Source organism: Lolium rigidum, chromosome 6 (genome assembly GCF_022539505.1).
Source record: "Lolium rigidum isolate FL_2022 chromosome 6, APGP_CSIRO_Lrig_0.1, whole genome shotgun sequence".
Classification (NCBI taxonomy): Eukaryota; Viridiplantae; Streptophyta; class Magnoliopsida; order Poales; family Poaceae; genus Lolium; species Lolium rigidum.
Window position 1 is genome coordinate 332,964,875 of NC_061513.1, and position 72,089 is coordinate 333,036,963.

Here is a 72,089-nt window from a genome sequence, read left to right on the forward strand (position 1 = left end):
CTCTCTCATAACAAGATTCGAAAGCAGGTTTAATTTCAAAGAATTCTGCTCTAGTAGCAAGGTGGAGCAATAGGTGTGCATAAGAAATCATTATTATTTGTGGTTGTGAAGTCACACAACTTAGTATTTTCAGGAGTACCCATTTTAGCAGTAGTAAATAAAGCAAACTAGATAAAGTAAATGCAAGTAACTAATTTTTTTGTGTTTTGATATAATGCAGCAAACAAGGTAGTAAATAAAATAAAGCAAGACAAAAACAAAGTAAAGAGATTGGATTGTGGAGACTCCCCTTGCAGCGTGTCTTGACCTCCCCGGCAACGGCGCCAGAAATTTAGCTTGATGATGCGTAAAGCACACGCCCGTTGGGAACCCCAAGTGGAAGGTGTGATGCGTACAACAGCAAGTTTCCCTCGGCAAGAAACCAAGGTTTATCGAACCAGTAGGAGTCAAGAAGCACGTCGAAGGTTGATGGCGGCGGGATGTAGTGCGGCGCAACACCAGGGATTCCGGCGCCAACGTGGAACCCGCACAACACAACCAAAGTACTTTGCCCCAACGAAACAGATGAGGTTGTCAATCTCACCGGCTTGCTGTAACAAAGGATTAGATGTATAGTGTGGATGATGATTGTTTGCAGAAAACAGTAGAACAAGTATTGCAGTAGATTATATTCAATGTAAAAGAATGGACCGGGGTCCACAGTTCACTAGAGGTGTCTCTTCCATAAGATAAATAGCATGTTGGGTGAACAAATTACAGTTGGGCAATTGACAAATAGAGAGGGCATGACCATGCACATACATGATATGATGAATATAGTGAGATTTAATTGGGCATTACGACAAAGTACATAGACCGCTATCCAAGCATGCATCTATGCCTAAAAAGTCCACCTTCAGGTTATCATCCGAACCCCTTCCAGTATTAAGTTGCAAACAACAGACAATTGCGTTAAGTATGGTGCGTAATGTAATCAATAACTACATTCTCGGACATAGCATCAATGTTTTATCCCTAGTGGCAACAGCACATCCACAACCTTAGAACTTTCTGTCACATCGTCCCGCATTTAATGGAGGCATGAACCCACTATCGAGCATAAATACTCCCTCTTGGAGTTAAGAGTAAAAACTTGGCCAGAGCCTCTACTAATAACGGAGAGCATGCAAGATCATAAACAACACATAGGTAATAGATTGATAATCAACACAACATAGTATTCTCTATCCATCGGATCCCGACAAACACAATATATAGCATTACAGATAGATGATCTTGATCATGTTAGGCAGCTCACAAGATCCGACAATGAAGCACATAAGGACACTACAACACAACCACCCCTACAGCAACGCTTGAATCTGTATCTAAATGTCAATATAGGCGTTGCTAGGCACCCTACCAACGGATTTGGTATGCGTTGCGTTTTTGGGTGTTGCAAGGTTATTATGCAACGCATATCGGAGCGTTGGTAACCATTGGTTTGAGCGTTGCAAGGTGGCAACAGAAGTCGAGCAACACGTGTATCCGTTGGAACATAATATATATGGATCAAATAATTTTGTTATAAAATAAATGTTATTTTCAAGCCTGAGTGGCTTGGTCGCTTCAAATATGGTAGTATTTTTTTCTCGGCAAAAGTATATGCATCTCTTATGATACGAAAGAAAAACACACAAATCGCATAATTTGAATGCGAGGGACAAACAAATCAGCATTTATTACTGAAATCGATTCCATACATGAAAAATTCTCTTTTGAGTACACAACTTACAATCTTGTTTCAAAATATGACAGTGTAACTAAATCCTATATACATTCCTTCTAATGTTCTGCCTTCGAATATAGCATTCCTTGCTGCTGTTCTGGGTCTGCAAAAAAAAACTCCTGATTTAGAATCAGTTGGCAAAAAATACAGTAGGAAGAGTGTACTGAATACTAGCTACTACGTACTTTCTGTACTCATCACCATGCGAAAATGCCAAAAGACATCATAAACAGGGGATGTCTTCAGCATGCAAAGAACATGTCTGCGTATTTCTTTCCTATACATAATAAATACTGATGTGCAATGATCATAATCTGGTTTGTATATGCAGCTAGGAGAAAGCAACCTCAATTATTTAACTCCTGACTTGGGCAAGAAAAGTCCTTACTTTACTTTATGTGTGCAACCATTTGATATTTGCACTGAACCTTGAACAGTGCCGAAAGGGAGCAGATGTGAGAGAATGAATCAGAGTGAGAGTAGACTGAATTAAGACAATGTTGTGTCTGAAACTAAATATCATGTACTAAAGTATTTGTATTTAACAAGCCCATATGAACTATAGTGAAAAAATAGCGCTTGGGGATAGTAGGTACCTTAATCTAGGTTGAGAGCAGAATCTTCGAAGAGCCATTTTGATGGGCAAGGTATGGAATTTTATCTTATCGGCTCAGTTTCTGCATCGTCTGAAGATAAACAATTTAATGTTCAACTTGTTGCACTTTCAGAAAGGTAGATCCACCTGAAAATCAGTAAACAAAAGTAAACATACTTATATAAATAGGTTGCTTCGCATGATTATTATTTTGAAAGAATAATAACAATCAAGTCACTTATGGAACCATATGCTTAAAGGTCGAGAACAAAAACAAGAAAGAGTGGACCAAAAAGTCTTCTTTCAGTAACACCACATTTTTAACATGCCAGCTATCTTGCGATGAACTCGCCGCTCTGGCAGCGGGCAGCCTGTGGCTCTAGCGGTGGAACCTATTTACTTGCTATTTGTCCTGCAAATAACAACTGCTAATTCCCTCATAGGAAGCCAGCTAGCATTCTATTACAATAGTGTTGAGTAATAATTGAAAACATCATTATTGCGCGGTTTGCTAGAGGTGTATGTCCAACTGCTCACCCTGTTCACAAATAAACAGATTATATTACATGAATAACTCAATCCGAAATGACAATTGGTCTCCATACTTTGAACAATCATTTGTACACTAAATAAAAATGAAAAGGCAAAAATTAATGTGAAATAAAAATAAACAAAGGGATATTACCACTACCACACAACACGAACTGCTACTAATAATATTCTAAGATCTCAAGCGCTAAAGCCTAGAGGTACATGTTCTGAACTGGATAGGTACTAGACATAGTTTTAAAACCCGGACCGGTGACCGAACCGGTGAAGGTATCGGTTCAGGTTTTTACCGGTCGAACCACTGATTCATCGGTTCACTGTCTGGTTTTTTAAGATATAGAGTAGTATGTTTTTACTTATAAATACTACAATTAAAAATAATTATGTATGAAAACATATTTTAGACTTGCAATTTAACATATCAATTCACAAAGTAGTAGCCAACTTTGCCGTGTCCAAAACAGCAAAGTATCTAACAGTCTAACACACGCATGTATTTCATTTTTGCATTCAGGAAAAACTACTAATGATGACCTTGTAATGTTCAAGCGTGCATGGCTCTGCTGCTATCTCTACTGCTATGTATCCCACGGTATGATTGCTGCACCCTCATGGAGCTCTCACAGCGCTTTGGATTTTCGGCCGTCCGATCGAGCTGACGTGGCGCGATCTCGGCCGTCGTTCCGTCCAGGGCGCTGAGGCCCTCCCGCAGACCCACTTTTTATCCACGGGTCCTGTGAAGCCCGCTCGGCCCAGACTCTCCCGTCGCGCGTGGCTGCGAGCTCCAATCCCGTCGCTCCCTCTCCCCTTCCTCCTCCGCTCCCAGCCGCCGCCTCCGCTCCGCGCCCGCCCTCCGCGCCCCCGCTCCGCGCCCGCAGGCTCTTCTCCATGGCGGCCGCGACAGCGACGGCGGCGGAGGCAGCCACAAAAGAAATGGACATGGAGAGAGAGGCAGCCACCAACTCCCGCATCCTCTTCTCTCTCGTTCATCTCCTCCCCAAAAAACGGCGGCCTCCTCTGAGCGGGCCGGCCAGGAAGATCCCGAGCGCAGCGACGCCGCCTCCACCTCGTCGCTGGTCGCCGCCCCTCGACCCTATAGTCTCTCCTTCTGGCGGCGCATGGAGAAACGGAGAAGGCGCCGGCGGGCAAGAAAGGAGCCAGCTGCGGAGGGGAGGATCCGACGGAGGACGAGAGGATCTGGTAGAGGAGCAACCATGGAGAAGGAGCGCGCGCGGGTGGCCTTGCTGTAGCCATTTGCGGCCTGCTCCTCTGCCCCAACCTCTAACCCTAACCCTAACGCAGCAGGGGCATGGTGCGCAGCCCTGAACCGGACGATGGTGGCCTCCTTCTCTACTCTCCTGCAGGCCCCATCTCCGTCAAGCGGCAGCAGCAACAACAACGGGTTGAGATTCATCCAGGTTTGCCTCTCCCTCCTCTCTCTCTCTCTCTCTTCCTCTCTATCTCTCTCTGCTCTCACTCTTGTTTCTCCAGCCTGTAGTGGACGGAGGAGGAGAGGGTGTGAGTGCAGCATGGTGTGTGCTGTAGCTGGTTAGATTGGGGAATCAGACACTATCTCCTTAAATCTGTTGGATGTTTTGATTGTGCTGCTACTTATCAAGCACAAGCATTTACACATTCTACACATTCACTAGTGACGGAATGGGAGGATTCAGCTCAAGCATTTATGCTTTATGGACTAGAATGCAATGTTAGAATTTCATAGATGATTTTCTTTCAAGGAAATTGGATCCAAGTGAATTAAAATTTGTTGGTATGGTGTCTAACCTTTACAATGCTACATGCTATATGCATATTTTTTCATGCCAACGTGTGGGATCACATAGGAGTTCACAAGGATATCAATCTAGGCAATGTACATGAAGTCATGAGCTCATGCTGTTACACCATATGGAGCTTAATTAGAAGCTGGGTGTTGGGGAGAAGTCATACCAACAAAAGCACACCCACCGCTTATTATTTTGTGGTAGGTTGTACACACTAGAAACCAATTTTCATATGAATCTTTCAAAAACTGACGGAGAAACAACACAAAAGATCATGTCCAGCTGGGTGTACATAGGCTGATGATGTCCACTTCATTTCAAAATGTGTCAAACTCTGAAACACAAATACCTTGAAGCATATACAGATGATCTAAAATTTGAGAAATACCACTAGATATGTTCTGCTGCAAATACTATAACATATAAAAATAAATGTTGCACTTTAAAAGCTACACAAGCAGAGAATTACTACTTCTGTAGACTAATCATTTTTTTACCTACCGATAACTACCGCTTGCTTACATGAAGCTATAACGATGTGTGTTTGCTCCCAAGACAAACACGAGAAACTAGCTCTTGAGATTTTATACAGCTTGTGGTCTCCATGAAATATGATTACTCTTTGTTAACTCTCTGTTAACTCCTTGGTAGCAACTCTCCTGTTTTCAGATCTTAAACTGCAAATACTCATTCATTTTAGGCTCAAGAATTTTTAGCTATATCTGATTTCTTTTTTTGCTTCAGGTTTCAATGTTCTGTACTAATAAGAATGAGGTAAGATGAGATGAGTATTTTAGTTTTGCTGGAGAGATGGAAATTCCCGCCTTCTCAGTTTTCAAGGACAAAGGTGAGACATGTGTTTTATTTTTCAAACTGAAGCACAAAATGTGTCTCTTTGGTTATATTTCCATGTATTGCCGCATATTTTAGTCTCTTCTGGTTTGAAAACTGCAAAATGAAAATGATAAATTTACTGTTTGATGTTTAATTTTATTGGGACCTGTAATTTTTGAGCTGGTTTGTGTTTAGTCGGCATTAACTTTCATTATGCTTACATGGTTACTGATTTTTGAATTGTTCGACATTTTTTAGATCAAATGATTACCTGTTTCCGACCTCCCATCCAGAGAGCAATCAGAGGGAAAGCTTGAAGGCGCTTTAGGTTATATGAACGATGATTCATATGGTCAAGTGTATGTTCAGAGGTATTTAAATCTATTTAGATATTTGATAATATTTTAGATTGATCTTTGGGTGCTTCTTTCCTCTTATTGTATAGATCACTTTAGTTTCACAATTTCTCTTGTCAATCCAATAATTGCCTACTACTATTTCCTGCTACACTCTATAGGCAAAATCTGGTCTAAATCATTCAAACTGAGTTTTGGCGAGGATAGGCTTCTCCTGCTCTTTTAGATTTTAGGCCACCCTGTACTTATTCAGGGAGGAGATTTTAAAAGAAAATAAATGCTAGGTTATATGCTCATAGGTAGATGAGTAGTACGGGAAGAAAAGCTTGGCTATACAATGACATAAGTTGAATCATGAACACATGAAGTAAGATTCTGAACTTTTATTTATGCCAACTAGAAAATCCAATGCACAAGCTGTACAAATATATATTTAGTGCAGCTTTATGCCAGAATGGATGAATAACCTTGCAAGCTCATTCTTGTGATAAATATATCCAGTATACTAGCTGCTAGCATAGTTTTTAGAACAAATTTTGAGGCTAAAATATAGAGTATTTCAGAATGGAGGGAGTATATCCATTGGTTTGGCTGTTCTCTATACCTACATTGTTTGGTCATCTGACCTCTCTCGAGTCTCGACACAGTTCATATCACACTTCCAGTTCCAGTCACGTAAATTGTTAAGTACTATTTGTAAAATGTATACAGTTTATTTTTTCTCTGATCCTTCAACACATATTGGTGGTTCAACTTCAGTTCCCTGAATTACTTCATTTTTCATAGCTGAGGAGCTTCATTTGGTTTAATCTTATAAACTAACTGGAAGCTCCATTTGGTTTAATTATACATGTAAGATTTAGAGGATTTCAGTGGCAACCTTGACCTACACAACTTGACACATACCAAAGACTTGAAGCTAACTATAGTTAGATTTTGTGTGGGCACTTTGCTAAATTGATTAAGCTCTTTTGAAGAGAACTGAAACAATTCCAAGTCAGCGTTAGAAATACCAGTCAGATGAGTAACTAAAATAAGCAATGTATCAAACTCTATCGTCCTTTTAAGATGGTATCTTGCATATACAAAAATAAGTTGAGTCAAAGGGTAATGCACTGGATGGGAGAGTGTGCACATCGGTCCAATGACCCATGTAATTTTTTAACCTTTCATTTGTTGATCTCCTGTTTCGGAGTCAAAATTACCACTCCAGGGATGCCCTTGCAGCCAAATATTTATTTAATAAATGATGCGTGTATTTGATTGGGTCACTGCGGTTGTTCATGGTCTGTAGCTGTGCAATGACCTTTATGATTCAATGTAACAATTCAGCCATGTACTTCTTGGCTTACAGCATAAGGAATTATTTAGGCAGCTGTAGAGTTTGGCATGCTCCATCATTTTGAATTATTTACCATCAGTCTTTGGCTCATGTGTTTACAGAAGAAGAGCAATCATAGATCCTTTATGTTCTTAAGTAAGTATATTGATCTATCTTCCTACATATTTTTTTAGTGAATCCTTGTTGCATAATACTGGTAACATATACGGTTTGTATGAACTGACAAAAGATTGTGAAATTATCTTTCTGCTCTAGGTTAGTGGCTCGGTGAACTGCGCATTAGTGTGTCATGGAAGAGCAATGTGCTTGCTCTAAATTTGTACGGCTGATGCTATATGAAATATATTTCTCTACATTCTATATGTCTACTTATTTGCTGAGTACTTATTTGCCATGTTATATTAATGATGTTTAACATAGTGTTTTACCATCCATTTGTGAGCTGATAATTCTTCTGTGTATCCAGTAAACTGAAACGGATAAGTGTTTGTGCTTCATTTGATGTTTCCTTATCATTATGCTTAATGTAGTGTTTTCTTATCATATTTAATGTGGTGTTTTCTTATCATCATAATTAATGTAGGTATCGCAGTCCAAGGGAGTTTGCAAAATGTTGTCAAGTTAGCTTGCCACTACCAACACCGGAACTCACTCTGTTAGTCTCTTTGACCGTGCAATTGTGCTTCTTTGGAAACTCCATATTAGCAATATCACTGGCATCTTATCTGATTGCTGCAAGAGGCCTTTTTTCTTATAGACTGTCATGTTGTTTCTAGGGAAAATCTGAACATACTCTTCACAGCATATAGATGAAATGCCCGTTGCATGGTCTAAGGGAAGTAACCCTGGTGAAATTTTTATTTCGTGTATATGACATGCTTGCTGAAATTATAATTTTTTTCCTCCGGTCGGTGAAAGTCTATACATTTAAAACAGACCAGTTCACAATTCTTTTCCATCACTTTACAAAACAATCGTCCAAGTGAATTAGTGTAAGCTACTTTGTCTTCAAACAATTTTATTTCTACTGTAGTACATTTCTCTGTTTCCTACACGGTTGCTTAATATGTTCTCTATTTCACACACATACGTCCCAGCACGTGGTTGCACATAACATCTTGCCTATTGTATTTGCTGACTAATGAATGATTTGTATGAATGCTCAACATGGCGTTTGACCATTTTGGTTATTATAAAGTGTTCTACAAAAAAAAATAACAAGGAAGTATACATGTTCCAGCAAGAGAGAACAATTATGCAGCAACCAGGTTTTAAAATATATGCTAACTACCTTCCGTATATTTCTTATGAACTAACCATGTCATTCGTGATTTCGTATGTTTTATCCTAATTTCATCCGTTTGACCTTGTTCTGTGAAACCTAAAAAGAAATGTATTATCATTACCTGCCTGATTTTTATCATTATCAAACTAACTGTAAATTGGTGTGAATTCTACGGGGTCGTGCGCCAAGGCGCACATCTAAATCTAGTGTATATGAGTATATCATTATCATGGAGCGGAAAATTGAAGCAGCAAAGACATATCGTGTAGTTAATTGTACAAAAGAGTCTTGTATCCTATTTGTACATAAGGCAGTTGCAGCTCAAGTGGTCTGTGGTCAGGTCTTGCAGAGGTCGCAGGTTCGATTCCTCATCCAGCATCAAATTTTTCTCAGGAGGTAAAATCAGTGCAGGCCCTGGTTCCGGTTTTTTCCGGTTCAATGCACTGGTTTGTTAAGCGCACAGGACCGCTCGCGCACACGACCCACTAAAAACCGGCCGAACCGCGGTTTAACTGTTTCAGGAGAAAAACCGGCCTTGCAGATCGCCGGTCCGACAGTGGAAGTAGTACCTCCTGAGAAAAATTTGATGCTGGATGAGGAATCGAACCTGCGACCTCTGCAAGACCTGACCACAGACCACTTGAGCTGCAACTGCCTTATGTACAAATAGGATACAAGACTCTTTTGTACAATTAACTACACGATATGTCTTTGCTGCTTCAATTTTCCGCTCCATGATAATGATATACTCATATACACTAGATTTAGATGTGCCTTGGCGCACGACCCGTAGAATTCACACCAATTTACAGTTAGTTTGATAATGATAAAAATCAGGCAGGTAATGATAATACATTTCTTTTTAGGTTTCACAGAACAAGGTCAAACGGATGAAATTAGGATAAAACACACGAAATCACGAATGACATGGTTAGTTCATAAGAAATATACGGAAGGTAGTTAGCATATATTTTAAAACCTGGTTGCTGCATAATTGTTCTCTCTTGCTGGAACATGTATACTTCCTTGTTATTTTTTTTTGTAGAACACTTTATAATAACCAAAATGGTCAAACGCCATGTTGAGCATTCATACAAATCATTCATTAGTCAGCAAATACAATAGGCAAGATGTTATGTGCAACCACGTGCTGGGACGTATGTGTGTGAAATAGAGAACATATTAAGCAACCGTGTAGGAAACAGAGAAATGTACTACAGTAGAAATAAAATTGTTTGAAGACAAAGTAGCTTACACTAATTCACTTGCACGATTGTTTTGTAAAGTGATGGAAAAGAATTGCGAACTGGTCTGTTTTAAATGTATAGACTTTCACCAACCGGAGGAAAAAAAATTATGATTTCAGCAAGCATGTCATCTACACGAAATAAAAATTTCACCAGGGTCACTTCCCTTAGACCATGCAACGGGCATTTTCTCTATATGCTGTGAAGAGTATGTTCAGATTTTCCCCAGAAACAACATGACAGTCTAAGAAAAAAGGCCTCTTGCAGCAATCAGATAAGATGCCAGTGATATTGCTAATATGGAGTTTCCAAAGAAGCACAATTGCACGGTCAAAGAGACTAACAGAGTGAGTTCCGGTGTTGGTAGTGGCAAGCTAACTTGACAACATTTTGCAAACTCCCTTGGACTGCGATACCTACATTAATTATGATGATAAGAAAACACCACATTAAATATGATAAGAAAACACTACATTAAGCATAATGATAAGGAAACATCAAATGAAGCACAAACACTTATCCGTTTCAGTTTACTGGATACATGAAGAATTATCAGCTCACAAATGGATGGTAAAACACTATGTTAAACATCATTAATATAACATGGCAAATAAGTACTCAGCAAATAAGTAGACATATAGAATGTAGAGAAATATATTTCATATAGCATCAGCCGTACAAATTTAGAGCAAGCACATTGCTCTTCCATGACACACTAATGCGCAGTTCACTGAGCCACTAACCTAGAGCAGAAAGATAATTTCACAATCTTTTGTCAGTTCATACAAACCGTATATGTTACCAGTATTATGCAACAAGGATTCACTAAAAAAATATGTAGGAAGATAGATCAATATACTTACTTAAGAACATAAAGGATCTATGATTGCTCTTCTTCTGTAAACACATGAGCCAAAGACTGATGGTAAATAATTCAAAATGATGGAGCATGCCAAACTCTACAGCTTCCTAAATAATTCCTTATGCTGTAAGCCAAGAAGTACATGGCTGAATTGTTACATTGAATCATAAAGGTCATTGCACAGCTACAGACCATGAACAACCGCAGTGACCCAATCAAATACACGCATCATTTATTAAATAAATATTTGGCTGCAAGGGCATCCCTGGAGTGGTAATTTTGACTCCGAAACAGGAGATCAACAAATGAAAGGTTAAAAAATTACATGGGTCATTGGACCGATGTGCACACTCTCCCATCCAGTGCATTACCCTTTGACTCAACTTATTTTGTATATGCAAGATACCATCTTAAAAGGACGATAGAGTTTGATACATTGCTTATTTTAGTTACTCATCTGACTGGTATTTCTAACGCTGACTTGGAATTGTTTCAGTTCTCTTCAAAAGAGCTTAATCAATTTAGCAAAGTGCCCACACAAAATCTAACTATAGTTAGCTTCAAGTCTTGGGTATGTGTCAAGTTGTGTAGGTCAAGGTTGCCACTGAAATCCTCTAAATCTTACATGTATAATTAAACCAAATGGAGCTTCCAGTTAGTTTATAAGATTAAACCAAATGAAGCTCCTCAGCTATGAAAAATGAAGTAATTCAGGGAACTGAAGTTGAACCACCAATATGTGTTGAAGGATCGGAGAAAAAATAAACCGTATACATTTTACAAATAGTACTTAACAATTTACGTGATCTGGAACTGGAAGTGTGATATGAACTGTGTCGAGACTCGAGAGAGGTCAGATGACCAAACAATGTAGGTATAGAGAACAGCCAAACCAATGGATATACTCCCTCCATTCTGAAATACTCTATATTTTAGCCTCAAAATTTGTTCTAAAAACTATGCTAGCAGCTAGTATACTGGATATATTTATCACAAGAATGAGCTTGCAAGGTTATTCATCCATTCTGGCATAAAGCTGCACTAAATATATATTTGTACAGCTTGTGCATTGGATTTTCTAGTTGGCATAAATAAAAGTTCAGAATCTTACTTCATGTGTTCATGATTCAACTTATGTCATTGTATAGCCAAGCTTTTCTTCCCGTACTACTCATCTACCTATGAGCATATAACCTAGCATTTATTTTCTTTTAAAATCTCCTCCCTGAATAAGTACAGGGTGGCCTAAAATCTAAAAGAGCAGGAGAAGCCTATCCTCGCCAAAACTCAGTTTGAATGATTTAGACCAGATTTTGCCTATAGAGTGTAGCAGGAAATAGTAGTAGGCAATTATTGGATTGACAAGAGAAATTGTGAAACTAAAGTGATCTATACAATAAGAGGAAAGAAGCACCCAAAGATCAATCTAAAATATTATCAAATATCTAAATAGATTTAAATACCTCTGAACATACACTTGACCATATGAATCATCGTTCATATAACCTAAAGCGCCTTCAAGCTTTCCCTCTGATTGCTCTCTGGATGGGAGGTCGGAAACAGGTAATCATTTGATCTAAAAAATGTCGAACAATTCAAAAATCAGTAACCATGTAAGCATAATGAAAGTTAATTCCGACTAAACACAAACCAGCTCAAAAATTACAGGTCCCAATAAAATTAAACATCAAACAGTAAATTTATCATTTTCATTTTGCAGTTTTCAAACCAGAAGAGACTAAAATATGCGGCAATACATGGAAATATAACCAAAGAGACACATTTTGTGCTTCAGTTTGAAAAATAAAACACATGTCTCACCTTTGTCCTTGAAAACTGAGAAGGCGGGAATTTCCATCTCTCCAGCAAAACTAAAATACTCATCTCATCTTACCTCATTCTTATTAGTACAGAACATTGAAACCTGAAGCAAAAAAAGAAATCAGATATAGCTAAAAATTCTTGAGCCTAAAATGAATGAGTATTTGCAGTTTAAGATCTGAAAACAGGAGAGTTGCTACCAAGGAGTTAACAGAGAGTTAACAAAGAGTAATCATATTTCATGGAGACCACAAGCTGTATAAAATCTCAAGAGCTAGTTTCTCGTGTTTGTCTTGGGAGCAAACACACATCGTTATAGCTTCATGTAAGCAAGCGGTAGTTATCGGTAGGTAAAAAAATGATTAGTCTACAGAAGTAGTAATTCTCTGCTTGTGTAGCTTTTAAAGTGCAACATTTATTTTTATATGTTATAGTATTTGCAGCAGAACATATCTAGTGGTATTTCTCAAATTTTAGATCATCTGTATATGCTTCAAGGTATTTGTGTTTCAGAGTTTGACACATTTTGAAATGAAGTGGACATCATCAGCCTATGTACACCCAGCTGGACATGATCTTTTGTGTTGTTTCTCCGTCAGTTTTTGAAAGATTCATATGAAAATTGGTTTCTAGTGTGTACAACCTACCACAAAATAATAAGCGGTGGGTGTGCTTTTGTTGGTATGACTTCTCCCCAACACCCAGCTTCTAATTAAGCTCCATATGGTGTAACAGCATGAGCTCATGACTTCATGTACATTGCCTAGATTGATATCCTTGTGAACTCCTATGTGATCCCACACGTTGGCATGAAAAAATATGCATATAGCATGTAGCATTGTAAAGGTTAGACACCATACCAACAAATTTTAATTCACTTGGATCCAATTTCCTTGAAAGAAAATCATCTATGAAATTCTAACATTGCATTCTAGTCCATAAAGCATAAATGCTTGAGCTGAATCCTCCCATTCCGTCATTAGTGAATGTGTAGAATGTGTAAATGCTTGTGCTTGATAAGTAGCAGCACAATCAAAACATCCAACAGATTTAAGGAGATAGTGTCTGATTCCCCAATCTAACCAGCTACAGCACACACCATGCTGCACTCACACCCTCTCCTCCTCCGTCCACTACAGGCTGGAGAAACAAGAGTGAGAGCAGAGAGAGATAGAGAGGAAGAGAGAGAGAGAGGAGGGAGGAGGCAAACCTGGATGAATCTCAACCCGTTGCTTGTTGCTGCTGCCGCTTGACGGAGATGGGGCCTGCAGGAGAGTAGAGAAGGAGGCCACCATCGTCCGGTTCAGGGCTGCGCACCATGCCCCTGCTGCGTTAGGGTTAGGGTTAGAGGTTGGGGCAGAGGAGCAGGCCGCAAATGGCTACAGCAAGGCCACCCGCGCGCGCCCCTTCTCCATGGTTGCTCCTCTACCAGATCCTCTCGTCCTCCGTCGGATCCTCCCCTCCGCAGCTGGCTCCTTTCTTGCCCGCCGGCGCCTTCTCCGTTTCTCCATGCGCCGCCAGAAGGAGAGACTATAGGGTCGAGGGCGGCGACCAGCGACGAGGTGGAGGCGGCGTCGCTGCGCTCGGGATCTTCCTGGCCGGCCCGCTCAGAGGAGGCCGCCGTTTTTTGGGGGAGGAGATGAACGAGAGAGAAGAGGATGCGGGAACTGGTGGCTGCCTCTCTCTCCATGTCCATTTCTTTTGTGGCTGCCTCCGCCGCCGTCGCTGTCGCGGCCGCCATGGAGAAGAGCCTGCGGGCGCGGAGCGGGGGCGCGGAGGGCGGGCGCGGAGCGGAGGCGGCGGCTGGGAGCGGAGGAGGAAGGGGAGAGGGAGCGACGGGATTGGAGCTCGCAGCCACGCGCGACGGGAGAGTCTGGGCCGAGCGGGCTTCACAGGACCCGTGGATAAAAAGTGGGTCTTCGGGAGGGCCTCAGCGCCCTGGACGGAACGACGGCCGAGATCGCGCCACGTCAGCTCGATCGGACGGCCGAAAATCTAAAGCGCTGTGAGAGCTCCATGAGGATGCAGCAATCATACCATGGGATACATAGCAGTAGAGATAGCAGCAGAGCCATGCACGCTTGAACATTACAAGGTCATCATTAGTAGTTTTTCCTGAATGCAAAAATGAAATACATGCGTGTGTTAGACTGTTAGATACTTTGCTGTTTTGGACACGGCAAAGTTGGCTACTACTTTGTGAATTGATATGTTAAATTGCAAGTCTAAAATATGTTTTCATACATAATTATTTTTTAATTGTAGTATTTATAAGTAAAAACATACTACTCTATATCTTAAAAAACCAGACAGTGAACCGATGAATCAGTGGTTCGACCGGTAAAAACCTGAACCGATACCTTCACCGGTTCGGTCACCGGTCCGGGTTTTAAAACTATGCTTGAGGGATGTGGCCCGTCTTGGAGTGGATGCACGCATGGTAGACCGACAGCTGAGAGCCCCATCCTCCACTCTGGGGCGGCGCTTGCCTGTTTCGTGCGTGACCGCGGAGGTGCAGCCGGAAGTTGACCAGAGATCAATCTGAGAGAGACAGGGGAACATGATTAGAGGAGGGGCCCGATCTGAGCTTTGTAGACATGAGAGAGAGGGCCGATGCAAGGGGAGCCAGGGAGGAAGGTCGATGGCATGGCGGCGCTTTCCGCCGCGGTGCACTACTGCTAGGGTTAAGGTGTCTTGAGATAGTGGGGATCGCGAGTTTTCCTTTCCTTTTGCTCCACGAAAATTGGAATCGGGAGTTGGGTTGAGCAGGGAGGTGGGACGTGGGAGGTGGGACGTGGGAGGTGCGTATTTTTAAGAGGTGGAGATTTTTTTTTGGCAGGGAGAGGTTGGTGCCTGGGTGGTCGTAGATACACATGGCAGTACTGTTGCAAGCTATGTGGAGGTGTAGGGCTAGTTGTGTTGTAGTGGGAGAAGACGACCATCTAGCTACTGCTATGGACCCATAGTACAGGGGTGAACTACTCACTCATCACTCCGGAGGCGACCATGGCGGTGAAGAGTCCTCCGGGAGATGATTCCCCTCTCCGGCAGGGTGCCGGAGGCGATCTCCTGAATCCCCCGAGATGGGATTGGCGGCGGCGACGTCTCTGGAAGGTTTTCCGTATCGTGGCTCTCGGTACTGGGGGTTTCACGACGAAGACTATATGTAGGCGGAAGGGCAGGTCAGGGGGCCACACGAGGGGCCCACACAACAGGCCGGCGCGGCCAAGGCTTGGGCCGCGCCGCCCTAGTGTGGCGCCACCTCGTGGCCCCACTTCGTCTTCCCTTCGGTCTTCTGGAAGCTTCGTGGCAAAATAGGCCCCTGGGCGTTGATTTCGTCCAATTCCGAGAATATTTCCTTACTAGGATTTCTGAAACCAAAAACAGCAGAAAACAGCAACTGGCTCTTCGGCATCTCGTTAATAGGTTAGTGCCGGAAAATGCATAAATACGACATAAAGTATGCATAAAACATGTAGATATTATCAATAATGTGGCATGGAACATAAGAAATTATCGATACGTCGGAGACGTATCCACGAGCGAGGAGGAGGCGCGGTGCAGCGAGGGCTCCACCAGGCGCCGACGACTAGGGAGGGGAGGCGCGGCGCAGCGCAGCGAGGGCTCCTCCAGGCCGCCGGCGACCACGAGGAGGCGCGACGCCGTGAAATGCTACCGCCGACGACCACAAATCGACGAGGCCGTCGTATAGTGCGCATCTTGGCAGGCGGCCAACACATAGCGCATATCTGGGGAGGCCATCGATGTATCTGGGGTGGAGCAGCGATCCCGCCGGCCTCCTACGCGCCCGGCCCCTCCGATTACATCCGCCCAGGAGGAGAGCGGTGGATCGGCTGCCGAAGATGAGGCGGAGCGGCCGGAGAGAACGGCGGCTCGCACGAGGCAGCGCTGTGCCGGCCGTGGACGAGGAGGCAGCGCGGCCGGCCAGATAGAGCGGTGGCTCACACGAGGCAGGGCCCTGCCATCCGTGGACAAGGAGGCGGCACGGCGCTATGGCTGCAAATTCGTTTTGGCCGCTATGGCCTCAAATTCGTTGCAATTTCCGATGGCCTCAAATTAGTCTCAATTCCCAGATGGGAAACACGGCTCCCTCCAATTTCTTGATCTTGCTGCTTATTTTTTCTCTATGGCCAAATCCTGTTTTTTTTCTTCGTATGTGTATCTATTTCATGTTAACTGACGGAAGGAACTGCTTCTCTCGCTGTAACCTTCGTTCAGGAGGGGCAATCATGTTTTGGACGCGCTGCTCCAGAATCGTTCGGTCTTTGCGCTGCTGCTCGACGAGAAGTGGCTCGCGGGTGGGCTGGCGGCAAGGGCCCGGCTGGAGGTGCGGTGGTCGAGCTTGGGAATCCAGCTCCCGTTGAGTCTATTTGGAGATGCGCGTTCGCGCTGCAGGGGCAAGCGGCGGTTGTGTCTCCTCCAGTGTCTTCATTCGTTTTGGAGAGTGTTAACGGATTATTGGATACCGTTAGACACGTGTCGAGTAGCCAGGGGGTGCTCACGTACCGCCCTGATCACCGGGCTTCATCCGTATGGTAATAATGCACGTCTGGAATATAATAAAGTGTTATTATGTTTATCGTTGGCATTCTACCTAGCCCTTAGCATTTATAATAAAGAACTATAATTGTTATTTTGCTCTGGTCAAATAAAAACAATGAGTTGTTCAAATTATGACCTTACTCCATGTACGATGGATAAGTTATTATAAATTTTAATGGTGAAACACACATACATAACACTGACGCTAAAATGCCATAAGACAAATGATTTGAATTCCACTCATTTGTGGAACCGCCATTTAGGTCATGTTAGAAAGGAACGCATGAAGGAACTCCATGCAAATGGATTTTTGGAGTCATTTGATTTTTGAATCGTTTGGCGCTTGCAAATCTTTTCTAAAGAGAATGACTGAAATACCGTTCATAGGCCAAGATTTGAACGGGCAACTAACTTAGTAGAAACATACATGATGATGTATGTGGTTCACTGGGCATAGTTGTGTGCGGGAGATTCTTCTACTTCATGAAAACTTCCAACAATGAATTGAGTATATATATGCGGATATATTCTATAAGGAAGAAGTTTGAAACATTTGAATAGATTCAAATAAATTTCAGCATGAAGTGGAAATTATTGTAATAGAAAAGTCAAATATCTATGATTGGATCATGGTGGAAATATTTGAATTACGAGTTTTAGCGAACATCTAAGAGAGTTATGAAATTGTTCTACAACTCACGTTTCTTGGAGTATCATAGTGATGATGGAGTATCCGAGAGATGTATCCAAATCTTGTTGGATTAATGATGATATAAAATAAATTGTCGCCATTATATTTTTGTGGATTATGCTTTAGAGACTACCGCTTTTACACTAAATAGAGCATCATCATAATCCGTTGAAATGACACCATACGAGTTATGGCATGGGTATATACCTTAATAGTCTTTTCTTAAATTTTGGTATGCATAGCATAACTAAATAAGTTTACAACCAAAATCGAATGAATGTCTTTGTTGTTTATCCCAGAGAATTGATTGGGAATTCTTTCCACTATGGAGACAAAGACAAAAGTGTTTGTCGATGTTTCTTACTTATTTCCCAGAAACTATTTCTAGCAAAGTATTTGAGTGGGAGGACAATGGATCTTGATAAGGTTTATGAACCTGAGCATGATGATCAGAGTAGCCCAGCATCGGAAATGGTTCCGGAAGCGGCCACGACGATCATGGCTCCCATGTCTACAAAGTGTTATAGTCATGGAGATCAAAGTACCTATTGAACCTTGTAGATATGGTTTACTTTGTGATCAAATAAATGATTTGTGGACAAAGGATTTATTTTGAACAATGATAAACCAACTACATACAAAGAAGTTATTGTGCGCCCTGACTCCGTTAAAATGGCTATGCGCCATGAAATCAAAGATAGGTGAATACTTTTTGAAAGTAAATGGATCTATAAAACTGATGGACTTGGATGGAATATCCTTGAAGAAGCTCGACTCGTCGAAAAGTTGTTTACGACAAAGTTCAAAGAGTTGACTACGATAAGATTAGATCTTCCGTAGCGATGCTTATAGTCTATGTGGATTATTCTAGTAATCGCTACATATTTATTTTATGAGATATGCTAGTAGGATGGCAAAATACATTACTTAATAGAAGTGTGTATTAAAGGTGTATACAAGATAAAACCAAGAGTTTTGCTGGTCCGTGGAATACTAGATAGGTATACAAACTTCAATTGGATGAAGTGAGTATCGCGGAGTTGGAATCTTCACCGGATGAAATAGTCAAAGAGTTTTTGATTTCATCAGAAACGATGAAGATGCGTGCATTTGCAAGAAATTAAGTGGGAGCGCTAAGACATATTTATAATACTTTATGTAGATGACATATCATTGATTATAAATAATGTAATCATGTGATTAGAAGATTTCATTGAGAATTAACTTCAATGAAAGGATATGAATTGAAACACATAATAAGTTTAAGATAAAGTACATAGAATGAATATTGAAGTAGTTCAATATAAAAATATTAAGAAGGTGTTCTTTTTCATGTGAAGGTTTAACAAGACTTGAGTGTATTTGACACTCAATGAGTAAAAACGCATTAGTGATTTTAGATCACGAATAATATGTACAAAAATCAGATGTCCTGTGCTATAAAGAGTTAAGAGCATATACCAGAATGATTCATGTGATGATCATTGGACAACAGTAAAAATATCCCTGAGTACTTTAGAAGAACCAAGGATATATATATATTTTTATATGGGGTAATGACAAACATATCGTTGTAAGGTGTTACACCGATATTAGTTTGGTCACATATAAAAATAAAATTCAATCTCAATTAGGCTAAGTGTTGTTTAAAAGGTAGAACAATGAGCTAGAAGATGTCTATTCTAGTTTTAGATGAGTTCTAAATATTGTGATGGATTCTACAAAAGAAGGCAGAGTATGTCATTGTTTTGACAATGATTGAGGATGTTAAGTCAAGAAGTTCTTTGAGAACTTGGTGTAGTTCCGATAGTGTCAGAACTTTGAAGCTATATTGTGTGTGACAATATTAGTGATATATTTCAGCCGCGGAATTAAGGTTCCACCATAAGACCAAACATATTTAATGCCGACTCATTTGGAAAATGAGTGATGCGTGAAGACGCAAATGAATTGCAAAATACATACGTTTCTGAGCATGTCAGATCCGTTGACTGAAACCTCTCCCGTAAGCAAAACATGATAAGCACCAGAAGGCCAAGGTGTTATATCTTTGCATATGTAAACTAGATTATTGACTCTAGTGTAAGTGGGAGACTGTTGGAGATATGCCCGAGAGGCAATAATAAAATAGTTATTGTTATATCTTAGTGTTCATGATAAATGTTTACACTCCATGCTATAATTGTATTAACCGGAAACATTGATACATCTGTGTTGCGTAAACAACCAGAGTCCCTAGTAAGCCTCTCATCTAACTAGCTTGTTGATTAATAGATGATAATGGTTTCCTGATCATGAACATTGGATGTTATTAATAACAAGGTTATGTCATTGGATGAATGATATAATGGACACACACCCAATTAAGTGTAGCATAAGATCACGTCATTAAGTTCAATTTGCTATTAGCTTCCGATACATAGTTACATAGTTCTTCGACCATGAGATCATGTAAATCACTTATACCGGAAGGATACTTAAGGTTTGATGTTGTTTTAAGTAGATATGGAATATGGAATGGAGTTCGAATATTGTTCGGAGTCTTGAATGGGATCCGAGACATCACGAGGAGGTTCGGAATGGTCCGGAGAATAAGATTCATATATGGGAAGTCATTTTCCGGGGTTCGAAAAAAGTCCGGTGTTTTGACCGAAGCTTCTAGAAGGTTTTGGAAGGACCGGAATAGTCCGGAATATTATGGAAAGTTCCGGAAGTGTCCGGGACAACCCGGGCTGTCTAAGGAAGTCCGGAGGGTTCCATAATAGGTGCAACCACGTTGCCTTAAGGGAAAATAAGTCTTTCCTTAATGCAATTTCGGAATTGGCAAAAGAGTCCGAGTAGGAGTTTGTTTTCGGAACCGGAAACCTATCGGAACTCAGTCAAACTTGGGGGCAGGTTTATGGATGACCCAAGGGGCTTGGCCACCTATTTAAAGGGACCAAGGGGCACCCCAAGGGAATCTCAAGTCGCAGCACTAGCTCCCCAAGTCGCAGCACCACCCTGCGCCCAAATCCTAGCTACTCCCTCCTCCTAATTCTCCCGCGGTGCTTACGGCGAAGCCCTACCAGAGATCTCCACCACCACCGTCACCATGCTGTCGTGCTGGCGGGATTCCGAGGAGGATCTACTACATCCACTGCCCGCTGGAACGGGGAGAAGGACGTCGTCATCAACACCGTACGTGTGACCGAGTACGGAGGTGCTGCCCGACTGTGGCACCGTCAAGATCTTTTACGCGCTTTCGAAAGCGGCAAGTGATCGACTACAACAACAACGAGATCTAATCTCGTAGGCTTTGGAAATTTTCGAGGGTTAGTCTCATGATTTTCTCGTTGCTACCATCTTCTAGATTGGATCTTTGCTTGTTATTCATTCTTGCGGTAGGAAATTTTTTGTTTTCTATGCTACGAATCCCATCAGAGGCGACCCTGGAAGGCCTTACCGCTGGCATCTTTAAATCGTACTCGTCGGCGGTAAGAAGTGCGGCTATAAGCTAATTCCTAGTAGTGATGGGAGCTCATAGGTTGTATCCCTTCCATCGATACACAACGAAAAGGCGTCCCTAGTTCGTCAGGAAGGCCACGGTCGGTAGGTGTCCATGCTCGGACTACCCCTTACACTTGCAGGACCAAAACTATGGCGAGACAAACTACTACGCTATGCCTCGTGCCCACTTTGGGGTAATGTGGTTGTCTTTTAGTCCAGGTGAGTACTTAGGCGCTAAAGTTTTCGAAAACATTTTCTTTCCTCCACTTGCCTCCAGCAAATTTTCTTTCCATAAACCTTTTTGCCTTCCATAAACTCACACTCGGGATGGTGGTTGTGCGTCGAGGCGGCGGCCTCAAGATCCATGGAGGGTAGAAGCTTCATGGGGCGGAGTTGTTTCTTACATGGCTTGGGTGGTAATCTTCTGTCTAGTGCTTCGAGGTTGTCGGCTCGGTCGACGCGTCTCAGAGGAGGCGGTTTGAGTTTTACGTCGGGGTGGTGGGCGCAGATGTTGGTGCGGAGGCCGTGGTCTGCGAGGTTTGCCCTGTGCTGCTTGAGCTACGGGTGCCTGTTTTGTGCAGCGTCGTGGCTCGAGTGCGAGCGGTGGTATGTCGGGATGGTGGTCCCGGAAGGTGGTGTTGGTGGTCTACGCTGGGCGTTGTGGAGTTGTTGGATGTCGGGGCGGCGGCCCTGAAAGCTTGGAAGCGTTGAGGACATCAACCTTGTGTCGCATGGGCGACAAGGTCGATTAGGCGCAGTTCTCCCAGAGGTCCATCTTCTTCAGTCGTTGGAGTGTCCCGTGTCTGCTCCTCCCATAGTGGGCACGGCGTTTTCTCTCTAGCTTGGGTGGAAGGTCGGCCTGTCTTGGCGTGCCGTCCGCCGTTTCATCGATGTGTGTTTGAGTGGGCTTGCCCTTGTGTTGAGAGTGGACATGAGTCTATGGTGCCTTGTTGTATGGTTTTCGCCCGATTTTTCGCAAATTAATAGGCATTTTTTCTTAATTAATAGAAAAAAGGTAAAGTTTTCCTGTGTATTTTGCCAACACGGCAAATCCAGCTTTTCCTGTAGCGATCTGTCTTACTGTGCTACTGTGATCTCGGCATCTAACTATTCGCTCTAACCACGCACGGCCATTTAATCAACCAGAAAAGTCGTTCTCCCATTTATCCTCTCTATCTGTGTACTCCTACTAATTGTCAATTAATTAAGTAGGGCACTGTGGTGGGCAACTTAAAACCCAAATGCATCGATCACTAGCTAGTGGATCGATGTTACATATATATTTCTTCTATAATATAAATGATTTGATCACCTCAAAGCTAGACACCAGAAGCTTGCCGGAACCTCTTTCAATTATTATTTTCCCACTGTAGTCTACATGTATACACGGCAACAGGCAAGCCCATCACTGCGATTTTGCGGGGGACGCAACGCGCCTACAAACCACAGAAATAGGGAAAAAAAGTCACGATCGCGGGAAATGCACTTTGGCTCATAGGAGCATATGCTCCCATTATGTGAATCCACATTTTAAAGTATTAAAAAATTTTAAACTAAATTTTTACATGTACATCTAGACATTTTATGTTGGTACACAAGTTTTCAAAAGAAAAACATTTTTCTGTGGCTCCTGTAAAAAAGACAAATTTTAATGCTGTAACACGACTACGTACAGGACATTTTTTTGTCTTTTTTATACACACCACACAAAATGTTATTTTTCCACGAAAACTTGTGAACGAACATAGGATGTCACAATGTATAAGAAAAATTTTATATCAGATTTTTTTTGACATTTCTAAAATTGTTTTTTATTATTTTCTATAATGGGTGCATATGCACGCGTGTGTCAAAATGCCACCTCCCACGATCGCGGCATACAATCTGATGAATATACTTACATCATCTCTAGCCGTTAGAGCATCTGTGTCTCTCAAAACGGCTTCCAAAAAGATATGGAGCGCGCCGGATAAAATTTCATTCCCAGCCGCGCGCTAAAAGACCCTTTCCATCCGGCGCCCCCAATACGGTATCCGGCGTCCCGAGCCCATCAAGATCCACAGGGGACGCTCTGGACATGCCGGATACAGTGAGAAATGAGGCTAGGAGTGACGGGACCAATGCGTTAGCGTCTCACGAACGGACGCTCAACCGCCGCCTACCTAGCGACGGTACAGTTGCCGGAAAGGGGAACTGTCGCAGTGGCAACCACGTTGATCGACGTGCGAACCGCTGGAATGGAGCGCGAATTCCGTGGAAGAGCAACCGCCGCTCTCTTCGATATCTGCGCCGTCATTCATCCGCACTCAATAAGACCCCTACGTATGCGCTTTCCAAACTACAACCGGCCGGGGCCATTCATCTCTCCTCTCCTCTCTCACAATGAGCAACCTCTCTTTGCCATCGGACACCGAGAGCGAGGGGAAGCCGTCGGGATGGCGCCATTGGTTAGACAGAGTTGCAACGCCTAGCAGCTCTGGTTCCCCGCCGATGGATATCGAGGAGGATTGGGAGGCCAACGAGGAGGAGGAGGAGGAAGAGGCTGAGGAGGCGGCGGCGGCAAAGAAGGAGGCAAGGGCCCGGGCGAAGGCGGAGGCGAAAGCGAAGGCACAGCCGGCGAGCACCGACGATGACGAGGGCGACACAAGTTCCTCCGACGCATCGAACGACACCGGCTCTTCGAAAGAGGTGACGAGCAGGAAGCGCCACCGTGAGGACGACGAGGCGGGGCTATCAAAGAAGAAGTAGTTTAAAATTTTAGTTTATTTTTTCGATGTTTTTATATGTAATTAGTTTATATTTTTTGAAGTTTTTATATGTAATTTATTTATGTTGCACCGCTTTGAAAATTAGTATAACATTATATTTTCACCGTACCTATTCTTCTATCTAATAAAATAAGAATATAATGTTATTTTAAATTTTTGGGGGCGCATTTGGAGACACGGCTTGATAACGACGTCCCCCAAAACGCGGTACGAAGGAAACATATCTCCCAAACGCTTGATCCGACGTTGTTTTAAAGACACTTTGGAGACGCGGCTAGAGAGGCTCTTAGATACTCTATGATCAAGCTTATTACTACCTCCATTTGAAGGAATAAGGCGCCCTCGTTTTACGAGTTTTTTGTTTGACCAAGAATTACTTTAAATAGATAAAGATTGTTTCTATGAAATTAGTATCATTAAAAAATTCTTTTCAATACGAATCCAACGATACTAATTACATATAATATAATCAAGATTTTGTTGCTTAATTTTTATGGTCAAAGTTTATCTTGAAATACGTGTGCGCCTTATTCCTTGAAACGGAGGTAGTAATGCGCAAGTATTATGTGATTTAGGTAAGAACACGACGGGTCAATGCATGGATATCGCCTTCTCCATCAATACCATAGATGGACTACTCTAGGTGGCGGTCAACCTCCGAAGCCTTGCTGAACGATCGCTTTCGGACAGTGCGCGCGCGCGCGTATTTTATACGCTTTCCTGCTATACGATAAAACATGGACGGGTTATGCATGGACATCGCCTTCACAATTAATATACCACAGATGGCATGCTCGCATCAGTAGCATGGTTTGACATATACGGTTAGCTAAGCAACTAAGCAAGCACATGTTTGGCATTGGGTTTCTTGTGCCATTCAGTTTGTAAGACAATGCGGTAACGTCAGTCTTTTCTTAGAGTTGCTAGGATATTTGCTGAGTCAGATGAGATAGAATAGAGAAAGAGAAAGTTGTCTTCTCTTAGCTCAGGGGTGATCCCTTAGAAAATAAGAGAATACCATTTGCTCCATTGTACCATATGTTTTCTCTTAGCAACCTAATTTTCTACCAAATTTAATTGATTATCATTAATTGCAAGAGAAACACTAAGAGACAATGCATTGTACATGTTATAGTTATTATCTTCTCTACGATGGAGGGCTAAGAGAAGGTGTGGCTTCTCTATCATTGTACATACTCTAACGGATTGCACAAAGGTGCATGTCCGAGTTCATAGTCCTTTATCTTGTCGCGTCACGCGCTTGTGAGAGCGTGAGGAGCTACGGCAACAAAAAAAATTTGATACAATTTATGAGAAAATCGCACCTTAAAGCCACACAATTAATCGTGAAAAATTGTGTCTAATTATTCAACAGTTTTTTCATAAAGTTCGTGACACATTTCTTGAAACAGCAACACTGATAGCACCAACACTATACCAGAAGATCAGCTTATCCATAAGGGACGCCTTCAAGAAGGAAACAGTGCACAACTATTGCCGTCGTCCGATCATAGATTTTAGGTTTCCACCCTAAGAAAGTCCGCACTCTCAAAACAATGCCATCAACAAAAAACTTGCCAGGTATACCAATTAAAGTTCAGACCATGGATTTTTACCCTGAAAGATAAGACTCGAACTTCTCCTATCCAGTCGCCCCCACATCCAAGTCGTTGTTTCAAATCACGAAGCACCTAGCCAATTCCACATCACCAGCAAGATCCGACCATCATTGCTATTCTATACCGATCTCGGCTTTCATGACCTTCTCGCTAGCACCATGAAAAGAAAACAAGCTCCATGAGACACTACAAGGAAAACCCTTATAAGTAGGAATGTGTTCTGCAGCGAACCAATTAACCATGCGCTACTATTTTGTTTGTAGCGCACCTAAGCACGTGCGCCACTAAATTTGAAATTTCTGTGGTGCACCAACTTTTCATGCGCCACATAATTTGGCATTTCTGTGGCGCATCACCTCTCTATGCGCCATAAAAATCTGGTGGGCCACGTACTGCTAATTAGTGTGTTGACTAATTTTGAATATTTCTGTGGCATATGGAAAGGGATGCGCCACAGAAATGTCAGCTTTCTATGGTGCATGTGGCCAAAAGCGCCACAGAAAGAAGCATTTCTGTGGCGCATGGAGCTACATGCGCCAGAGAAGTTTTTTCAACCATGGATCGCCTTTTTCATGTTCAAAAAATCACAGAAAATTATAAAAACTTAAAAAAGAATATCATTTGAATTGTAATTATATTAAGTTGTATACTTGTCGGGAAAATTGGAAAAAATGAAGAATTTCGATGTATTTTGCAAAAAAAGATCAAGAAATCTTCAAATGGCTTTTCTGGTTACATATGAAGTCGGAAAAATACGCATAATATATCAAAATGACCGGGAGAAAATTCTACACCCGAATTGCACAGCCAGTGGTGATTCTCAAATTTACAGAATCGGCAAATTCAGAAAGAGTAAAAGGTTACGGTAAAGTCAAAAAAAATTCCTGGAAAAAATAAAAAATTCGATTTTTTTTTCTGTAACACACCATATGCACATGCGCCACAGAATTGTTAGGCCGAAATATCTAGCGGCGCCCTTCTCCCTTTATCTTTTCTCCTCCTCCCTCATCCTCTCCTCCACTTCTCCTCCACTTCCACTTCCACTTTCCCTTCTTCTCCCTTCACCCGGTGACCACCTCCACCACCCGACCTCCTCCTCCTCTGCCGACCACCTTCTTCTCCTCCTCCGGCGACCTCCTCCTCCTCCTCCTCCTCCGGCGACCACCTCCTCCTCCTCTTCCTCCGGCGACCACCACCTCTTCCTCCTCCTCCTCCTCCTCCGACCCCTTCCTCCCCCACCTCCGATGACCCCCTCCGGTTGGCCTCCTCATCCTCCTACTCCCCTCTAGTGACCCCCTCCGGCTGGCCTCATCCTCCTCCGCCTCTTCCTCCTCCTCATCCACCCACCCCACCCACCCACACGGGCGGCCTCCGGCAAATTTTAAAAAAAAATTCGGCGAAATTCTGGCGGCTCCAGAACTAGATCTGGCCGCTATTTTTAAAAAAAATTCAAAAAAAAATGTGGCGCGCCACCGCTGGGTGCGCCATAGAAGTTTGGAAATTTTGTGGCGCGTGTAGATATGCGCCACGGAAAAAATTTAGTGGTGTGAGTTCTGTGGCGCACAAAATATAAAAAAACGTGCGCCACGGGTGAGGGTTTTACTAGTAGTGTATATTAACAACCAGCAGAGCTTCGAAGCGCTCCCTCTGAAACCAAACGGTCAGATAGAAAATATGGGTGCGCACGACCGAAACCACCCAATCCAGCAATCTTCATGCATTATTCGCACAATGAATTTCGCTGGCAGGGTGATGACCCACAAGTATAGGGGGTGTATCGTAGTATCTTCGATAAGTAAGAATGTCGATCCCAACGAGGAGCAGAAGGTGTTGACAAGCAGTTTCGATGAAGGATTCACTGTAAATGCTCACGAGACAAGTATTCGGGGGTTTTGATGTAACAGATGAATAAAGTACGAGTAAGTAAAGTGCGGGAGTAACAATTGCAGCGAGTGGCCCAATCCTTTTTAGCACAAAGGACAAGCCGGTTTGTTTACTTATAATGACCGAACGTTCTCGAGGACACACGGGATTTTAGTCTAGTGCTTTCGCTACATACGGCTAATTAATCTTCATTGTTTTGATAAGTGTTGTGTGGGTGAACCTATGCTAATGTACCACCCTTCCTAGGACTAATACATACTTGTGATTATACCCCTTGCAAGCATCCGCAACTACAAGAAAGTAACTAAGATAAATCTAACCACGAGCCTTAAACTGCGAGATCCTCGCTATCCCTCCTGCATCGATATACCAACGGGGCTCGGGTTTCGTCACTCCGACAACCCCGCAATTGGCAAACGAGTACAAGATGCATTCCCTAGGCCCATAAAGGTGAAGTGTCGTGTAGTCGACGTTCACACGACACCACTAGAAGAATAACACCACAACTTAAATATCATAACATTGAATATTACTCAACCATACTTCACTACTAACATTTAGACTTCACCCATGTCCTCAAGAACTAAACGAACTACTCACGAGACATCATATGGAACATGATCGGATGTGATATGATAATGAATAACAATCTGAACATAAACCTTGGTTCAACGGTTTCACTCAATAGCATCAATAACAAGTAGGAATCAACACAGGAGAGTTTCCCCTATCAAACAATCAAGATCAAACCCAAATTGTTACAGCGGTGACGAGGTGCAGCGGTGGAGACGGCGGTGATGATGATGAAGATGATGATGATGGTGATGGAGATGATGTCCAGCTCGATGATGGTGACGATGGCGTCGATTTCTGTGACGCCCCGGAACCGGTACCATGAGGATTCCAGCGATCCCGCCGAAATCCGCACGATATCGATTCAGAGACGCCCTCCGACACGACGTGCGCGACGAATCACACACGTGATGCCAGGGGAATTAACATGAGCGGTAACATTACAACAGGATTACAATAGAGCCCACAAGATACATATATTACAAGAACGACTCCAACGAGTCAAGATACAAATATACAATACAAAGATCCAAATCATACAGAAGAGCGAATACATCCAAGTACGGACAAGATACAAATTGGACTAAGAGTCCTGAAGATAACCAGTGGCGTCCATAACCCTGCCCAGGCCAAGCCGGAAGGGTAACCTTGCTAATGTCGTCTTCATCGAACATATCTTCATACCTGCTCGGTTATATCCCGTAGAAGCAGCAATAAGTACGGGTTCGTACTTAACAAGACTTCAAGACGTATAAGCATTCGTCAACCAGTCATCCTTTGTACTTGAGGCACGCAGGGGACTTAGAGGACGCAAGAGGAACGTCATAGGCAATATGGTGGGGGTAAGCGGCAGCGCGCAAGTACTAAAAACCTATAGAGACACTCTACAACATTCGTCTAATCAGAGTAGATGAGAGAGCGCAAAAGCTAACAGTTCTATACTCTGCAAACATAACACAGCCGATGCGTTCCCCCTTCGCAAAGAGGTACTTACAAAGGCACTCACACGGTTGACAAGTTTTAACCATTTATTATAAAAGTTGTACTAACTTACTACACAAGTTATTATGATTGAAACAACAGGTGTAAGTTGTCTATGGTCCAGTCATACAGCTCCAAGTCGTCCATAACCACGGATACGGCTTATCGATAAGATTGTAACCCTGCAGGGGTGCCCAAATGTGCCCACACGCACGATCAACCCACTTACGACAGGTGGATATCACGACACGCACTCTCCTTCACGACAACAATGTCCAGGAAGCCACCTAACTAAGTTAAACCCGAATCGAGTCCGCCGACTCTCCGAGACGCGACCTAGGCGTTGCGAGAACGGCTAAGAGGATCGAGCCCACTAGAGGATGACCTCTTAACAATGCGGACCGCACCTACGAGCGTGCAAGAGACAACGGGGTTACAAGGCACTCACGGCTTCCCCAAAAGTAACATCATATCATCTGACCACAAAGAAACATGCTTGCACGCCCGGGAGAAACAAACAAACATTCGAACTAGTTGTGGCCACTGGACAAAGCTGTAGATTCCGACAGTGGTCGAGGGGAGACCCGGTAAGCATACCCACGTGTGGTTAGAGCGCTCAGTCTCGGAACAGATAACAAGAACTCGGGGTCCTAAGATATTTAGGAAACACAAGTGAGCCGTCACAAAACGATCAGCTGACCCACCGATGCCTCCGCTAACAATTATCAACAACTAAAGGAACCATGATTCTTCCCAACATATAACCCGATAAGATAACAATAACGGTAACGAGATAAAACAACACTAGCAGGCACTACGACTCGCAAGGCAGACTCGATAACCAAACAATAGCCGTGGGAGGTGATGGTGGCAATATGGGCTGCTTGAGGTAACAAGTGGAAAGGACACGTGACAAGAACGCAACTTAAGGATAGCATGAGGGAGAAGGCAAAATAAAATAGGTGAGCGACTCCTGCAGGGACAGGAGTATAGGGGAAATGCTTGCCTGTTAAAGCTTGCCGAGGAACATCCGGAGGGCTTGTCGTATCTCACAGCACCACTTCGTGATCCTATCCGCGAAGAAGCAAATGCTGGACAACAACGTATGCAAATCTTACTACTACGGATGAAGAAGATCCAGCATGATGAAGATGATATGCATGACGTGGCAATTATGATGCGATGCAACTTATCCATATTAAGCGGGATCGGAAACCCGAACAAACAATTATTGGATTCACGTTATTTTTCTACCGATAAATTTAAGTGTTGATTAGCATGGCATAACATGGCAGGGGTGAGCTACTTTAAAATTAAATGGTACCGGGACAACAAATAATTTATATCCCACATATTCCATATGTTACATTAGGTGATAATGCAAACTAGCACGAGACGATATGATGCAAAATGCAAACAGGCATATAGATGTCATATTTGTATTCATTGTACTTTTCTGATAAGATTTCATAAACAGAACATTTTATTTTAAATTGTAGAATAAAAGGAATGTCAATAAACAGATTTGCAAAGAAAAGATAAAGGGTTAACGAATAGACAGGAGAAGATCAATTGGAGTGCAGCGCAGGGTCAGACTACGATACAGTGCGATTGATGTACACCGAGGAGTGCAGATTAATTGAGTAATGAACACATGATTTGGCATCGATGTAAAAGATAACAAAAAAAAAGAGGTGGATCTGCAGGATGGAAGCAGCGACCTAGCCACTGAGATACTGTTCTGATTGTGGTAAAGGAGAGGATCGTGCTCTTTTAAATTGAAACTGACGGAGACACGTATGGGATGAAAAGCTAGCAGCTAAGCATGCAGGAAGGCAGCTGGATCGATCATGTTGTGCGTAGCTAGTTAGCTTAAGCAAGCAAAGCTAGCAGGTGAAACATTAGAAAAACTAGCTGGCTTGGTCCGAGGCGTTAACTGAACAAATACCACAGATGTTTTAACTGAACTTCACGGACAGTCCGCGCCGGTGACAGTGACGAATTTCTGGCGGATCTCCATGAACCTGTCTACCTGAGTGTGCAAAGGATGTCACGGAGACGCGCAGATCTTGCGGATGGTGTGCGTGAACGTGCGTCAACTGCAGGGAAACAACGGCGGGAGCAACGGTTGTACATGTGCAGCGGCGAGACCATGATGACCAACAAAGGGTGTTCCTGGACGTGTGCGGTGGCGGAAAGGAAGGTGAGAAGGGGACGTTGGAGCTCACCTAGGGAGGGCTGATGAAGGCGAATGGCTCGGGACGATCCGCGACGCCGGGAGACGAAGTAGGACACGGGCGAATGAGGAGGAGCTCGGTCTTGGACGAGGCGATGAGCATGGTGGCGACCTCGAACAGAAGAGAAGCCGTCAGAAATAGGCGTCGCCGAACAGTGAGCAATCAGGACGGGGAAGAGAGGGAAAAGGGGCGCCATCTCACCAGGAAGACAGTGGAGTGCTCGACGGCGACGGGGAAGAAGCGATGGCGCCGGAAACTCTGATTTCCTCGCCGGAGTCGGAGAAGGAACGGCGAGCCTGTGCTTGATTTAGGGCCTCCCGGAGAGATTCCTTGTACCCAGAGGAAGAGCACGACGAGGTGGAGATATTGGTGGCGACGGCGTGGCTGGGGACGGCCGGAAGCAGCGGGCCGACGGAGATGCAGGGACGGCAGCGCTGGGGTTTTTTCTTCGTTTGTTCAGTGAGAAAAGAGAAAAAGGTGGGGAGAAGGATAGAGCAGCGGCGGCGAGGGAGGGAGAAAGGCTAGGATTTCTCTGGCTCAAGGAAGGGGATTAAAAGGAGAATGGGGAGCAGGTGCGGCACGGCAAGCACGCAGCTGACGTGAACCAGAGAACTCTTTTTTTTTTTGAGAAACACAGTACAAACGCAAGCGCTCACACACACGCGCATACACTCACCCCTATGAACGCACACACGCACACCCTACCCCTATGAGCACCTTCGGAAGACTGAGTCGGCGGATTGGATCTTGAAATTGACGAAGTCACCACAGGCGCCTAACCAGAGAACTCACGCTCTCTTCGTGAGGAGGAGGAAGAAAACAACATCTCACGTGGTGATGTTGTTGGGCCAGTGAAAGAAGGCAGACCAAAATAAGGCTAGGAAAATCTCCTCTGAATTTGCTCATCAGCGGATACAGGAAAACAAGGGAAGCAGAGAAAAGAATAGAGAGGAAGAGAGAACAAAGAGAAACGGCAGTTTTGTAAAAACATTTATAAACCATATTTTCAATTACTTTGCCAAAATATTACAAATAATTTTAATTAGTTTTAGGTTTTGTTAAATAAGAAAAGAGTTTTCGGAGGGGTTTATAAAACCATACAAGAATAAGTAAGATAGAGTTTATTAAAATAATTTTGGGTTTTTGCAAAATATGCAAGGTGACATATGCATGATGCCATGATTATGCAAAAAGGAAAATAATAAACAAATCTAATATGGGGATTTTCGGGGCCATTACAATTTCCCCCTCCGGGAGGGAATTTCCCCGGCAGATCTCAGCCTGCCGGAGAGCTCTTTTCTCTCTGGTGTTCTCCGCCCCGCAGAGGCGGCTGTGGCTCTTCGCGACGTACCCCTGGAGCTTAGGTTTTCGAGACGAGGGAGTACGCGAAGAAAATGAGGCGAGAGGGGGCTGTGGGCCCCCTCCTCACAGGGCGGCGCGGTCAGGCCTTGGGCCGCGCCGGCCAATGAGGTGGGCCCACCTCGGGTCCCCTCGGCTCCCCCTTCCGGCTCCCTTCGTCTTCTGGAAAAATAGGATTTTTCATATAATTTCCGTCAACTGTTGATCTTCCGAAATATTGCATTCTGATGGCGCTTTTTCCAGCAGAATCCTGACTCCGGTGCGCGATCCTCCAATAATCATGAAACATGCAAAATAGATGAAATAATATAAGTATTATACCCAAATATGAAATATATCAATGAATAACAGCAAATTATGATATAAAATAGTGATGCAAATTGGACGTATCAACTCCCCCCAAGCTTAGACTTCGCTTGTCCCCAAGCGAAACTGAACTCGGTAAACAGGACCACATGTTTATGGAGTGAAGAGTCGATAAATCAAATACGGACATATTCATTCACACAAGACATTCTAGTAAACAACTTCCTCATATAATTCAACTTGAAGCAAGTATAAGGTAATCACAAATAAAGGTGCATAAGAAATCATAGTTGGTGATGGCAAACTTCGTTCTTAGTCAGAGAACAGTTAACAAATTATACTTATCTATTGAGCATCGCTTTCATATTAAAGCTTATGGTAAACTCGCATACTCAATCATAATGATCATTGATAACTTGCAAAGCTATATTCATTCAGATAAAACTTGTACTAAACAAGAAAGAGTAAAAGACATGATGAAGTAAATCAAAATATAATGATTTGATCACAACAACTCAAATGCTTGCTTAAGATGGAGGGGAATAGGTTTACTGACTCAGCATAAAGTAAAAGACAGACCCTTCGTAGAGGGAAGTATGGATTACTATTTTTGTGCTAGAGCTTTTCATTTTGAAACCAAGAAACAATTTTGTCAACGGTAGTAATAAAGCATATGTGTTATGTATAAGACATCTTATAAGTTGCAAGCCTCATGCATAGTATACTAATAGTGCTCGCACCTTGTCCTAATTAGCTTGGATTAACACAGATTATCATTGCATAGCATATGTTTCAACCAAGTGTCACAAAGGGGTACCTCTATGCCGCCCTGTACAAAGGTCTAAGGAGAAAGCTCGCATTGGATTTCTCGCTTTTGATTATTCTCAACTTAGACATCCATACCGGGACAACATAGACAACAGATAATGGAATCCTCTTTAATGCATAAGCATTCAACAACAATTATTATTCTCATAAGAGATTGAGGATTAGCTGTCCATACTGAAACTTCCACCATGAATCATGGCTTTAGTTAGCGGCCCAATGTTCTTCTCTAACAGTATGCATACTCAAACCATTTGATTGTGAAAACCGCCCTTACTTCAGACAAGACGAACATGCATAGCAACTCACATGATATTCAACAAAGGTAAAAGAGTTGATGGCTGATACGTCTCCGACGTATCGATAATTTCTTATGTTCTATGCCATATTATTGATGATACCTACATGTTTTATGCACACTTTATGTCATATTCGTGCATTTTCTGGAACTAACCTATTAACAAGATGCCGAAGTGCCGATTCTGTTTTCTCGCTGTTTTTGGTTTCAGAAATCCTAGTAACGAAATATTCTCGGAATTGGACGAAATCAAGACCCGGGGGCCTATTTTGCCACGAACCTTCCGGAAGACCGAAGAGCATACGAAGTGGGGCCACGAGGTGGCGACACCACAAGGCGGCGCGGCCGGAGGGGGCCCGCGCCGCCCTATGGTGTGGGCCCCTCGTCGGCCCTCCGACTACGCCCTTCCGCCTACTTAAAGCCTCCGTCGCGAAACCCACGATGCGAAAAACCACGATACGGAAAACCTTACCGAGACGCCGCCGCCGCCAATCCCATCTCGGGGGATTCGGAGATCTCCTCCAGCACCCTGCCGGAGAGGGGATTCATCTCCCGGAGGACTCTACACCGCCATGGTCGCCTCCGGAGTGATGAGTGAGTAGTTCACCCCTAGACTATGGGTCCATAGCAGTAGCTAGATGGTTGTCTTCTCCTCATTGTGCTTCATTGTTGGATCTTGTGAGCTACCTAACATGATCAAGATCATCTATCTGTAATACTCTATGTTGTGTTTGTCGGGATCCGATGGATAGAGAATACCATGTTATGTTAATTATCAAGTTATTACATATGTGTTGTTTATGATCTTGCATGCTCTCCGTTATTAGTAGAGGCTCTGGCCAAGTTTTTGCTCTTAACTCCAAGAGGGAGTATTTATGCTCGATAGTGGGTTCATGCCCGCATTGACACTGGGACAATGGACGAAAGTTCTAAGATTGTGTTGTGCTTGTTGCCACTAGGGATAAAACATTGGCGCTATGTCCGAGGATGTAGTTGTTGATTACATTACGCACCATACTTAATGCAATTGTCCGTTGCTTTGCAACTTAATACCGGAAGGGGTTCGGACGATAACTCGAAGGTGGACTTTTTAGGCATAGATGCGGTTGGATGGCGGTCTATGTACTTTGTCGTAATGCCCAATTAAATCTCACTATACTTATCATGACATGTATGTGCATTGTTATGCCCTCTCTATTTGTCAATTGCCCGACCGTAATTTGTTCACCCAACATGCTTTTATCTTATGGGAGAGACACCTCTAGTGAACTGTGGACCCCGGTCCATTCTTTCATACTCGAAATACAAATCTGCTCGCAATACTTGTTTCTACTGTTTTCTCTCGCAAACAATCATCTTCCACACAATACGGTTAATCCTTTGTTACAGCAAGCCGGTGAGATTGACAACCTCACTTGTTTCGTTGGGGCAAAGTACTTTGGTTGTGTTGCGCAGGTTCCACGTTGGCACCGGAATCTCCGGTGTTGCGCCGCACTACATCCCGCCACCATCAACCTTCAACGTGCTTCTTGGCTCCTCCCGGTTCGATAAACCTTGGTTTCTTTACGAGGGAAAACTTGCTGCTGTGCGCATCATACCTTCCTCTTGGGGTTCCCCAACGAACGTGTGAAATACACGCCATCAAGCTCTTTTACCGGCGCCGTTGCCGTGGAGATCAAGACACGCCGCAAGGGGAGTCTCCACTTCCCAACCTCTTTACTTTGTTTTTGTCTTGCTTTATTTTATTTACTACTTTGTTTGCTGCATTATATCAAAACACAAAAAAAATTAGTTGCTAGTTTTACTTTATTTACTGTCTTGCACTCTATATCAAAAACACAAAAAAATTAGTTTACTTGCATTTACTTTATCTAGTTTGCTTTATTTACTACTGCTGAAATGGCCACCCCTGAAAATACTAAGTTGTGTGACTTCACTAGCACAAATAATAATGATTTCCTATGCACACCTATTGCTCCACCTGCTACTACAGCGGAATTCTTTGAAATTAAACCTGCTTTACTAAATCTTGTTATGCGAGTGCAATTTTCTGGTGTTAGTTCTGATGATGCTGCTCCCCATCTCAATAATTTTGTTGAATTGTGTGAAATGCAAAAGTATAAAGATGTAGATGGTGATATTATAAAATTAAAATTGTTCCCTTTCTCATTAAGAGGAAGAGCTAAAGATTGGTTGCTATCTCTGCCTAAGAATAGTATTGATTCCTAGACTAAATGCAAGGATGCTTTTATTGGTAGATATTATCCCCCTGCTCAAATTATATCTTTGAGGAGTAGCATAATGAATTTTAAACAATTGGATAATGAACATGTTGCTCAAGCTTGGGAAAGAATGAAATCTCTGGTTAAAAATTGCCCAACCCATGGACTGACTACTTGGATGATCATCCAAACCTTCTATGCAGGACTAAATTTTTCTTCACGGAATTTATTGGATTCAGCTGCTGGAGGTACCTTTATGTCCATCACTCTTGGTGAAGCAACAAAGCTCCTTGATAATATGATGATTAATTACTCCGAATGGCACACGGAAAGAGCTCCACAAGGTAAGAAGGTAAATTCTGTTGAAGAATCCTCTTCCTTGAATGATAAGGTTGATGCTATTATGTCTATGCTTGTGAATGATAGGACTAATGTTGATCCTAATATTGTTCCATTAGCTTCATTGGTTGCCCAAGAAGAACATGTTGATGTAAACTTCATTAAAAATAATAATTTCAACAACAATGCTTATCGGAACAATTCTAGTAATAACTATAGGCCATATCCTTATAATAATGGTAACAGTTATGCTAATTCTTATGGGAATTCTTATAACAATAATAGGAATACACCCCCTGGACTTGAAGCTATGCTTAAAGAATTTATTAGTACACAAACTGCCTTTAACAAATCTGTTGAGGAAAAGCTCAATAAAATTGATATTCTTGCTTCTAGAGTTGATAGTCTTGCCTCTGATGTTGATCTTTTGAAATCAAAAGTTATGCCTAATAGGGATATTGAAAATAAAATTGTTACTACAGCAAATGCCATCCAAGTTAGAATTAATGAGAATATAATATTAATGGCTGAACTGCGTGCTAGGTGGGATAGAGAAGAAAATGAAAAACTAGCTAAAGAGAAAAATGTAGCTAAAGTTTGGACTATTACCACCACTAGCAATGCTAATGATTCACATGTTGCTGCACCTCCTACTATCAATGGTAAAATAATTGGTGTTGGCAATGCTTCTACCCCTAGTGCAAAGCGCGCAAAATTACCTGAAACTGCTAAAACTGCTGAAACTGCTTCGTGATAAAACCGCTGAATTTTTTCCAACCTTGGGGATGATAATCCCATTGCTTTAGATTGTAATGATTTAGATTTTGATGATTGCCACATCTCTGAAGTTATAAAGTTCTTACAAAAACTTGCTAAAAGTCCCAATGCTAGCGCTGTAAACTTGGCTTTCACAAAACATATTACAAATGCTCTCATAAAAGCTAGAGAAGAGAAACTAAAACTTGAAACTTCTATTCCTAGAAAGCTAGAGGATGGTTGGGAGCCCATCATTAAAATGAGAGTCAAAGATTTTTATTTTAATGCTTTATGTGATCTTGGTGCAAGTATTTCTGTTATGCCTAAAAAAGTCTATGATATGCTTGACTTGCCACCATTGAAAAACTGTTATCTGGATGTTAATCTCGCTGATAATGCTAAAAAAAACCTTTGGGGAAAGTTGATAATGTTCATATTATGGTTAACAATAACCTTGTCCCCGTTGATTTTGTTGTCTTGGATATTGAATGCAATGCATCTTGCCCCATTATATTGGGAAGACCTTTTCTTCGAACCGTTGGTGCTACTATTGATATGAAGGAAGGTAATATTAAATATCAATTTCCTCTCAAGAAAGGTATTGAACACTTCCCTAGAAAGAGAATGAAGTTACCTTATGATTCTATTATTATAACAAATTATGATGTTGATGCTTCATCTCTTGATGTTACTTGATATACACTCTCTGCGCCTAGCTGAAAGGCGTTAAAGAAAAGCGCTTATGGGAGACAACCCATGTTTTTACTACAGTATTTTTGTTTTATATTTGAGTCTTTGAAGTTGTTTACTACTGTAGCAACCTCTCCTTATCTTAGTTTTATGTTTTGTTGTGCCAAGTAAAGTCTTTGATAGTAAAGTAAGTACTAGATTTGGATTACTGCGCAGTTCCAGATTTCTTTGCTGTCACGAATGTGGGTCTACCTCCCTGTAGGTAGCTCGGAAAATTAAGCAAATTTACGTGCATGATCTTCAGATATGTACGCAACTTTCATTCAATTTGGGCATTTTCATTTGAGCAAGTCTGGTGGCCTAATAAAATCCATCTTTACGGACTGTTCTGTTTTGACAGATTCTGCCTTTTATTTCGCATTGCCTCTTTTGCTATGTTGGATGAATTTCTTTGATCCATTAATGTCCAGTAGCTTTATGCAATGTCCAGAAGTGTTAAAAATGATTGTGTCACCTCTGAACATGTTAATTTTTATTATGCACTAACCCTCTAATGAGTTATTTCGAGTTTGGTGTGGAGGAAGTTTTCAAGGATCAAGAGAGGAGTATGATACAATATGATCAAGGAGAGTGAAAGCTCTAAGCTTGGGGATGCCCCGGTGGTTCACCCCTGCATATTCTAAGAAGACTCAAGCGTCTAAGCTTGGGGATGCCCAAGGCATCCCCTTCTTCATCGACAACATTATCGGGTTCCTCCCCGAAACTATATTTTTATTCCGTCACATCTTATGCACTTTGCTTGGAGCGTCGGTTTGTTTTTGTTTTTGTTTTGTTTGAATAAAATGGATCCTAGCATTCACTTTATGGGAGAGAGACACGCTCCGCTGTAGCATATGGACAAGTATGTCCTTAGGCTCTACTCATAGTATTCATGGCGAAGTTTCTTCTTCGTTAAATTGTTATATGGTTGGAATTGGAAAATGCTACATGTAGTAACTCTAAAATGTCTTGGATAATTTGATACTTGGCAATTGTTGTGCTCATGTTTAAGCTCTTGCATCATACACTTTGCACCCATTAATGAAGAAACACTTAGAGCTTGCTAATTTGGTTTGCATATTTGGTTTCTCTAGAGTCTAGATAATATCTAGTATTGAGTTTTGAACAACAAGGAAGACGGTGTAGAGTCTTATAATGTTTACAATATGTCTTTTATGTGAGTTTTGCTGCACCGTTCATCCTTGTGTTTGTTTCAAATAACCTTGCTAGCCTAAACCTTGTATCGAGAGGGAATACTTCTCATGCATCCAAAATACTTGAGCCAACCACTATGCCATTTGTGTCCACCATACCTACCTACTACATGGTATTTATCCGCCATTCCAAAGTAAATTGCTTGAGTGCTACCTTTAAAATTTCATCATTCGCCTTTACAATATATAGCTCATGGGACAAATAGCTTAAAAACTATTGTGGTATTGAATATGTACTTATGCACTTTATCTCTTATTAAGTTGCTTGTTGTGCGATAACCATGTTTCTGGGGACGCCATCAACTATTCTTTGTTGAATATCATGTGAGTTGCTATGCATGTCCGTCTTGTCTGAAGTAAGCGATATCTACCACCTTAATGGTTGGAGCATGCATATTGTTAGAGAAGAACATTGGGCCGCTAACTTAAGCCATGATCCATGGTGGAAGTTTCAGTTTTGGACATATATCCTCAATCTCATATGAGAATAATAATTGTTGCCACATGCTTATGCATTAAAGAGGAGTCCATTATCCGTTGTCCATGTTGTCCCGGTATGGATGTCTAAGTTGAGAATAATCAAAAGCGAGAAATCCAAAATGCGAGCTTTCTCCTTAGACCTTTGTACAGGCGGCATGGAGGTACCCCATTGTGACACTTGGTTAAAACATGTGCATTGCAAAGATCCGGTAGTCCAAGCTAATTAGGACAAGGTGCGGGCACTATTAGTATACTATGCATGAGGCTTGCAACTTGTAAGATATAATTTACATAACTCATATGCTTTATTACTACCGTTGACAAAATTGTTTCATGTTTTCAAAATAAAAGCTCTAGCACAAATATAGCAATCGATGCTTTCCTCTTTGAAGGACCATTCTTTTTACTTTTATGTTGAGTCGGTTCACCTATCTCTCTCCACCTCAAGAAGCAAACACTTGTGTGAACTATGCATTGATTCCTACATACTTGCATATTGTACTTGTTATATTACTCTATGTTGACAATTATCCATGAGATATACATGTTACAAGTTGAAAGCAACCGCTGAAACTTAATCTTCCTTTGTGTTGCTTCAATGCCTTTACTTTGATTTATTGCTTTATGAGTTAACTCTTATGCAAGACTTATTGATGCTTGTCTTGAAGTACTATTCATGAAAAGCCTTTGCTTTATGATTCACTTGTTTACTCATGTCATTACCATTGTTTTGATCGCTGCATTCACTACATATGTTTACAAATAATATGATCAAGGTTATGATGGCATGTCACTTCAGAAATTATCTTTGTTATCGTTTTACCAGCTCGGGACGAGCAGAACTAAGCTTGGGGATGTTTAATACGTCTCCGACGTATCGATAATTTCTTATGTTCTATGCCATATTATTGATGATACCTACATGTTTTATGCACACTTTATGTCATATTCGTGCATTTTCTGGAACTAACCTATTAACAAGATGCCGAAGTGCCGATTCGTTGTTTTACTGCTGTTTTTGGTTTCGAAATCCTAGTAACGAAATATTCTCGGAATTGGACGAAATCAAGACCCGGGGGCCTATTTTGCCACGAACCTTCCGGAAGACCGAAGAGCATACGAAGTGGGGCCACGAGGTGGCGACACCACAAGGCGGCGCGGCCGAGAGGGGCCCGCGCCACCCTATGGTGTGGGCCCCTCGTCGGCCCTCCGACTCGCCCTTCCGCCTACTTAAAGCCTCCGTCGCGAAACCCCACGATGCGAAAAACCACGATACGAAAAACCTTATTGAGACGCCGCCGCCGCCAATCCCATCTCGGGGGATTACGGAGATCTCCTCCGGCACCCTGCCGGAGAGGGGATTCATCTCCCGGAGGACTCTACACCGCCATGGTCGCCTCCGGAGTGATGAGTGAGTAGTTCACCCCTGGACTATGGGTCCATAGCGGTAGCTAGATGGTTGTCTTCTCCTCATTGTGCTTCATTGTTGGATCTTGTGAGCTGCCTAACATGATCAAGATCATCTATCCGTAATACTCTATGTTGTGTTTGTCGGGATCCGATGGATAGAGAATACCATGTTATGTTAATTATCAAGTTATTACATATGTGTTGTTTATGATCTTGCATGCTCTCCGTTATTAGTAGAGGCTCGGCCAAGTTTTTGCTCTTAACTCCAAGAGGGAGTATTTATGCTCGATAGTGGGTTCATGCCTGCATTGACACACGGGACGAGTGAAGAAAGTTCTAAGGTTGTGTTGTGCTATTGCCACTAGGGATAAAACATTGGCGCTATGTCCGAGGATGTAGTTGTTGATTACATTACACACCATACTTAATGCAATTGTCTGTTGCTTTGCAACTTAATACTGGAAGGGGTTCGGACGATAACCTGAAGGTGGACTTTTTAGGCATAGATGCAGTTGGATGGCGGTCTATGTACTTTGTCGTAATGCCCAATTAAATCTCACTATACTTATCATGACATGTATGTGCATTGTTATGCCCTCTCTATTTGTCAATTGCCCGATCGTAATTTGTTCACCCAACATGCTTTTATCTTATGGGAGAGACACCTCTAGTGAACTGTGGACCCCGGTCCATTCTTTAATACTGAAATACAAATCTGCTCGCAATACTTGTTTCTACTGTTTTCTCTGCAAACAATCATCTTCCACACAATACGGTTAATCCTTTGTTACAGCAAGCCGGTGAGATTGACAACCTCACTCGTTTCGTTGGGGCAAAGTACTTTGGTTGTGTTGTGCAGGTTCCACGTTGGCGCCGGAATCTCTGGTGTTGCGTCGCACTACATCCTGCCGCCATCAACCTTCAACGTGCTTCTTGGCTCCTCCTGGTTCGATAAACCTTGGTTTCTTTCTGAGGGAAAACTTGCTGCTGTGCGCATCATACCTTCCTCTTGGGGTTCCCCAACGAACGTGTGAAATACACGCCATCAATGGCGTCCCCAGAAAACATGGTTACCGCTCAACAAGCAACTTACTAAGAAATAAGACACATAAGTACATATTCTTCACCACGATAGTTTTTAAGCTATTTGTCCCATGAGCTGTATATTGCAGAGGTAAAGGATAGAAATTTTAAAGGTAGCACTCAAGCAATTTACTTTGGAATGGCGGAGAAATACCATGTAGTAGGTAGATATGGTGGACACAAACGGCATAGGTTTGGGTTGAGGTTTGGATGCACGAGAAGCATTCCCTCTCAGTACAGGTCTTTGGCTAGCAAGGTTAATTAGCAAGCACAAAAGTTGAGGGAAACAAACGAATATACATGTGATAGAAACAATCATGCATCTTTCTTGTAAGCACATACAATTTTAACTTCAGAATAATAAGCTATAAGCTAACAAGAAAGGAAGACAATGAAACAACTATATGTATTTCTCTTTTCTACTTAAACCTCAAGGTGTTGTTGCTATTGACCAATGCTAAGTTTGCCAAAACCAAATAGATTTACTCAATGCTCCCAAAGTGGTACCAATACTAAAATCAAGATCAATCATATAATAGAAATTGCAAACTAAAATAAGGTGTGCAATATGTAAATGATAAGACTTCTCATTAATATTTCATAACGATAACTCACACCAAGGGATACATAGACAAACTAAAGGAGAGATACTTCCACACTGCAACCCATCTTATATGATAACTTCCCTACTCATGATATGACACTACTTGATAGTAAAAAGTAAAAAGGTAGTGATGATGTGATACCGCGGCACTCCCCAAGCTTGGAACAAACCAAGGGGATGCCAATACCGATGATGAATTACTCCTTTGGCGATGGTGGTGATGAATTCCTCCCGCGCTTCTTACAGATCTCCTTCAGCTTCAGCTTCTCAGCTTGGCAATTCTGCACTAAGACTCGAAGATATTCATTGTTATCTAAAGTTGGCGGTGGCGACCTTGTGATGGGTATCGAGTAATATTCCAGCATTCTACGGAGTCGGTAATTCTCCTCCTGGAGTATCTCCACTTCTCTCCTTAGTGCCCGATATTGACCACAAAACTCATCAGTAGTCCGTAGAGCTTCTTCCAGCACAGGGAAAGAGTCGAGGCCAAGAGCAGGTGGTAAGGGTCCCTGCAAGTTATGAGAGAAAGAACGTCGAGTGTCAACAGATCCCACCAAGATTTGCTTACTCCCAACAACTTGTTGCTCTTGTTTTGACGACACCCTTTTCACTTCTTCCTTCGAAGGCCCTTTTCCCTTGTTGTCGGAGGCCATGGTGCTCTAGATCAAAGACAGATCCTGGCAGAAATAGCTCAAAACAAAACACGTCGAGAAAACGATATACGGACCTCCAGGGGTCCGGGGGATTATATAGCAGGAATTTTTATGTCATAAGGAAAGTACCAGGTCGAACCAGAGTCGGAGAGGGACAACGAGGCGGTGTCCTCATAGGGCGGCGCGGCCAAGCTGGGGCCCGCGCCGGCCTGTGGGGGCACCTCCTCGTGCGCCTCCTCCACTCCGTTTCTATATTGTTCGGAAAGTAAATCGCGAACTTTTTATTACCTATACTGTTACCTATTCAAAGTCGAGTTACGCGGACTGTCAATTTGACCTTTGATGAAAGCCTCCGGTGTTTCCACTCGAATAACATCAACATCTACATTATAAGAATGACCCGAGATATAATGCTTGAGTCTTTGTCCATTCACCACTTGCGTGGCATTGCCTTGGAGAGAACTAATTTTAATTGCTCCTGAATGATACACCTCCTCAACAACATATGGTCCTTCCCATTTCGAGAGTAATTTCCACGCAAAGAATCCGAGACGAGACCGATACAATAGGACTTTATCCCCAATATTAAACTCTCTTTTGATAATCCTTCTATCATGCCATTTCTTAACTTTCTCTTTAAAGAGTTTAGCATTTTCATAAGCTTCACTTCTCCATTCATCTAGAGAACTTAATTGCAGCAACCTCTTATTACCGGCTAGTTTAGGATCTTTATTTAGTTCTCTAACAGCCCAATAAGCTTTGTGCTCTAGTTCTAAAGGTAAATGACAAGCTTTTCCATAAACCATTTTATAAGGTGACATTCCCATGGGGTTTTTATAAGCGGTTCTATAAGCCCATAGTGCTTCCTTCAACTTACTAGCCCAATTCTTTCTAGTTTTATTAACAGTCTTTTGCAAGATAGATTTAATTTCTCTATTCGATAGTTCTACTTGCCCACTAGTTTGAGGATGATAAGCGGAAGCAATTCTATGATTAATACCATATTTAGCAAGAGTTTTTCTAAAACCACCATGAATAAAATGAGAACCTCCATCTGTCATAATATATCTAGGAACTCCAAATCTAGGAAAAATAATGTCTAAAAGCATTCTTAAAGAGGTCTCACCATCAACACTTTTTGTAGGTATGGCTTCCACCCATTTAGTAACATAATCAACAGCAACAAGTATATGAGTGTTACCTTCCGAAGAGGGAAAAGGTCCCATGAAGTCAAATCCCCAACAATCAAACGGTTCAATAACAAGAGTATAATTCATAGGCATTTCATTTCGTCTGGAGATATTACCAACCCTTTGACATTCATCACAAGATAAAATAAACTTCCTTGCATCTTTGAAGAGAGTTGGCCAATAAAAACCTGATTGTAGAACCTTTCGCGCGGTTCTATCTCCGGCGTGATGTCCTCCATAAGCACTACCATGACATTTACTCAATATCTCTTGTTGTTCATATTCGGGAACACACCTTCGCAGAATACCATCCACTCCTTCTTTATATAAGTGTGGGTCATCCCAAAAATAATGCCTCAAGTCATAAAAGAATTTCCTCCTTTGCTGAGCTGAAAAGGTTGGAGGCAAGTACTTGGAAACAATAAAGTTAGCATAATCGAGCATACCAAGGATCTGTCTCGCGAGCTCACCTTTATTACAGCCAATTGTTCATTTGGAAAACTATCATTAACGGGAACAGGATCATAAGCAATATTTTCCAATCTAGACAAATTATCAGCAACAGGATTATCAGCACCTTTCCTATCTACAATATGTAAATCAAATTCTTGCAAAAGAAGTACCCATCTAATAAGCCTTGGCTTAGCATCTTTCTTCGTCATAAGGTATCTAATTGCAGCATGATCAGTATGAATAGTAACTTTTGAATCAACGATATAAGATCTAAACTTATCACAAGCAAAGACTACAACTAACAATTCTTTTTCAGTAGTAGCATAATTTCTTTGAGCAGCATCAAGAGTTTTACTAGCATAATGAATAACATTCAGTTTTTATCTACTCGCTGTCCAAGAACAGCGCCTACAGCAAAATCACTAGCATCACACATAATTTCAAATGGTAAATTCCAATCAGGGGGTTCAACTATAGGGGCAGTTGTTAAGGCTCTTTTTAGAGTTTCGAAAGCTTCCTTACAATCATAATCAAAAACAAAAGGTACATCTTTTTGAAGAAGATTAGTAAGAGGCTTTGAAATCTTGGAGAAATCTTTAATAAACCTCCTATAAAACCCAGCATGACCAAGAACACTACGAATACCTTTAACATCCCTAGGATAGGGCATCTTCTCAATTGCTTCAACTTTAGCTCTATCAACTTCGATACCTCTCTCGGAAATTTTATGTCCCAATACAATTCCTTCATTAACCATAAAGTGGCATTTCTCCCAATTAAGAACAAGGTTAGTTTCTTCACATCTCCGCAAAACTTTATCAAGGTTTCGCAAGCAACTATCAAAAGAATTCCCATAGACCAGAAAAATCATCCATGAATACCTCTACAATACTCTCACAAAAGCCATGAAAAATAGCAGACATGCATCTTTGAAAAGTAGCAGGAGCATTACATAAACCAAAAGGCATACGCCTATAAGCATAAGTTCCATAGGGACAGGTGAAAGTGGTTTTCTCTTGATCTTTAGTTTTAACAGCAATTTGTGAAAACCCAGAATAACCATCAAGAAAGCAAAAATGAGTATTTTTAGATAACCTTTCTAACATTTGATCAATAAAAGGCAAAGGGTAATGATCTTTCTTAGTAACCTTATTAACTTTTCGATAATCAATGCACATTCTATACCCTACAACTACACTTTGAGGTATGAGCTCATCATTATCATTAGGCACAACAGTCATTCCTCCTTTTTTAGGAACACAATGCACAAGACTAACCCATCTACTATCAGCAATAGGATATATAATACCAGCTTCAAGGAGTCTTAATACCTCATTTCTTACCACATCCTTCATCTTAGGAATTAGACGACGCTGAGGTTCAACAACAGGCTTCACATCATCTTCCATATTAATGGCGTGTTGGCAAATAGAGGGAGAAATCCCCTTCAAGTCATCAAGAGTGTAGCCAATAGCACCTCGGTGTTTCTTCAGTATTTCCAATAACCTTTCTTCTTCAAACTCTAAAGCTTAGAACTAATAATAACAGGATATATTTTCTTATCATCAATATGAGCATATTTAATATTATCGAGCAATGGTTTTAAATCAAAGACAGGATCTTCCTTTGGTGGTGGTGTTGTACCCGGATCTTCCACCGGTAAATCATGCTTAAGAATAGGTTGACGAAGGAAAATTTCATCAAGCTCATCTCTTTCTTCCCTAAAAACTTCACTCTCACTATTCTCCAAATGTTGCTGCAAAGGATTACTAGGAGCAAGAGCAATAGATGCACACTTGTTCAACTTTAAAATCACTATTAGGCGAATCAATTTTATAAGGAGTTTTGGTAAATTTAGAGAAGTTAAACTCATAAGATTCACCATCAAATTTGGTCAAAATTTTCTCTTTCTTGCAATCTATAATAGCTCCACAAGTATTTAGAAAAGGTCTACCAAAAATGATAGGACAATATTTACTAGCAACGAGAACCAAGTACCAAAAAGTCAGCAGGATATTTAATCTTACCACATTGAACTTCCACATCTCGAACAATACCAATAGGAGAGATAGTTTCTCTATTAGCCGGCGAATAACCACATCAATATCTTCAAGTTCACAAGAACCAATTTCGTGCATAATCTCCGTGTAAAGCTCATAAGGAATAGCACTAATACTTGCACCAATATCACATAAACCATAATAACAATGATCACCAATTCTAACGGATAGCATAGGAACACTAGCTTTCCTAGACTTATTAGGATGCGAAACAATATTAGAGGCATCTTCACGAGAAAATAATATGACCATCCTCTACATTTTCGAGTCACAAGATCTTTAACAATTGCAACAACGAAGTTCAACTTTTATTTGTTCTTCGAGTTCTATAGGGTTCTTTTCACTTTTATGAACCGCACTATTTATAACGAGTACTCCTTCATTTTAGCGAGGAAAGGAGTTTTTTCAATATAAGCTTCGGGAATAACATGATCAACAGTTTCAACTACAACACATTTATTTATAGATGAATCAATTTTATCTTTATACGGTTCATGATACTTATCAAAGTTCTTCTTAGGAAATTCATAATGAGAGGCAAAAGCTTTATAAAGATTTGCAGCAACTTGAGAATCAAGACCATAAGTAGCACTCATATTACGAAATTTATCAGTATCCATAAAAGCTTCAATGCATTTATAATCATAATTTATACCTGATTCTCTATCCTTGTCGTTCTCCCATTCTTCAGTATTTTCTTTGATCCGATTAAGAAGGTCCCTTTTAAACTCTTCCTTGTTGCGTGTAAATGATCCAGAACAAGAAGTATCCAGCAAGGTCTTGTCTTGAAAAGAAAGTCTTGCATAGAAATTATCAATAATAATATTACCAGGAAGCTCATGAATGGGGCATTTGAGCATTAAAGACTTCAATCTCCCCCACGCTTGGGCAATACTCTCTCCTTCATGAGGCCAAAAATTATATATGTGATTCCGATCTTTGTGAATCTCACTTGGAGGATAGAACTTAGAATAAAACCGGGGCACAATATCATTCCATTCAAGAGAATCCCCATTATCCAAGTAATTTATACCAATGCGCCGCTTTACCGGACAGGTGATATAGAGAATAGTTTCTTCCTCACTTCATCCATAGCAATACCTGCACACTTGAATAAACCGCATAATTCATGTAAGAACAAGTAAATGATCTCCGGGGTGGACGGTTCCATCCCCCGTATAACGGTTACCCACTACACGTTCAATAATTTTCATAGGTATTTTGTATGGTATTTCTTCCTTACTCGGCGCCTCATCCACTACCTTTGCAGTAGTAGTAGATTTCCCAAATAAACACTCAAGAGAAGATCTCTCCATAATGAGTTATAGCAGAGAGCAGAAATAAAATCAGCACAAACGAGTAGAAATTTCCCTTACCAATTCCACTTACCAATAGCGCTTCACTCCCCGGCAACGGCGCCGTGAAAATAGTCTTGATGACCCACAAGTATAGGGGGTGTATCGTAGTATCTTTGATAAGTAAGAATGTCAATCCCAACGAGGAGCAGAAGGTGTTGACAAGCAGTTTCGATGAAGGATTCACTGTAAATGCTCACAGACAAGTATTCAGGGGGTTTTGATGTAACAGATGAATAAAGTACGAGTAAGTAAAGTGCGAGAGTAACAATTGCAGCGAGTGACCCAATCCTTTTTAGCACAAAGGACAAGCCGGTTTGTTTACTTATAATGACCAAACGTTCTCGAGGACACACGGGATTTTAGTCTAGTGCTTTCGCTACATACGGCTAATTAATCTTCATTGTTTTGATAAGTGTTGTGTGGGTGAACCTATGCTAATGTACCACCCTTCCTAGGACTAATACATACTTGTGATTATACCCCTTGCAAGCATCCGCAACTACAAGAAAGTAATTAAGATAAATCTAACCACAGCCTTAAACTCGAGATCCTCGCTATCCCTCCCCGCATCGATATACCAACGGGGGCTCAGTGTTTCGTCACGCCGGCAAGCCCGCAATTGGCAAACGAGTACAAGATGCATTCCCCTAGGCCCATAAAGGTGAAGTGTCGTGTAGTCGACGTTCACACGACACCACTAGAAGAATAACACCACAACTTAAATATCATAACATTGAATATTACTCAACCATACTTCACTACTAACATTTAGACTTCACCCATGTCCTCAAGAACTAAACGAACTACTCACGAGACATCATATGGAACATGATCAGAGGTGATATGATAATGAATAACAATCTGAACATAAACCTTGGTTCAACGGTTTCACTCAATAGCATCAATAACAAGTAGGAATCAACACCGGGAGAGTTTCCCTATCAAACAATCAAGATCAAACCCAAATTGTTACAGCGGTGACGAGGTGCAGCGGTGGAGACGGCGGTGATGATGATGAAGATGATGATGATGGTGATGGAGATGATGTCCAGATCGATGAAGGTGACGATGGCGTCGATTTCCCCCTTCGGGAGGGAATTTCCCCGGCAGATCTCAGCCTGCCGGAGAGCTCTTTTCTCTCTGGTGTTCTCCGCCCCGCAGAGGCGGCTGTGGCTCTTCGCGACGTACCCCTGGAGCTTAGGTTTTTCGGGACGAGGGAGTACGCGAAGAAAAGGAGGCGAGAGGGGGCTGTGGGCCTCCTCCTCACAGGGCGGCGCGGCCAGGCCTTGGGCCGCGCCGGCCTATGAGGTGGGCCCACCTCGGGTACCCTCGGCTCTCCCTTCTGGCTCCCTTCGTCTTCTGGAAAAATAGGATTTTTCATATAATTTCCGTCAACTGTTGATCTTCCGAAATATTGCATTCTGACGGCGCTTTTTCCAGCAGAATCCTGACTCCGGTGCGCGATCCTCCAATAATCATGAAACATGCAAAATAGATGAAATAATATAAGTATTATATCCAAATATGAAATATATCAATGAATAACAGCAAATTATGATATAAAATAGTGATGCAAATTGGACGTATCACGAGGCCTTCCGGAACACGACAATCCATCCAGACTGATGGGAACAAGCATCCGATAGATCTTCAACTTGGTGCGAAAAGAATCCGAAGACCGCCGCCTTTATTCAGATCGGACTCCAACGACACCGACCATCCTGGGTCGGCCGATGCAATGCCGGAGACGCTAGGCGAAGACAAACCCTCGCCTGAGCAGCGCCCTGCAGACCAGCATCCGAACCTCCACAACCAAGATCACGGAGAGACATGCCCTGGCTAGATGCGCCGCCCCAGGGAACCATCAGCAGCAGCACGCGCCCAGCAGGGCACCGCGCCGCCCCGTAGAGCCCCTGCTAGGCACGAACCCACGCGACAGCCTCGGCCCGCTAGGCCCCGATGGGTCCCAGATCGAGCCCTCGCTGCAGCGATGTCGCTCCTCGGGCGCTGCCAACCGCCAGCCGCCTCCTCCATCGATCCCCAGCTGCGCCCACCGCCCATGCCTCTAGGCAGCCGCCCAGAGCCGGAGCATCTCCGCCCAGGTCACCTCCCGCCTACTCGCCCGCGATGAAGGAAAAAAACGCCCGCAGCCAGCTTCCTTGGGGCGCGCCATGGCTTTGTCGGCGGCCCCTCCAGCGGCGGCGATGCAAGGGAGGAAGGGGAGGAGGACCTAGTGGCTGGCGGCTAGGATTTCCCCCAAGTTGCCAGAGGGAAGGCGACGCGAGGGACGATTCAGGAACCCTCCACCGACTATGGCTAACAAGGCAACTGCTAATCTGCGGTCCAGCTAACAGATCGCCAGCCACACAATAGTTGGTTTATTAGGCGATAACCGAGTGAAACCACATACTCCACGGCCAAAGTAACTAGCTAAACAAGGACTGTTGCATCGCCTCACAAAGTGGACTTCCAAACTCAAAGCATTACACCTGCCTGGCTGCCTCGAGAAGAGAAAAGCGAGAACTCAAGGGAAGGTGATCCGGGACCTCGTCCCACGCACCAAGAATGACGAACCGCACCATATCAAGCCTACAAACTTGTCAACCACGCTCAAAGCTGCAAACCCCCACCGAATAGCGTCTAAGCCAAGTGCGTCAATAAGCAGTACATTTAGGCTCTTTTAAGGCCTCCGATCGTACACGGAAGGGCTTATCCGTGTGCACTGTAAAGGATCACTTATGGCCCAAATAGTAAGCAGCTGGAGGTTCTCAACCCGCGCACGAAGTATAGCAGCTGTGTGTGATATACATATACCACATACGATGATTTCGGCCTAACCTTGATAAACCTTAGGGATGATAGGTGGGCCCTCCTTGTAACATTTTAGAGCTTTACTCTCCTTATATTTGAGTTTCTGTTATATATCGTCAGTTTTTTTACAAAGCCTCTAGAATTGTTTTTATTATTCTCTCCCCTAAAAGTGTTTTCGTGCAATTTATCCTATACTAAAGTATTGCATGTGCAACCACAATGGAAGATATAGTCTAGTTTCCCTTCCCCCCTCACTTTGAAAAGGACAGTCATGGTGGAAATCTAGGTTAGGCATCAACTAGCTAGATGTTTGTTATCTGTTTCATCTGTTTAAGTGTGTCTCGATAATTTTTAACAGTCACTAGAATAGTTTACATCGAAGATAGTTTCTCCACAAAGACCGTCCATGAAACGTTTAACGCATCGTTTCTTCTACAAAACTTGCCTAATTTCTCTGTATTGTAGATGGTTGAGAGCAACAACTTGGTGGGTGTGAGACCATGTTGTCCGACAAGGAGGCGGGGTTTCACCTTTTGTCGGTTGTACCTTTTGTGATACTTTGATTTGGTTTGGCTAAAATGTTGTTTTATTTATAATGAGGGGCGAAAGCATATTTCGAGGATGCACTAGTACAAATTTGCTACGTAGAGACGGCCAGGTGAGTCGGTTTTATCTCAAGTTATTCAAAGCTGACACTGTTGCAAACCATCACACGGTCATCCAGGATGACACGACTCTAAAACTCTTAGAAACCTTGATAAACTATGCCCGCTTGAAAGAAGCGGGGCAACGGGGACGGAGAATAAAGTAGACCGTCTAGCATATATATCTTAGGCGGTTATTAAAATGAACCGCTTCAAAGAATGTATTAATACATGACACAATTTGTAGGTTACATCGTTGAAATGAAAATTTAAATGTAGAAGATCTTATCAAAATTACAATATCTCACTTTCATCGTTATGAAACGGGTTGTCTCTAAACAAAGAGTGTACCTCCAAGTTTCTTTGAAAAGTTAAGTTGTTTCAAACTTTGACCATGTCTACATAATTTTTTTTTGCGAACACGCAAAAGCTTTGCGTGTCATTGCATTAGAAGAAACAGAAGTGGACTACAACGGTTCCGGCATTCTAGAGGGAATGCGGGTATAAGGCGTGCTTGAGTGGTAGGGCGACCATGAGCATCATTAAATCAAACAGTTATATGGCAAAAACATACTTGTGCAGAGTAAAACTTTGTAAAATATCGTATTACTCTCTAGATTACGTTGGGCCGCATAGAGTTCGACCCTACTATCAAGTCTCAACCCACCACTTGATAGGTAATCTGCTGGCTTCCGGCGCTTCAACTATTTTTGCTTTTTTCCCTCCGAAAATTAGAGAAATGGCCATATTACATTTGACAATTCATGCACGGATTCCTATATATATTTTTCATTTCCAGTCGGAAGGGTGATCCTCTGAACTATCATTTCAAACTTGACTACTTGGGTAGTTGGTTCTTCTCTTATTTATAACTATAGTGGCTCTCTGAATAATGACAATTTGAATCTTGAATTTTGCTTTCCTATTAAATTAAAATACTTTTCATAATAATAATTCTTCATGTCATCGGTCTTTGAATAACCGGTCAGCAAGCATTTACTCTAACCACCTATAGTTATACACGACAGTTGGATTACTCATCCAGAAGTGTTGGCAGTCCAAACCTCTCTATCTGTGCATAAACTAATGGTCAAGTAGCTATTTACATTGGTGATGACGACAGGGAGAGCGGGGTAAGGTGATTAGGAGGCAGTCAATTCATTTGCAAGTGATATTGCAACCAAGAAAAACAATCTGAACCCTTAGATTTGCTTTGTGATTCGTGCTAGTTATGAGTTACAATGTGAGTTACAACTGAGATTTGATAACCGAAAACTAAATAATTTCTCAGTCGACTGAGAAGTAGTCATTTCTGTTAAAGATGGCTAACTAAACTGTAATTTCCATTTACATATATGCTCATGGTGAACTCATTCATCAGTCTTTAGGGCAGAAGTAACCTGCCTTCACGTGCACCTAAACCCTAAGCTATCCAATTATATAAATGACCCTGAGGCTAGCCAACTCACCCGAGACGGCGACAACACTTCACTCCACGGGCTTAATTAAACAACGCAAAGGAAATGGAGGTCCTGTCATGGTGGGTTCTAGGCTTCCTCCGCAAGTATCCGGTAGAGATCATGGCGTCGTTTGCTTGCGTCGTCCTGTTGCTCTTCAGGTGTTACCGGCGGGACGGGCTGCCGACCAACTGGCCGGTGTTGGGCGCGGTCCCGGCCATCAGCGTGAACGCCGGGCGCGTGCACGACTGGCTCACGGAGTTCCTGCGCACGGCGCCCGGGATGTCGCACGTCATCAAGGGGCCTTTGGGAACGCCGGTGGACGTGCTCGTCACGGCCAACCCGGCGGACGTGGCGCACATCTTTACCGCCAACTTCGGCAACTACCCCAAGGGCGAGGAGTTCGCCGCCCTCTTCGACGTGCTCGGCGACGGCATCTTCAACGCCGACGGCGAGTCTTGGGCGTTCCAGCGGCGGAAGGCGCACGCGCTGCTGTCCGACGGGAGGTTCCGTGACGCCGTCGCCGGGAGCACCGCGCGCAAGCTCGATGACGGGCTCGTGCCGCTCCTCGACGGCTTCGTTTCCTCTGGTGCCGTCGTGGACATGCAGGACGTGTTCATGCGCCTCACGTTCGACCTCACGGCGATGTTTGTGTTCGGCGTCGACCCCGGATGTCTAGCCGCCAACTTCCCGCGAGTCCCCTTCGCCGCGGCCATGGATGACGCCGAGGAGGTGCTGTTCTACCGGCACATGACGCCCGTTGGGTGGCTGAGGATCCAGACCTACCTAAACATCGGCCACCACAAGAAGATGAACCAGGCTCGGCAGGTGCTCGACGCGTCTATCGCCGAGTTCATCTCGCTCCGGCGAGAGCGCGCGGCCGGTGCCGACGACGGCGCCGACCTGCTCACATTGTACCTGGCGTGCCAAGCGGAGGTCGGCAAGGAAGGCGCCGAGTTCGACCGGTTCTTACGTGACACGACGCTTAACCTCATGATCGCCGGCCGTGACACGACGAGTTCCGCACTGACATGGTTCTTCTGGCTGCTCACCAAACACCCGGACGTCGAGGCAAAGATCCTCTCCGAGCTCAACAAAAACCCGCCGTCTGGCCAACACCGCACCGCCGCCGAGCTGAAGCGACTGGTCTACCTCCACGCGGCGCTGTCAGAGTCACTCCGTCTGTACCCACCAGTGCCATTCGAGCACAAGGCGGCAGTGCGCCCGGACACGCTGCCGAGCGGCGCGGCCGTGGGGACGACGCGGCGGGTGATCGTGTCTTTGTACTCGATGGGCCGCATGGAGTCCGTGTGGGGCAAGGACTGCCTGGAGTTCCGGCCGGAGCGATGGCTGAACGAGGCAGGGCGGCTCCAGCACCAGCCGTCGTACAAGTTCGTGGCGTTCAACGTGGGGCCCCGTACGTGCCTCGGCAGGGAACTGGCGTTCTCGCAGATGAAAGCTGTTGTTGCTGCCGTCGTCCCCAGGTTCCGGATGGAGGTCGCCGGCACCGAGGCGATACCCAAGCTGTCCATCATACTCCACATGAAGGATGGACTCAAGGTAAGGGTGCGCAACAGACAAGACGATGCCAGCATAGGTGCTAGCTAGGGCAACGTATCCTATGCTTGCAACTTTAATGGGCATACGCATACAATATAGTATATACATTTACATATAGTTATACACGCATGATCCTACTGCCTGACCGTGTGTGTGAATATATATGTAAAATAATACTTTTAAGTATGGAGTGAGTGTCTAATACAGTACATCAACAATTCCACATATCAATGATATTCTTTTCAAGACCGACTGTCTTGATATATCAAAATTTACACAAACTGCACCATCTTTTCAAGGTACGGTTTGATTAAAGGGAAAAGCTAAGAAGAAGCGCCGCACGGTTCGCTCCGCGTGCGGCGGTGCCTTAGGATTCGCGAAAGAAATCGGGATGACTCCAGCTTCCTCCTTCCTCCTTATCCCCTCGCTAGCTTCTCTAGTCCACTCGTTTTTCTCCCCACAAAATAATACTAGCATCCCATCACGGACGAACTAGATGTCGTCGCCGCGCTGAGAGCGTGGAGTGGGCTTCCACCAGCGTGGGGCCATCTCCGCCGACGAGCACGGGGAGGGGCTCCGTCAAGCCATCGTGGACAAGCGCGTGGAGTGGGCTTCCGTCTCTAGCGCGGGGCCGTCGCTGCCGACGAGCACGCGGCGCAGACGAGCGCCAAGAGAGGGCTTCCGTCCTAAGCGCGGGGACGACGCCGAGCACGCACCACCGCCGTCGAGCTCGAGCAGGCACGACGCAGGGAAGGTTCCGTGCGGCTGCTGCCGACGAGCCCGCCGAGAGGGCTTCCGTCCCTAGCACGGGGAAGACGCTGGTGAGCCTCGTCTTCCTGCGGCCGCCTCGCCCTTGCTGTTGGCCGGCACGCCGCGGCCCTTCCTCGACCTTGTGCGCTCCGAGGAGGCTGACTCCGTCGTCACCTCCGCCTCCCTTGCTGCGCTGCCACAAGGTCATGGAGCTCACGGGGCACTGCCTATCGGGCTCCGGGCTAAGGGAGGACGTCGACGCCATCGCCAGCTGCCAATTCAAGGCCGGGCAGAGGCCAACGCCGAGGAGGCCGTGCTGATGCAGATGTTGTAGGCGCTGCTCGCCTTCCTGCGCGCCTCGGCCGCCCCGTGCTAGGAGACCAGCACGTCTGCACCGCGTATGGAAGCAGTCGTTCACCAATGCATGAATCCAGCGACTGGCATGATTTTTTCCTGAGTTTTATCTCTCTCCCTGCATCCCATCTGTTGTTCTATTAGTGAACATTTAGTGGATTTTTTCATGTGAACTATCTGACGAGTTTCCCCTTGAATTGCATATGTCTCCAACTTTTTGGAGGACAAAGAATTCATCGCATCTTTTCAGTAGACAATCCGCTAGCAACTATGGATTGGAAATGTGGCAGCTAGGAATTTTGAATCTGGCATTTAGAGCTAGCATTCTGGGATCTAGTCACAACTAACACCGTATAGTTTTTGTGTCAATTAATCTGGTAGTTATTGCTAATTAATTTTGTAGGTATTGCAAAATAATCTGGTAGCTAATATACTTTTGGCATTTTAGGATTTAGTCACAACCAAGTGAACCAACACCGTATAGTTCTTGTCAATTAATCTGATAGTTATTGCTGATTAATCTTGTAGGTATTGCAAAATAATCTGGTAGCTGGTATAATTTTGGTACTCCGTACTTGTTAAATAACACTGCTAACTTGGTAGTTATTGAAAATTAATCTGATAGCTACTACTAAATAATTTGAAAACCATTGAAAATTAATCTGGTAGCTACTACTAAATAATTTGAAAACCTTAGAGAGTGTGGCATTTGTTTCATAAATCTGGTAGCTTCTCCCAAAATAATCTGGAAACTGTCATATAAAATGGCCTTAATCTAAAATCCTATATTTTGTATTGAAAAGTTTTGTGAAAATTGCTCCTAAAATCTTAGCCCATGAAATGAACTTTGCAAGTATATGATGCTGATAACAACATGCAAGATTTTGTTTAATATTTAATGTGAATACTTGCATGGCTGATTTGTTGACTAGCGGGGAACAAGAGATGCATGTGCTAGCTGACTACTGCATGCGTTTGATGTCCCTGTGGCTGTGGGACCGGGCAAGCCACGTGGGATGCGTTCAGTGGGAAAGTAACATTTCGCTCAGGAAGAAGTGGTGGGGCTGCAAAATCCGCCGCACGGATCGGCCCTCGTGCGGCGCCGCCGGGTAGTGCTGTCCTTGATTAAAATGCGAGGCCGCTAGTCAATCCCTTTAACAAGTCAGCAGGTACGGTTTGATTAAAATGCGACGCCGCTGTGTAGTCAATCCCTTTAACAAGTCAGCAGGTACGGTTTGATTAAAATGCGACGCAGCTGTGTAGTCAATCCCTTTAATCAAACCGTGCGGCGGCTGGCTGTGGACGTACACGCAGTTCAAGTCGTTACTTTCCCCCATGCGCTGCCTGCTGCGATGTAGGACTAGGGTGGACAAACTAATCACGTATTCTGCTCAAGAAGGTGCAACATGAAAATATGCTGATGGACGTTCAATTTGGATCGGATGGGTCGCATATCACCTATCTCTTGTTTACAGATGACAGCATTGTTTTTCTTGAAGCATCGGTTGAAAGCATGAACACTCTGAAGATGGTACATCGTGACTATGAAATAGCCTCGGGGCAGAAAGTTAATCTCCTTAAATCCTCCATTTTCTTTGGTGATGGCTACGCTAATGAGAAAAAGGAGGAGTGATATGTCTCAAATGTATCTGTAGATTTTGAAACACTAGAACGATACGATCGGAACTAGTACGTGAACAAGCTAGCTAGCTGTTGCTTTGATCGGAACGATCGGAACTTCGCAAACTTCAGCAAACAACAGAAACAGGAGAATCGAAGAACGATTTTGGATTGCCACGAGCACGTATCGTACCTTGCTTTACTATTTCTTTTTCTGATGATTTTCGTTGTGTTACAAGCAGCAGCCTTGCCGTGCTTATATACACGCACAGACCGACCTTGCCGCGCCCAACGCGTCTCCGTACCGGAAACCAACACGACGCAACCCGGAGCTGTTTACAACTTGACATACTCCGGTTTGGACTCCACTTCCTAAAACGAATTTAAACTTACCTAAAGCTAATTCATCTAGGACTCTACTTGGATAGCTACGTATCCTAGAAACAACTAGGTTAATAGCTTTCATTCACCTCCTTAACCTGGTTGCTATGCTTCACTTCATGCACTCCGACTTTCTTCCTCATCTCGATAAACTTCTGCTTCCCAAGGGACTTGGTAAGAATGTCGGCAAGCTGATCATTGGTGTTCACATGTTGAACTTCAATCATCCCCTCCTCAATGCACTCCCGGATATAGTGAAACCGGGTGTCTATGTGCTTGCTCCTCTCGTGATGAACCGGGTTCTTGCATAATGAGATGGCAGCTTGGTTGTCGATCTTCGGTGACACCTTCGCACCTCCTTCTTTGCAAGATCAGCCAGGAGTCTTCCGAGCCACACACCTTGACAAGCCGCTGTGCTCGCCGCTATGTACTCTGCCTCACATGAAGACAGTGCCACCACTTTTTGCTTCGAGAATTCCAGCTGATAGGATTCGGACCTAGGTAGAATACCATGCCCGACGTGCTCTTTCGATCATCAACATCACCTGCCATGTCGCTGTCTGAATAGCCATGAAGGATCAATCCTTCTTTTCCCTTTTTGTACGTGCAGCCAAGATTGATAGTGCCTTTTACATAGCGCAAGATTTGCTTGACGGCGCTCATGTGTTCAGTCGTGGGGTTCTCCATGAAACGACTCACGATCCCGACTGAATAAGCCAAGTCTGGTCGGGTATGCACCAAATATCTTAGGCTGCCCACAATGCTTCGATACGTTGTGGTGTCTACCGGCGGGTTTGAGCTGAACTTGCTCAACTTGTGACGTTGGTCCATTGAAACTTGTACTGCGTTGCAATCTGCCATGCCGCACTTGTCCAACAACTTGACCGCGTAAGCCGATTGACATAGGGAAATTTCTCCGGAGTTTTGCTTCACTTCAATGCCTAAGTAGTAGCTTAGTAATCCAAGATCACTCATGCTAAACTTCTTCATCATTTGCGCCTTGAAACCTTCAATTTCTTGCGCGTTGTCTCCGGTTATAATCAGATCATCGACATAAACTCCAACTAGCAGGTTTGAGTTTTTGGAGCTCTTTGTATAGACAGCATGCTCGAGGGGACATCTCTTAAATCCGAGAGAAACCAAACATTGGTCCAACTTTGAGTTCCAAGCTCTTGGCGCTTGCTTCAGCCCATATAGTGCCTTCTTGAGCTTGTAAACTTTCTCTTCTTCGCCTTTCTTCTCATAGCCGATGGGCTGTTCCACGTACACTTCTTCCGTGAGATCACCGTTGAGGAAAGCGGATTTAACATCCATGTGATGAACCTTCCAATCCCCTTGTGCTGCCAAAGCTAGGAGCAGCCTCACGGTCTCGAGTCGAGCAACTGGTGCAAACACCTCCTCATAGTCAACTCCTTGACGTTGTACGTAGCCCTTTGCAACAAGTCTTGCCTTGTGCTTCACAACAGCACCCTGCGTGTCCTTCTTTAACTTGTAAACCCACTTCAAACCAATAGGCTTATGGTTTGGAGGTTGGGTTACCAAGGTCCATGTGCCATTGCTCTCAATCGCCTTCATCTCCTCATCCATGGCGTGCTTCCAACTTGGAACTTTGCTCGCCTCTACAAAGTTAGCTGGCTCCTCAACACCGAGCAAACACAGTCCGGAGTACTCGAGCGTGACTGGCTTGGTGTCCTTGTAGATTTTCTTGAGGGTCTTGTAGCGACGTGGACCCGAGGAGTCTGTTGTGGCTTGCGAAGGAGGAGACACAAATTGTGTCCGTGTCGATGCGTTTGAAGAAAGAGGCGTTCTTGGCGCCAGATCATCGGCATCCGTGTCGTCGGCGTAGTCGTCGTGACCATGATAGTCATCGTCACTTTGCGCCTCTTGGTGAGCATGATCACCGTGCGCCCCATCATCTGCTCCTTTGCTGCCAAGATCCTCTCCTGTGTCCGCATCATCGTCATCGGTGTCCGCATCATGGCGATCGTGATCACCTCGGTCACCGTGGTTGGGCATATCGCCGGAAATCTGGACATCCTTCCCTGCACCATCACGAATTGGGAAATCAATCGTGAATATGTTACCGTTTGAAGCTTCGTCTTCTTCGCCGCTCCAGTTCCACGCTTGTTTTTCTTCAAACACAACATCGCGTGAAACACGTAGACGTTTAGTATGTGGGTCATAGAAGCGGTATGCTTTGGTGCCGGAATTCCTCTCGTAGCCGATGAACACCATCTTGGTGCTACGATCAGCAAGCTTTGAGAGGTGAGGCTCCGCCGTCTTCACATGACTCACGCACCCGAACGTCCGTAGATGTGACACATGCGGCTTACGTCCGTATATAGCTTCATACGGAGTCTTGCCGATCACCACCTTCGTTGGAGCCCGGTTGAGAAGATAGACCGCCGTCATGACGGCTTCACCCCAGAAGGACCCCGGCATGTTCTTGCTCTTGAGTAAGCTCCTTGCCATGTCCACGACGGTTCGATTGCGCCTTTCAACGACCCCGTTCTGCTGTGGCGTATATGGTGCCGTGAGGAACCTTTTTATGCCAATCTTCTCACAGTAGTCATTGAACTCGTTTGATGTAAATTCTCCGCCGCGGTCTGTCCGCAGAGCACGAACCTTGAGCTTGTGTTCCATCTCCGTTGCAGCCTTTAGCTTCTTGAATGCTTCAAATGCTTCATCTTTGGATCGTAAGAGAACGACCCACATGTATCTGGAGTAGTCATCTACCACAAGGAAAAAGTACTTCTTTCCTCCGTGAGTTGCTGGGGTGATAGGGCCACATAGATCACCGTGGAGCAGCTCAAGTGCAGCACTTGCACGATAGGTAGACACAGCAGGGAACGGTATACGGTGTTGTTTTCCAACCAAACACCCATCGCATACTCGATTAACATGGTCTATCATTGGCATCCCTGATACCATCTCCATCTTGGACATCTTCTTCAAGGCATGAAAGTTAACATGTCCATATCTAGCATGCCATAACCATGAATCATCATCACTCCTGGCGAGCCAACACTCCGGTTGAGATTGATCAAGGTTAAGGATATAGAGCCTGTTTCGCGTGCGATATACACGCGCTAGGACGTCTCGGAGTCTATCGTAGATTGTCATCACTCCGTCCTCGACTTTCACCTTGCATCCGTTCTCATCAAGTCGCCCAATAGAGATGATGTTGTTCCGAAGCTGTGGGATGTAGTATACTCCGGTGAGTATGCGGTGTTCGCCTGTGAGGCACTCGAATAGGATAGAGCCTTGCCCACAAACCTCGACTGTTGAACCATCACCAAATTTTACCGAGCCTTCAACACTAAGCTCTAGCTCGAGGAATTTCTCCTTGCATCCCGTCATGTGATTACTAGCGCCGGTGTCTAGATACCATGACATGTTCTGGTTCCCGGATAGCTTTGGTATGACCTTCTTCTCCTGAAGTCGCACCTTCCGGTTTGGTTTTGGAACAATCGTTTGGACGAGATCACAAACCTCGGCCATTAGAAGAGCTGGATCATCGTCTTCCCGCTTTGCCAAGTTTGCCCTCATCTCTCGCTTGTTTGGCTCCGGACATTGCTTTGCATAGTGACCCATCGTATTGCAGTTGTAGCACTTGACCTTGGACATATCCAAGTTCCGTGGCTTTTGCTCGTTAGATCGATCACCTTTGCCACGCCCTTGTGGCTTGCCTTTTCCTTTGCCCTTCTCATTGTGCCCGCCACGCTTTGAGTTACTTGATCCTTCGCCATCACGCTTTCCTTTGCTGCTTGGTGCCTCCCAATCAGCGCGTGTATAAAGCAGTTGATCAACACCTCCTCCCTTGCCTTTCCGACTGCCACGAGAATTTTCTTCCCACGTCCGCAAGCGTCCGATCGCCTCCGTCATGGTCATGTTCTCGATATCGGTTAGTTGCTCAAGCGTGCCAATGATATACGTGAACTTATCAGTTACCGAGCTGAAAAACTTTTCCACCACCTCGGCTTCATCAAGCTTTGCACCAAGTGTGCGGATCTCAGCCACCAAAGTGGTGATTCGCATGGCATAGTCGTTCACTGATTCTCGTTTCCTCCATCCGCAACTTGTGAAGTTGGCGCTTCAGCACTTGTGCCCGAGCCTTGGTGACGCGATCTTCTCCGACCCTCATCTCCTTGAGTGCTTCCCACGCCTCTCTTGCTGTCTCGAACTCCGCCAATGTCATCAGCACGGAATCTGGAACAGACTGGGCTATGGCGGCCATGGCACCTTCGTCAACTTCGTCGTCAACCTCGTCGTCGGTGATTGCCTGCCACACTCGGAGTTGCCGGAGAATAATCTTCATCTTAACCGCCCAAACACCATAGTTGATGTCGGTCAGCTGCGGGTACTGCACAGGGATATTGCGATGCGCCATCACGTTGGCACCACTCGCCCCGCTTGTTGCTGACTCTGTAGCCTTCTTCAGCGTCTTGTCGCCGTCCTTGTTCACCTTGGAGTCGACGTCGCTGGAGTCGCCCATCGCCTTTCTCGCTGCAAGAGCTCCTAGATCGTCGCGGCTCTGATACCAAATGTAGGTTTTGAAACACTAGAACGATACGATCGGAACTAGTACGTGAACAAGCTAGCTAGCTGTTGCTTTGATCGGAACGATCGGAACTTCGCAAACTTCAGCGAACAACAGAAACAGGAGAATCGAAGAACGATTTTGGATTGCCACAGGCACGTATCGTACCTTGCTTTACTATTTCTTTTTCTGATGATTTTCGTTGTGTTACAAGCAGCAGCCTTGCCGTGCTTATATACACGCACAGACCGACCTTGCCGCGCCCAACGCGTCTCCGTACCGGAAACCAACACGACGCAACCCGGAGCTGTTTACAACTTGACATACTCCGGTTTGGACTCCACTTCCTAAAACGAATTTAAACTTACCTAAAGCTAATTCATCTAGGACTCTACTTGGATAGCTACGTATCCTAGAAACAACTAGGTTAATAGCTTTCAGTATCTATAATTTTTTATACTTCATGCTTGTTTTACACTAATTTATATATGTTTTGTTTACACTTCGTTGCACTTTTATATATTTTTCAGCACTAATCTATTGACAAGATGTCACAGTGCCAGTTCCATGTTTTCAGCTGTTTTGTATTTCAGAAAAGTTGTACAAAAAATATTCTCGGAATTGGACGAAACAAAAGTCGAAGTCTTATTTTTCCGTAATGAAGACGAAATCTGGAAGAGAGACGAAGGAGGGCCACAGGGTGGCCAGACCATGCCTAGGCGCGGCCTAGCCCTGGCCCGCACCTAGGGGTGGTCTGGGGCTACCAGGCCTCCACCGACCTCGCACTTCCACCTATATAAAGCTCTTGACGCAAAAACCTTAAATCAATCAGCCTCCATCCATGAAAAGTCCCGTAGCTCCGCCGCCGTCGCAGACAAGATTCGGGGGACAGAAGTCTCTATTCCGGCACGCTGCCGGGACAGGGAATAACCCACGGAGTCATCTCCATCGACTCCACCGCCATCTTCATCGCCATTGCTGACTCCCATGATGAGGAGTGTGTAGGGATTCGTTGCATAGAAAACAAAAAAATTCCTACCGCGAGAACGCAATCCAAGCCAAGATGCAATCTAGAAGACGGGAACAACGAGGAGATGAACGAGACTTGATGTCTACGTTCCCCCTCCTTTCCTGTAGACAGTGTTGGGCCTCCAAGAGCAGAGGTTTGTAGAACAGCAGCAAGTTTCCCTTAAGTGGATACCCAAGGTTTATCGAACTCAGGGAGGAAGAGGTCAAAGATATCCCTCTCATGCAACCCTGCAACCACAAAGCAAGAAGTCTCTTGTGTCCCCAACACACCTAATAGGTGCACTAGTTCGGCGAAGAGATAGTGAAAGACAGGTGGTATGAATAAGTATGAGCAGTAGCAACGGTGCCAGAAAGGTGCTTGGCGTGTAGTTGATGGTGGTGGTATTGCAGCAGATAGTAACGCAAGTAGTAGTAACGCAGCGAGTAGTAAACAAGCAGTAGTAACTCAGCAGTATTTAGGAACAAGGCCTAGGGAATAGACTTTCACTAGTGGACACTCTCAACATTGATCACATAACAGAACGAGATAAATGCATACTCTACACTTTTGTTGGATGATGAACACATTGCGTAGGATTACATGAACCCTCAATGCCGGAGTTAACAAGCTCCACAATAATGCTCATGTTTAAGTAACCTTTAGTGTAAGATAGATCAACGCTACTAAACCAAGTACTAGCATAGCATGCACACTTGTCACCTTCATGCATATGTAGGAGGAATAGATCACATCAATATTATCATAGCAATAGTTAACTCCATAATCTACAAGAGATCATGATCATAGCATAAACCAAGTACTAACACGGTGCACGCACTCGTCACCTTTGCACACATGCGGGAGGAATAAACTACTTTAATAACAAATCACTAGAGTAGCACATGGATAGTAGTGATACAAAACTCAGATGAATCTCAATCATGTAAAGCAGCTCATGAGATCATTGTATTGAAGTACATGGAGAGAGATTAACCACATAGCTACCGGTACAGCCCCGAGCCTCGATGGAGAACTACTCCCTCCTCATGGGAGCAGCAGCGGTGATGAAGATGGCGGTGGAGATGGCAGCGGTGGCGATGGAGATGGCAGCGGTGTCGATGGAGAAGCCTTCCGGGGCACTTCCCCGCTCCGGCAGGGTGCCGGAACGAGTTCCGTCCCCCGAATTGGAGTTTCGTGACGGTGGCGGCGCCCCTGGAGTCTTTCTGGAGTTTCGTCAATTGGTGTCGGGTTTTCTGATCCAGGGGCTTTATATAGGCGAAGAGGCGGCGCAGGAGGGCTGACAGGGGGGCCACACCCTAGGGCGGCGCGGCCCCCCCTCTGGCCGCGCCAGCCTAGGGTTTGGTGGCCCTGTGGCCCCCCTCTGGCGGTTCTCGTGTGTTCTGGATGCTTCCGGGTAAAATAGGAACGTGGGCGTTGATTTCGTCCGATTCCGAGAATATTTCGTTACTAGGATTTCTGAAACCAAAAACAGCAGAAAACAGGAACTGGCACTTCGGCATCTTGTTAATAGGTTAGTTCCGGAAAATGCACGAATATGACATAAAGTGTGCATAAAACATGTAGATAACATCAATAATGTGGCATGGAACACAAGAAATTATCGATACGTTGGAGACGTATCAGCATCCCCAAGCTTAGTTCTCGCTCGTCCCGAGCAGGTAAAACGATAACAAAGATAATTTCGGAGTGACATGCCATCATAAACTTGATCATACTATTTGTAAAGCATATGTAGTGAATGCAGCGATCAAAACAATATGTATGACATGAGTAAACAACTGAATCATAAAGCAAAGACTTTTCATGAATAGCACTTCAAGACAAGCATCAATAAGTCTTGCATAAGAGTTAACTCATAAAGCAATAATTCAAAGTAAAGGTATTGAAGCAACACAAAAGAAGATTAAGTTTCAGCGGTTGCTTTCAACTTGTAACATGTATATCTCATGGATAATTGTCAATGCAAAGCAATATAACAAATGCAATATGCAAATATGTAAGAATCAATGCACAGTTCACACAAGTGTTTGCTTCTTGAGATGGAGAGAAATAGGTGAACCGACTCAACAATGAAAGTAAAAGAATGGTCCTTCAAAGAGGAAAGCATCGATTGCTATATTTGTGCTAGAGCTTTGATTTTGAAAACATAAAGAGAGCATAAAAATAAAGTTTTGAGAGGTGTATGTTGTTGTCAACGAATGGTAGCGGGTACTCTAACCCCCTTGCCGGACAAACCTTCAAAGAGCGGCTCCCATTTTATTTTATTTTTGGATGGCACTCCTTCCAACCTTTCTTTCACAAACCATGGCTAACCGAATCCTCGGGTGCTCGCCAACAATCTCATACCATGAAGGAGTACCTTTTTATTTTAGTTTTATTATGATGACACTCCTCCCAACCTTTGCTTACACAAGCCATGGCTAACCGAATCCTTCGGGTGCCGTCCAACAATCACATACCATGGAGGAGTGTCTATTTTTGTTAATTAGTTTGGGACTGGGAATCCCATTGCCGGCTCTTTTTGCAAAATTATTGGATAAGCGGATGAAGCCACTAGTCCATTGGTGAAAGTTGCCCAACAAGATTGAAAGATAAACACCACATACTTCCTCATGAGCTATAAAACATTGACACAAATAAGAGGTAATAAATTTTGAATTGTTTAAAGGTAGCACTCAAGCAATTTACTTTGGAATGGCGAGAAAATACCATGTAGTAGGTAGGTATGGTGGACACAAATGGCATAGTGGTTGGCTCAAGTATTTTGGATGCATGAGAAGTATTCCCTCTCGATACAAGGCTTAGGCTAGCAAGGTTGTTTGAAGCAAACAAAAGTATGAACTAGTACAGCAAAACTCACATAAAAGACATATTACAAGCATTATAAAACTATACATTGTCTTCCTCGTTGTTCAAACACCTTACTAGAAATTATCTAGACCTTAGAGAGACCAATTATGCAAACCAAATTTTAGCATGCTCTATGTATTCTTCACTAATAGGTGCAAAGTATATGATGCAAGAGCTTAAACATGAGCACAACAATTGCCAAGTATCACATTACCCAAGACATTTATAGCAATTACTACATGTATCATTTTCCAATTCCAACCATATAACAATTTAACGAAGAGGAAACTTCGCCATGAATATTATGAGCTAAGAACACATGTGTTCATACGAACCAGCGGAGCGTGTCTCTCTCCCACACAAGCATGATGTAATCCAATTTATTCAAACACAAACAAAAACAAAAGCAAACAAACGGACGCTCCAAGAAAAAGCACATAAGATGTGGCCGAATAAAAATGTAGTTTCAAGAGAAGGAACCTGATAATTTGTCGATGAAGAAGGGGATGCCTTGGGCATCCCCAAGCTTAGACGCTTGAGTCTTCTTGATATATGCAGGGGTGAACCACCGGGTGCATCCCCAAGCTTAGAGCTTTCACTCTTCTTGATCGTAGTATATCATCCTCCTCTCTTGACCCTTGAAAACTTCCTCCACACCAAACTCGAAACAACTCATTAGAGGGTTAGTGGACAATAAAAATTAACATGTTCAGAGGTGACACAATCATTCTTAACACTTCTGGACATTGCATAAAGCTACTGGACATCAATGGATCAAAGAAATTCATCCAACATAGCAAAAGAGGCAATGCGAAATAAAAGGCAGAATCTGTCAAAACAGAACAGTCCGTAAAGATGGATTTTATTAGGCCACCAGACTTGCTAAAATGAAAATGCTCAAATTGAATGAAAGTTGCGTACATATCTGAGGATCACTCACGTAAATTGGCATAATTTTCTGAGTTACCTACAGAGAATTTTGCCCAGATTCGTGACAGCAAAGAAATCTGGAACTGCGCAGTAATCCAAATCTAGTACTTACTTTTCTATCAACGGCTTTACTTGGCACAACAAAACACAAAACTAAGATAAGGAGAGGTTGCTACAGTAGTAAACAACTTCCAAGACACAAATATAAAACAAAGTACTGTAGCAAAATAACACATGGGTTATCTCCCAAGAAGTTCTTTCTTTATAGCCATTAAGATGGGCTCAGCAGTTTTAATGATGCACTCGCAAGAAATAGTATTTGAAGCAAAAGAGAGCACCAAGAGGCAAATTCAAAACACATTTAAGTCTAACATGCTTCCTATGCATAGGAATCTTGTAAATAAACAAGTTCATGAGGAGCAAAGTAACAAGCATAGGAAGATAAAACAAGTGTAGCATCAAAAATTTCAGCACATAGAGAGGCATTTTAGTAACATGAAAATTTCTACAATCATATTTTCCTCTCTCATAATAACTTTCAGTAGCAACATGAGCAAACTCAACAATATAACTATCAAATGAAACATTCTTATCATGAGTCTCATGCATAAAATTATTACTACTCCCAACATAAGCATAATCAATTTTATTAGTTGTAGTGGGAGCAAATTCAACAAAGTAGCTATCATTATTATTCTCATCATCAAATATAGGAGGCATATTGTAATCATAATCAAATTCACTCTCCATAGTAGGTGGCACCAAAAGACCACTATCATTATAATCATCATAAATAGGAGGTAAAGAATCATCAAAGTAAATTTTCTCCTCAATGCTTGGGGGACTAAAAAGATCATGAAAACCAGCTTCCCCAAGCTTAGAACTTTCTATATTATTATCAACAATGGTGTTCAAAGCGTTCATACTAATATTACTACCAGCATGCAAAGAAGATTTCATAGGTTTTTTAATTTTCGCATCAAACAATCCATGTTTTAAATCAGGAAATAGAACAAGAAGTTCATTGTTGTCCATTATGCCAAACTAGTGTAAACAAGAAACAAAAAGTTGCAATTGCAGGATCTAATGGAAATAGCTTTGAGCACACACACAACGGCGCCAGAAAAATACTTTACCTGAGACCGTAGTATGAGAGCCTTTTATCTTTCCTCCCCGGCAACGGCGCCAGAAAAGTGCTTGATGTCTACGTTCCCCCTCCTTTCCTGTAGACAGTGTTGGGCCTCCAAGAGCAGAGGTTTGTAGAACAGCAGCAAGTTTCCCTTAAGTGGATACCCAAGGTTTATCGAACTCGGGGAGGAAGAGGTCAAAGATATCCCTCTCATGCAACCCTGCAACCACAAAGCAAGAAGTCTCTTGTGTCCCCAACACACCAAATAGGTGCACTAGTTCGGCGAAGAGATAGTGAAATACAGGTGGTATAAATAAGTATGAGCAGTAGCAACGGTGCCAGAAAGGTGCTTGGCGTGTAGTTGATGGTGGTGGTATTGCAGCAGTAGTAACGCAGTAGTAGTAACGCAGCAGTAGTAAACAAGCAGTAGTAACTCAGCAGTATTTAGGAACAAGGCCTAGGGAATAGACTTTCACTAGTGGACACTCTCAACATTGATCACATAACAGAACGTGATAAATGCATACTCTACACTTTTGTTGGATGATGAACACATTGCGTAGGATTACACGAACCCTCAATGCCGGAGTTAACAAGCTCCACAATAATGCTCATGTTTAAGTAACCTTTAGTGTAAGATAGATCAACGCTACTAAACCAAGTACTAGCATAGCATGCACACTCGTCACCTTCATGCATATGTAGGAGGAATAGATCACATCAATATTATCATAGCAATAGTTAACTCCATAATCTACAAGAGATCATGATCATAGCATAAACCAAGTACTAACACGGTGCACGCACTCGTCACCTTTGCACACATGCAGGAGGAATAAACTACTTTAATAACAAATCACTAGAGTAGCACATGGATAGTAGTGATACAAAACTCAGATGAATCTCAATCATGTAAAGCAGCTCATGAGATCATTGTATTGAAGTACATGGAGAGAGATTAACCACATAGCTACCGGTACAGCCCCGAGCCTCGATGGAGAACTACTCCCTCCTCATGGGAGCAGCAGCGGTGATGAAGATGGCGGTGGAGATGGCAGCGGTGGCGATGGAGATGGCAGCGGTGTCGATGGAGAAGCCTTCCGGGGGCACTTCCCCGCTCCGGCAGGGTGCCGGAACAGAGTTCTGTCCCCCGAATTGGAGTTTCGTGACGGTGGCGGCGCCCCTGGAGTCTTTCTGGAGTTTCGTCAATTGGTGTCGGGTTTTCTGATCCAGGGGCTTTATATAGGCGAAGAGGCGGCGCAGGAGGGCTGACAGGGGGGCCACACCATAGGGCGGCGCGGCCCCCCCCGGCCGCGCCGGCCTAGGGTTTGGTGGCCCCGTGGCCCCCTCCGGCGGTTCTCGTGTGTTCCGGATGCTTCCGGGTAAAATAGGAACCTGGGCGTTGATTTCGTCCGATTCCGAGAATATTTCGTTACTAGGATTTCTGAAACCAAAAACAGCGAGAAAACAGGAACCGGCACTTCGGCATCTTGTTAATAGGTTAGTTCCAGAAAATGCACGAATATGACATAAAGTGTGCATAAAACATGTAGATAACATCAATAATGTGGCATGGAACACAAGAAATTATCGATACGTTGGAGACGTATCAAGACTCACCCTTGAAGATTTCCAAAGCCTACAAGATGAGGCTCTTGTTGCTGCGGTAGACGATCACTTGCCGCTTTCAAAAGCGCGTAGAAGATCTTGACGGTGCCACAATCGGGCAGCACCTCCGTACTCGGTCACACGTTCGGTGTTGATGAAGATGACGTCCTTCTCCCCGTTCCAGCGGGCAGCGGAAGTAGTAGCTCCTCCTTGAATCCGGCAGCACGACGGCGTGGTGGCGGTGGCGATGGAGAACTCCGGCGGAGCTTCGCTAAGCGTTGCGGGAGAGGTGGAGGAGTGGGGCGGCTAGGGTTTGGGGAGAGGGGGTGGCCGGCCACTTAGGGGTGCGGCCAAGCTATGGGCTTGTGGTGGCCGGCCCCTCCCCTTGGCCCCTCATTATATAGGTGGAACCCCCAAGTGTTGGACTACAAGTCTTCGAATAAGACCCCAACCCAAAACCTTCCATGTTGTAGGGAAACCTACCCAAGGTGGGACTCCCACCTCAAGTGGGATTCCCACCCTTCCATGAGGGGGGGTGGCCGGCCCCCTTGGTGGAGTCCACCTTGGACTCCCCCTCTAGGGTTGGCCGGCCATGGGTGGTGGAGTCCCTTCGGGACTCCGCATTCCAAAGTGATTTCTTCCGGACTTTTCTAGAACCTTCTAGAACCTTCCATAAATGCACCGGATCATTTTCAAACTTATAATATGACTTCCTATATATGAATCTTATTCTCCGGACCATTCTGGAACTCCTCGTGATGTCCGGGATCTCATCCGAGACTCCGAACAAAACTTCGAACTCCATTCCATATTCAAGTTCTACTTATACGACATCAAACCTTAAGTGTGTCACCCTACGGTTCGCGAACTATGTAGACATGGTTGAGTACTCTCTCCAACCAATAACCAATAGCGGGATCTGGAGATCCATAATGGCTCCCACATATTCAACGATGACTTAGTGATCGAATGAACCATTCACATACGATACCAATTCCCTTTGTCACGCGATATTTTACTTGTCCGAGGTTTGATCATCGGTATCACTCTATACCTTGTTCAACCTCGTCTCCTGACAAGTACTCTTTACTCGTAGCGTGGTATGTGGTCTCTTATGAACTATTCATATGCTTGCAAGCTATTTAGACGACATTCCACCGAGAGGGCCCAGAGTATATCTATCCGTCATCGGGATGGACAAATCCCACTGTTGATCCATATGCCTCAACTCATACTTTCCGGATACTTAATCCCACCTTTATAACCACCCATTTACGCAGTGGCGTTTGATGTAATCAAAGTACCTTTCCGGTATAAGTGATTTACATGATCTCATGGTCGAAAGGACTAGGTAACTATGTATCGAAAGCTTATAGCAAATAACTTAATGACGTGATCTTATGCTACGCTTAATTGGGTGTGTCCATTACATCATTCATATAATGATATAACCTTGTTATTAATAACATCCAATGTTCATGATTATGAAACTAATCATCTATTAATCAACAAGCTAGTTAAGAGGCTTACTAGGGACTCATTGTTGTTTACATAACACACATGTATCAATGTTTCGGTTACATACAATTATAGCATGGTATATAAACATTTATCATAAACATAAAGATATATAATAACGAATTTTATTATCGCCTCTTGGGCATATCTCCAACAGTCTCCCACTTGCACTAGAGTCAATAATCTAGATTACATTGTAAGGTACCTAACACCCATGGCATTCTGGTGTTGGTCATGCTTTGCCCTAGGGAGAGCTTTAGTCAACGGATCTGCTACATTCAGATCAGTGTGTACTTTGAAAATATTTACTTCTCCATCTTCGA

General features: G+C 43.5%; 2 protein-coding genes across 2 annotated transcripts; one reads left to right on the forward strand and one right to left on the reverse strand.

Moving 5' to 3' along the window:
• Positions 1–24,585: 24,585 nt before the first annotated feature.
• On the reverse strand, positions 24,586–50,416 carry LOC124664820. Its single transcript, XM_047202254.1, has 5 exons — positions 50,351–50,416; positions 31,447–31,766; positions 31,237–31,356; positions 28,675–28,711; positions 24,586–24,714 (listed from the first exon to the last, which is right to left on the reverse strand). The coding sequence occupies exons 1-5, from the start codon at positions 50,414–50,416 to the stop codon at positions 24,586–24,588; spliced, it is 672 nt and encodes a 223-aa protein (XP_047058210.1).
• Positions 50,417–53,562: 3,146 nt separating this feature from the next.
• Positions 53,563–55,104, forward strand: LOC124664821 (alkane hydroxylase MAH1-like). The gene has a single exon (XM_047202255.1). The coding sequence runs from the start codon at positions 53,563–53,565 to the stop codon at positions 55,102–55,104; it is 1,542 nt and encodes a 513-aa protein (XP_047058211.1).
• The last annotated feature ends 16,985 nt before the right edge of the window (positions 55,105–72,089 follow it).

What these genes read in the sequence shown, in the direction of transcription:
- LOC124664820 (XM_047202254.1), bottom strand. Translation starts at nt 50,416, where the DNA reads ATGTCTCTCCGTGATCTTGGTTGTGGAGGTTCGGATGCTGGTCTGCAG. An exon ending in AGCACTCCACTGTCTTCCTG is followed by an intron (nt 31,357 to 31,446) that starts GTGAGATGGCGC and finishes CTTCTGTTCGAG; the next exon opens with GTCGCCACCATGCTCATCGC. An exon ending in ATGAAGACGACATTAGCAAG is followed by an intron (nt 24,715 to 28,674) that starts GTTACCCTTCCG and finishes TTAATTGTGAAG; the next exon opens with GCGATGTCCATGCATAACCC.
- LOC124664821 (XM_047202255.1), top strand. Translation starts at nt 53,563, where the DNA reads ATGGAGGTCCTGTCATGGTGGGTTCTAGGCTTCCTCCGCAAGTATCCG.